Below are 72,089 nucleotides of genomic sequence, written 5' to 3' on the forward strand. Positions count from 1 at the left end.
TTAAGAAAGATAAAAGTCCAAAGATATGCAGGTTAGGTGGATTGAATCATAGAACCCTACAGTGCAGAAGGAGGCCATTCAGCCCATCAAGTCTGCACCAACCACAATCCCACCCAGGCCGTATCCCCATAACCCCATGCATTTATCCTAGCTAGTCTCCCTGACACTAAGGGGCAATTCAGCATAGCCAGTCAACCTACCTGCACATCTTTGGACTATGGGAGGAAACCAAAGAACCCAGAGGAAACAGTTCAGGCCTCGCAGACACAGGGAGAACATGCAAACTCCACACAGGTAGTGACCCGAGTTGAACCTGGATCCCCGGTGCTGTGAGGCAGCAATGCAAACAACTGTGCCACTGTGTCACCCTATGTCACAACGTCACAAGTTGGCTTACATTAACATAGCAATTACTGTGAAAATCCTGTAGTCGCCATGCTCTGGCACACTCCACAAAGGAGCATTTAGTGCGGCCAATGCACCTAACCAATACGTCTTTCAGACTGTAGGAGCAAACCAAAGCACCCGGATGGAAACCCACACAGACACAGGGAGAGTGTGCAGTCTCCACACAGACAGTGACCTGAGGCCGGGAATCGAACCCGGGCCCCTGGCACTGTGAGGCAGCAGTTGAAGCAGCAGGTTTCCTCCCGCTGCCCGCATTGGCCATGGTCAACTGTCCCAGGGTATTTTGGCTCAGGGGAACGAGTGGGATAAATGTGTGGGGTAATGGGTGAGAGTCAGTGCAGGCTCGATGGAACGTAGAACATTACGGCGCAGTACAGGCCCTTCAGCCCTCGATGCTGCGCCGACCTGTGAAACCAATCTAAAGTCCATCTAACCAACACTATTCCAATATCATGCATATGTTTATCATCCAATGACCCTTTAAATGCCCTTATAGAATACAGAACATTACAGCGCAGTGGGCTGAATGGCCTCATGCTGTGCTTGGGGATTCTCTCTCAGTGACTCAGTTGTTGTTGTAGATTTACCTGAGTGGGGGCGGGGCTTCACCTGAGCCGCTTCCGGATTGGCTGAGCCGCCTGTCAGTCAGAGCGGTGCCGTCCCGGATGTGAGCGGGAGACAGAGACAACCTGGACCCGGAACCTTGGGACACCTGCACCAGGACAACCCGGACCCGGGGGACCGGGACACCGGCACCAGGACAACCCGGACCCGGGGGAACTGGGACACCGGCACCAGGACAACCAGGACAACCCGGACCCGGGGGACCGGGACACCGGCACCGGGACAACCCGGACCCGAGGGACCGGGACACCGGCACCAGGACAACCCGGACCCGGGGGAACTGGGACACCGGCACCGGGACACCCCGGAACCTCGGGACACCGGCACCAGGACAACCCGGACCCGGGGGAACTGGGACACCGACACCGGCACCGGGACACCCCGGAACCTCGGGACACCGGCACCAGGACAACCCGGACCGGAATCCCGGAACGCCCAGGCCCAGCGCGGAGCCCCGGACCCGGCAATGCGGAGCCCCCAGCGGCTCCCCGAACCCCCGGGCGGCTGGGCCGAGCCGGGCGGCCCGCGGGCCTGCGGCCTCCTCCCGTGCCTGAGGAAAGCGGCCGTGGTGGCGGCGCATGTGAGCGCGGTGGCTGCGAGCGTCTACCTGGGGACCCTGAGCCGGCTGGGGACCAGTGAGTACCGGGGAGGGGAAGTCATAGAGTCCCTGCAGGGCTGGAGGCCATTCAGCCCATCGTATATTTACTGGCAGCAATCCCAGGCCCTATCCCCATAACTCCATGCATTTCATAGAATCCCTGTACTGTTGTTCGTCCATCGTCATCCATGAGGACCTCGACACCATTAGTTATTTTGAGGCTGGTTGCAGTGTGTCCGGAGATGACTGATCAGGGTCAATTCGGGCACGGAATGACCTGGCACGTATCGGACAGACTTGTGTAGACGCTGTAGTTGTTGTACTGTTGGCTCTGGGCTTGTGCTTAAGTTGTGCTTCAGCAATACACCTTGCTTTGTGAGCTTGACAGCCCTTGTGGATGAGGCAGCGCCGGGTGGGACAGTTCCGTGCCAGTGTTTCCCAGGTGGTCGTGTTAACATCAGGCGACGTTGGAGTCCTTGAGTGTGTCTTTGTAATGTTTCTTCTGCCTTTCCGGCAGAGGGTTCCCCAAAAAGGAGCTGCTTGGGTATGCGCTCGTCTGGCATACAGATGACATGACCTGCCCACCGGGTCTGTGCTCACATCAGCAGTGTGTGGACCAATGGTAGACTTGCTCTAGAGAGAACTTCAGTGTCTGGTACTTTGTCTTGTCATCTGATGTGTAATATTCTGCGAAGACAAGTCATGTGGAGCTGATTGAGCTGTCTTGCATGCCTTCACAGTCCACGTTTCACAGGCATACAGGAGGGTAGTGAGTACCATTTCATAGAAGCCTTACAGTGCCGAAGGAGGCCATTTGGCCCGTTGAGTCTACACCGTCCACAATCCTGCTCTGGCCCTATCCCCATAACCCCACATGTATACCTTTGTTAATTCCCCTGACACCAAGGTCAATTTATCAAGACCAGTCAACTTATTCTGCACGTTTTCTGACTGTGGGAGAAAGTCAGAGCACCCAGAGGAAACCCATGCAGACACAGGGAGAATGTGCAAACTCCACACAGACAGCGACACGAGGCTGGAATTGAACCCGGGTCCCTGGCACCGTGAGGCAGCAGTACTAACCACTGTGCGCATTTACCCTAGCTAATCTCCCTGACATTAGGGTTAGTTTAGCATGGCCTATCCACCTAACCCACACATTTTCGAATTGTGGGAGGAAACCGGAGCACCCGGAGGAAACCGATGGGGAAAATGTGCAAACTCCTCACAGACAGTGAGCCAAGCCAGGACTCGAACCTGGGTCCCTGGCGCCATGAGGCAGCAGTGCTAACTGTTCTGCCACTTAACTAGGGCTGGAGGGGTGGGATAGAGAGGGGGGTTGACATGGAGAGTGGCTGCTGATGGTGCACAGTGGGGCTAACGGCAGAGAGAGGGGCTTAACTGGGGGAATGTGTAATGTGGAGAAGAGTGTGGGAATCAACTGTATGTAACATCATCATCATCTCGGATAATTAAAAAGTGGGCACTAAGTACTTGCCTTGCCAATCATGCCCACATCCTGATAATGAATTAAAAAGAAAGGTTCCAGTTTCCAATCCTGCCCTTTATCCCTTTTTGAATCAATATGTGGAACTGGAGGTGGGGGTGATAGCCAAGAGGGGATGGAACAGAGGGAATAAAAGGAGTTTGAGTAAAGCTCCCTGAACATTGTCCCCCTGGATACAGCATGGGTCAGGTCCAAATTAAAACTCCTTTCTAATAGGCAACTTGGCAAACTCTGGAAGCACTTTCCTACTTCAGCAGTGAGATCTTTCCAAATTCCATGTGCCGTCTCATGCCACTCCCAGCTAATGGAGAGTGCTCTATTGTGTAATTGTCTGCTCACAAACACTTCACTCAGGCCAGGAAGTTTAAAGGAGATAAAGAAGGCACTCCCACTCTCAGCCTGGGCTGATTCAGTTGCAGGCTGGGAAGGAAGTAAATTATTGGTATTGTCATTGGATTAGTAATCCAAAGACCCTGGGTAATGCTGTGGGGAATTTGGTTCAGATCCCACCGCGGCAGGTGGTGAAATTTGAATTCGATAAAAGTTTTGAATTAAAAGTTTAATTATGACCATGAATTGCTCTAAAAACTTAACCTGTTCACTGATGTCCTTTAGGGAAGGAAATCAGTCGTCTTTACTTGGTCTGGCCTACGTGTGACTCCAGATCCACAGCAATGTGGTTGGCTCTTAAATGCCCCCTCAAGGACAATTACAGATGGGCAATAAACGCTGACCCAGCAAGCAATGCTCACATCCCATGCAAGAATTAAAAACAAGATTCTTGTTCCGTTTCCACCGCTGTTCAGTGTGCCAAGAGCAGCATCAACTGCTGATCAGAGCCCAGAATAGTGTGTGGTGTCTAATCAGTGTTTTTCATGACACATCATCATAACATATTTTATTCTGGATTGGCCTTGGTGCGATACTCGTAATGTTCACCATCTGAATATTTGCTCTTTTCCAGGCCTTTTCTCCTGGCACCCAGCCTGCATGGCTATAGCAGTAAGTAGCATTAAAATACTTTGAAATACAAATAACTTTAACAAGAATTCTTTATATATTGATGAATTTACTGTGAATTTCTTTTGCGAGCAGTTTTCGCAAAAGTGTTCCTGACTTTTTTCAGCAAAGATGTCCCAAAATCTTGGATCACTCATGAAGCTTCAATCCTGTCCCCATTCTGAGTCAGGAACTTTGCAGGATAAACCAAAAGCTAAATCCTTTAAGGAGGCAATGACAGTGCTACTTTTCCAAGCTCAATTCAAACTTGGCAAACCAAGGAATAAGTACAAGCAGATTGATGTTACTTATGGATTGAAGTCCGGACATATAGGGCTTGTGGCCTGCAGGGTGCCACAGTAATACTTGGTGTTTCAAAAACCACTGTTTGAATGGACTGCCTGTATAAATTGCTCACACTCACCTGAACTATGGAGGTGCTGAAAAATGTCATCATTAGCAGGAGGATTTAACCACATAACGACAATTTGAGATGGGTGGTTTCCATTATAAACGTGGGTGTAAGAATTTCTAATTGAAGTATTGTAGGGCAAGAATGTTTGGCATTAAAATGAGAGCTCGTTGCATCTGTGCATCTAACTTCATTTGAAGACTGAACTTAGTCTTCCTTGACTAAAGTTTAAAGCTTGTTTATTAGCATCGCAAATAGGCTTACATTAACACTGCAATGAAGTTACTGTGATAATCCCCTAGTCGTCACACTCTGGCGCCTGTTCAGGTACACTGAAGGAGAATTTAGCATGGCCAATACACCTAACAAGCATGTCTTTCAGATTGAGAGAGAAAACCGGATCTCCCCAAGTAAGCCCACACAGACATGGGGAGAACATGCAAACTACGCACAGTCACCCAAGCTGGGAATCAAACCTGGGTCCTTGGCACTGTGAGGCAGCAGTGCTAACTGCTTGCCACTGTGCCGCCAAACCCATCCACCTCTCTACTTTTCCTCCCTAGACCCTTACACCTCTCTGTCTTCCCTCCTTTATGATGCTCCTTAAACCTACTTCTTTGACAAAGCTTTTGGTCACCTTTGCTAGTGTGTGGTTTTGTCAAAGTTTGTTTCATAAAGCTTCAGCGAAGTGTATTAGGACTTTATGCTGCATTAAAGCCATTATATAAATGGAACTTGTGGTGTTGCACTTGCAGAACAATAAGATGCAGTGGTTTAAAATAAAAATTGACACTCAGGAGCAGTGTGATGAGACTGGCAACTGTGATACTAATAGTCTAAGTAAGTGCCTTGTTTAGTTTGGATTGTGGGAGAAATCCAGGAATTGTTGAAATTATCCCCCGGACTTTGGTGGGGGGAGGTGGGTGGATGGGTGACTCTGGTTGTGAGGGGATTGGAGTAACAAGAACAAGGAAGTCCTGCTACAGTTGTAAGCAGTTTTGTTGAGACTGCACCTGGAGTATTGTGTGCAATTTTGGTCTTCGTGTCTAAGGAAGAATATACTTGTGTTGGGAGCAATACAACAAAACTGGCTGCTGGATGAGAGACTGCGTAAATTGGACCTGAACTCTGCAGAGTTTAAAAATGAAAGAGGTGATTGAAAGATTCTGAAGGCGCTCAATAGGCTAGAGGTTGTTTGCCCTGGTTGAGGAATCTGGTAAGAAGTCTCACAACACCAGGTTAAAGTCCAACAGGTTTATTTATTTATGCTACCAAATAAACCTGTTGACTTTAACCTGGTGTTGTGAGAGTTTTTTCTGTGCTTACCCCAGTTCAACACTGGCATCTCCACATTATGAGGAATCTAGAACATGGGGGCATAGTTTCATGATAAGAGGGTGAGAATTTTCTTCACTTAAATGCATCTTTGTAATTGTTTACCTCATCTTTTTGTGGATAATCCATTGTTGAGTATATTTAAGGCTGAAATAAACAGATTTTTGGTTTCTCAGAATCGAGGGATGTAGGGTGCGAGTAAGAAAGTGGAGTTGAGACAGGAGATCGACCTTGATTGTATTGAAGCTCAAATCACAGGATTGTTACGTTGCAGAAGAAGGTTATTCAGCCCATCATACCTGCACTAGAAGGAGCCACCTGCTCTTATTATGTTCTTAGTCTGCTCAGAGTAATTCATTGCCTGAAGTGGTTTAAAACATCTTGGCATGCACATGAACTGTTTTCATACTATGAGTGCTGAGCTTCCAGCACCAACTCCATAAGAACAGCTCTTCCTATCATTTTCAATCTCGGATGCTAACCTGGATTCAGTGAAGCTGTTTTCCTCCCCAAAAGAAAACCACCTCAGTTGTCAGCCTCGATGATTTCTACAGATGTCCCGTAGAGTGTCAGCTAAATGTGTGAAAGATGTGCATTGCATGACAGTAGTGCAGGGACGTACTTCTGAAGCTGTATAAGGCTCTGGTCAGACCCCATTTTGTAAGCTGTTCTGGACCCCGTATCTAAGGAAAGGTGTGCTGGCCTTGGAAAGGGTCCAGAGGAGATTCACAAGAATGATCCCTGGAATGAAAAGCTTGTCATATGAGGGACAGTTGAGGACTCTGGATCTATACTCTTTGGAGTTTAAAAGGATGAGGGGGGGATCTTATTGAAACTTAGAGGATACTGCGAGGCCTGGATAGAGTGGATGTGGAGAGGATATTTCTCCTAGTAGGAAAAACTAGAACCAGAGGGTACAACCTCAGGCTAAAGGGATGATCCTTTAAAGCAGATGAGGAGGAATTTCTTCAGCCAGACAGTGGTTGAATCTGTGGAACTGTTTGCCATAGAAGGCTGTGGAGGCCAGATTGTTGAGTTTCTTTAAGACAGAGTTTGGTTCTTGATTAATAAGGGGATCATGAGTTATGGGGAAAAGGCAGGAATGTGGGGATGAGAAAAATATCAGCCATGATTGAATGGCGGAGCAGACTCGATGGGCTGAGTGGCCTAATTCTGCTCCTACGTGTTATGGTATGAATCTGGTACGCTCTTTTAAAAGCAGCTGTAACAGACCATGGTGCTTTTTCCTTAGGAGAGCGACTTGTGTTTTTTATTTGTCACTGAATGCTCATTTCTTTGGTTTCCATAAATTATGGGCACATTGCATATGGACAAAAGCAGCTTTTTGCTTTCACCATATTGGACTGCGTAGACTTAATCATACAGCAGTTTGATATACCTGTGTGTTCATGGATTTATGACACCTTGAAAACTGGCTCTTTCACACCATGGAGAAGCATATGCCAGCTGAGTTTTCCTGACTCCTCTTCAAGACAACGGTGGTACCTGTGTAGATATGGAACACTTTTCCAAAGAGATGGCTTAGTTTCTTCCTTCGAAAGAGAGAGATGCTGCTGTATTACCTGGGGATCTTTAATTTATTATTGTTACATGTATTAGCATACAGTGAAAAGTATTGTTTCTTGGGCGCTACATAGACAAAGCATTCCGTTCATAGAGAAAGAAAGACAAAAGTGCAGAATGTAGTGTTACAGTCAAAGCTAGGGTGTAGAGAAAGATCAACTTAATGCGAGGTAAGTCCATTCAAAAGTCTGATGGCAGCAGGGAAGAAGCTGTTCTTGAGCTGGTTGGTACGTGACCTCAGACTTTTGTATCTTTTTTCCGACGGAAGATGTGAGATCATTAGTGCAGTTTGCTGATGGTCACAGATGTGGGTTATGAAGCTCCTGAACCGGCATGGCAGCACCAATCCTACCAGTGTGCTCTGGTTTTGACAACAAACACATTCGGAACATGAGCATTATCACAGGAACTGCTGCTGCTCCAGCACTGCGAGAGTTAAGTGATCTTGTGCCTTCCACCCGAGCACAGAAGAACTAAAAATGAGCAGAGAAAAATATATTAATTGTCGTGGTTTAACAATTAATTTCATAAGATTAGATAATGAAATACTCAATTTGTGTTGGCGTTTCAGTTTACTAAAGGCCGCAGTGGCAAGCTTTCCCTTGGTGAAAGCAAAACTGTTAAAATTTTCTTCCTCACTCTAGGTAGCTGTTATTGGCAAGTGGAAAACATCTTCTGCATAATTTGTGTACTTTCTGAACATAGAAATAGTCGACATGTAGCTGTAAGTAGCTGCCTTGCTGGGTCGTTGAATGAGCACCGATTTCGATTGTCATTCATTGCTGATCTGGCCAGTTTCGGGCAGCACCATGTCGCTGGTCCTAGACTAGTGAAGGGAAAGCAACTGGATTTTCCCACTCATGACCACTATCAGTAATTCATAGAACCCACAGAATCCCTACAGTGCAGAAGGAGTCCATTCAGCCTCTCCGACAGAGCATCCCAGCCAGGCCCTATATCCTTAATTTACCCCGTTAATCCCCCTAATCTACACATCTTGGGACATTAAGGAGCAATTTAGCAACCTAACCTGCACATCTTTGAACTGTGGGAGGAAACCAGAGCAACCGGGGGAAACGCAGGCAGACAGGGAGAATGTACACGCACAATCACACAAGGCCGGAATTGAACCCAGGTTCCTGGTGCTGAGAGGGAGCAGTGCTACCCACTGTGCCACCATGCACATTTGAAACTTGTGGGTACGTGTTCAGGACAGTAATAGTCTTTGCCAGTGATAGCCTGCTGCTGAGTTGCTTACTAATTTTCATTTATGTAGGATGGCACATGATGAATGACCACTTGTCCAAAGTACCAGACAACTGGAAGTGTTCTTGGGCACAACTTCTCCATACAGACTTCCTCCCATTCTACTCCATGTAATCCTATCAACATATCTGACTGTGGCTCTGCTTTGGGAGGTGGTCCACCAGTCGACATTTGACCCCATTGAGCTGAGATATTTTCCAGTTATCTTTTGAAGGTGGAAGTTTATACAAAATAAATTCACATTCAGAATTTTTTCTGTAACCTTGAGAACCATTTCCAATTCAGTTAGATCCATGTCGGGAGAGAGCAACTTCTTGTACACCTATGACTGTGGCCAACTTCCCCTCCAACTCAGTTTTCAAGTTTGCTGATGATGCCACCATAGTGGGTTGAATCTCAAACAATGATGAGATGGAGTACAGGAATGAGATAGAGAATCTGGTGAACTGATGTGATGATAATCTCGCTCTCAATGTCAGTAAAACGAAGAAAATAGTCATCAACTTCAGGAAGCGTGGTGGAAGATATGCTCCTTTCTATATCAATGGAGTCAAAGTGGAAATGGTTGAGAACTTCAGGTTTCTAGATGTGCAGATCACTACCAACCCGTCCTGGTCTCACCATGCAGACGCTATAGTTAAGAAAGCCCACCAACACCTTTACTTTCTCAGAAGACTAAGGAAATTTGGCATATTCACCACAACTTTCTCCAACTTTTACAGATGCACCTTAAAAAGCATTCTTTCTGGTTGTAGCAGCTTGGTATGGCTTCTGCCCTGTCCAACACTGCAAAAATGATGAAGGATTGTGCATGTAGCCCAGTCATGCAAACTCGTCTCCCATCCACTCTTCACTTCCTGCTGCATCAGAAAAGCAGCCTGCATAGTCAAGGAATCTACTCCAGACATACTCCCTTGCACCTTCTTCCATCAGGACCAACCAACTTAACAGCTTCTACCCTGTTGCCATCAGACATTTGAATGGACCTACCTCATAATAAGAACATAAGAAATAGGAGCAGGAGTAGGCCATCTAGCCCCTCAAGCCTGCCCCGCCATTCAGTAAGATTATGGCTGATCTGAAGTGGCTCATTCCACTTTCCTGCTTTCTCCCCATAACCCTTAATTCCCTTGCCTACCAAAAACCTATCTACCCGTGTCTTAAATATATTTAGCGAGGTAGCTTCCACCACTTCAACGGGCAGAGAATTCCAGAGATTCACCACCCTTTTGAGTGAAGAAGTTCCTCCTCAACTCCGTTCTAAACTGCCCCTCCAGTTCCACTATGGTGGCATCAAACTGACCCTAGTTATGACTGTAACATTCTCTATGTATGGTATGCTTTGTATTCCATTCAAGAAACAAGACTTTTCATTGTATACTAATACATGTGACAATAAATCAAATCAGACCAACTGGTTCAGGAATATTTCACTAACATGACATTTTAAACATCTTTAAAGGTTTGAATTTATACATTACCTCATCAAATCTCAACTCTTCATATGTAATGAAGTATTTGAAATGTTCCTGAGATGTAATACTGAGACATGCAAAGTTTGGTGTACTGTGAAGTCTTTGACAAGTTACTGCACAGTAGGTTATTGCATAAGGTTAAATTTCACAGGATTCAGGGTGAAGTAGCCAAATGGGTACAAAATTGGCTGGATGACAGAAGACAGAGGGTGGGTGTGGAGGGTTATTTTTCAAACTTGGAAGAAAGGGATGGTTAGGAAGTGAATTCTAGAGTTTGGGGTATACACAGCTGAAGGCACAGTTGCCAATAGTGTGGTGGTGATAGTCAAAGATGCTCAAGGGATAAGAATTATAACAATGGTGTGCCAGTCTGAACCCATGACCACCTGTCTGTGGAGTAGTGTTGAAGTTGAATTGCATTGATGAATATGTCTTTTTTTTTTCCAGGTCTGTTTCTGTATGACAGAAGCCATTCTGACTTTATCTCAGGACAGTTCACCCTTCTTCTTTTGTTCAATTAAAGCAAAGGTACGAATTCACTGGATGATGCAGGTCTTTGCCACAATCTTTGGGTCAATTGGTCTTGTCTTCATCGTCTCCAGCAAGAACATCTCTGAGTCTCCACACCTCACCTCATGGCACAGTATCCTGGGAGTAGGGACTGTGATCGCGGTCTGTGGCCAGCTGCTGTGTGGTCTCTGCCTCCTGTTTCCAAAGTTAATTAACACCTACTCTGTGGCCAGGCTGCGACTTTACCATGCTACATGTGGCCTGGTGGCATACCTGATGGCCACGGCTACAGTGGTGCTGGGTCTGTGCTCGGATTGGTTCAAAGCCCAGGTTAACGGGATTTTGTGGTACTTTTTCCTGATCGTTCCACTGATTCCAGCTCTCGTCATCATGAACCAAATCAACAATGGTTACCTCTCCAAGAAGAAGATAGAGATTTAATGTGTCAGTGTTGACTATCGATAATTGTCATGGGCCGTTCGCATAATATCTCGATTCTGTCAAGTAAAGATTAGTCTGAAATCTGATATGAAGCTGGCAGAGTAGTTCAGTAATTGATTGGTCTGGGCAAATGGCTTTTTTCTTTTGGACAAAAGCTTTGTAGAAAAAAAAACCTTTTGACTTTTGCTCTCTTTTCACTCTGAATTCCAAAACTGGCTAGCAAGAGGGCCATGGAAGCAGCTTGGAATGTTGTCTTATTGCAGCTTGCTGCTCAGCGCAGGCTCCAGTAATCGCAAGTAGAATTTTTAATAGGCACAATTGGTATGAAATAATGAGGATCAGGTGGATATAAATGTACGTTCTTGTGTACAAATCTGCTCGTGCAGCGCTGCTGTGAATTGAGAAGGTAACTATATATGGTTGATGCCCCTGGTCAGTGTTATGGAACAATTCATTGACACTTTTGGTACAAGATGTGCATTGCGAAGTCTTGCATATCTCTCACACACCCTAGCAGGGCAAGGGGAGAGGGAATCCATGACCCTTCGGTTTATTATGATGCACTGGTTGTCAAAATGCAGAAAATATTATTTAAAATCGTAAAGTGCAGCAACGTATCTTCTGATGTAAATTTATTTTTATATTTTTAATGTATAACTTAACGGTGCTGATGGAAATGCTTTTGACTATAATTAATTTAATTATATAACTCTGAAGGTGGGTGCTAGGGAAGCGATGATGTATCGAAAATTATTTTTTTAGGGTTATTGCAAGCTAAATGACAAGGCTGGATTTCATTTTGCTTTCTCTGCTTCTTTGGGTAACAGATAAGGCTTGTGATCTGTCACTGTGTGACAGCCCAGAATTTTTATACTCTTATCATGGCTGCTCTTTTGTGGCATGAATTATTTTTCAAATTTAAGATTTAAAAGAAAATTATGATCCACTATTACAAATAACGCTAATAGAAGCTCAAAATCAAACACCGGAATCAGCTGGATAATTGGAAAAACATCACCAGCCATCGTCTAATATTCTAACTGAATAGAGAATTCAGTCCGTCAGTCCAAGTATTGCAATATGTTCATGCTGCTGCCCAGGAATTCTGGATATCCAAGGACTGAGTTACAAGTTGGATCTAATCAAAGGGCTGAGGGGGAGTTTATGTATAGAATAATGGAAAGCTGGGAATAAGTAACGGGTTGGAATCCAATCAGGGGTCATGCCGCTGGTTTATATATAAACCTAGGGAATGATTTACAGATTGGATTGTCTAAATTGCATGCTCATTTCATACCACATTCAATTAAATGAGTCAATGGCCAGACAACAATAGTATTTGTTGGGATGTATCAAGTCATTAATTATAGAGTCTAATATCTGTGCGCTGCTAAAATCACAGACTGACAGCAGTTTGCAAGGAGCACCTGTCACTCACTGTTCCTGATGCAAACTGATGTCTTTATGGGAGCCCTAAATACGGACTCATTCCAGTTGATGATGAGTTCAAGTAGCACCGGCATTGACCCTGATTTCATTCCGATATGCCGAGCTGGATGGACAGTGGGAATGCTGCAACTGTTAGGGTTGAGTAAATTTTAGGGGTTGGGTTGAAAGGGCAAAGATCTGAACTTCAGTCGTGCTATCTTTATTTGTATGTAAAGGCACTTGATTTTGGCAGCGTAAGTGTGATCACCAAAGTGTACCTTGTTAATGACCAGAGTATTTGTGAAAGTCTTGCTGTGGCTGTATAGGGCATTGGTGAGGCCGCAGCTGGAGTACTGTGTGCAGTTTTGGGTGCCGTACTTACGTAAGGATATTTTGGCCTTGGAGGGAGTGCAGAGGAGGTTTACTAGGCTGATACAGGAGTTGAGGGGGTTGAGCTATGAGGAGAGGCTGAATAAACTAAGCTTGTACTCGTTAGAGTTTAGAAGAATGAGGGGAGATCTCATTGAGACATATATGATGATGAATGGGATGGATAGGATAGAGGTGGAGAGACTCTTCCCGCTCAGAAAGGACAGTAGGACTAGGGGGCACAGCCTCAAGATAAAGGGGGGGCGGTTTAGAACGGAGTTGAGGAAGAATTTCTTCACTCAAAGGGTGGTGAATCTCTGGAATTCTCTGCCCGTTGAAGTGGTGGAGGCTACCTCGCTAAATATTTTTAAGAAGCGGGTTGATGGGTTTTTGATAAGAGAGGGGATTAAGGGTTATGGGGAGAGGGCGGGAATGTGGAACTGAGCCACGACAGATCAGCCATGATCTTATTGAATGGCAGGGCAGGCTCGAAGGGCTAGATGGCCTACTCCCGCTCCTATTTCTTATGTTCTTAAGTTGTGAGATCAGTGTCCTAGATGACCAAGGATTTTTTGTCAATCACTCTACAAATGACTTTATTTTGTACTTTGCTACTTGAATGTTTTGTATATTTAGCTTCAAGTGTTTAACTTGGTTCCAAAGATGACAATGTTGCAGTGTGTAAAACAAAATTGAAGTCTCGGTTCTGATCTGGCTTCGAACAGATTGCACCAGAGTGGAATTTTTGATCTTCTTTTATTCTGCTAGCTCAGTAATTTCATGTCAGGCATTGTTGGAGATGGAACCTGAATTAACCACCATGGCAAAAGCCAAGTCCATTTTACTTTCCTGTACGTTGAAGAAATCTTTTAACCTGAGAGGGGGCTTCGTTCTGTTACAGTATCGATTTTCTGGCACTAGAGGGTGACGTTTCACAGTATTTTAAACTGAGCTATGATGGGCTGTACAGAACTGTCATTTTACCCTTACTTAAAACACTGCAATAAAAGTCTCTTTCTTTTCACTCTGAGTAATGGGGACACTACAAAAATCACAACTACTTAAAAATCATGTGCAGAGACCATAAGACATAGGAGCAGAATTAGGCCACTCGGCCCATCAAATCTGCTCCGCCATTCAATCATGACGATATTTTTCTCATCCCCGTTCTCCTGCCTTTCCCCCATAACCACGATCTCCTTATTAATCAAGAACCTATCTATCTCTTGTCTTAAAGACACACAATGACCTGGCCTTCACAGACTTCTGCGGTAAACAGATTTACCACTCTCTGGCTGAAGAAATTCCTCCTTATCTCTATCTCTGTTTTAAAGGATTGTCCCTTTAGCCTGAGGTTGTGCCCTCTGGTTCTAGTTTTTCCTAGTAGTGGAAACATCCTCTTCACGTCCGCTCTATCTCGGCTTCGCAGTATCCTGTAAGTTTCAGTAAGATTCCCCCTCCTCCTTCTGAACTCCAAAGAGTACAGACCCAGAGTCCTCAAGCATTCCTCATACCACAAGCAGTTCACTCCAGGGATTCAGAGAATGGATATTGAAACAGATCTGAAGTTTGGTTGGGTTTTCAAGCTGACTTTTCATTGCCACTTATTAAACCTTTGTCAATGTTTCTTTGCTTTACCTGCTATCATTCTCCACCCCCCCTCCCCCAATAATCTAAAGGCCCCTTGGTTCTGTAAAGTACTGGCATTGGTACCCTATAATCCTGATTGAAATTAACTTTGCAATGCAACCCTAAAATGTACAACAGTGTTGTTGGCATCTAAACAGGCAGATGTTTGGGTTGGGGCTCATTCTGAGTTGCCAGTATTTAAATAAATAACACCAACTGTACTTCGTGTCATGAGCAAGCTTGTTTTCAACTTTTCTTTCTCTTAAATTGGAGTACCTCCGTACAGCGAATAATGATAATGTGGGGTAATATGTATGTATAAAGGACATGAAGCCTGTAACACCACAAAGGCAGCTGGTCCAGTTATAAGCATCTGTGTTAAAAGACAATGCAGGCAGACAAGCCATGTAAATACCAATTTTTATAATGTGCTGTTTGAATGCCAGGGTCTTTAGTTGAACTGTTGAATTGTGTTCATTTTGATTGCTATGTGACCTCTGACAGTGTAGCACTTCTTCAATAAGGCACCAGCTTGTCAGCCTGGATTATGTAGTGTACACTCTCTGTTCAGTTCTAAAATGACAAGAATTGCAAAAGAAAGAGGTCATTTAGCCAATTTTAATCCAATCAACCTGAATGGCCCCTAATCTTTCTGCCCTTTCATCCTTGAGCAGCATCCAGTTGCACTGTAAATGGGTCCAGTGTTTTCACCTGCACCCCTCTCTTTAGAAGTCTATTTGCAAGTTGACATGAGCAGAAGTATGATTTGAATATTAATGCAAAGTTCAAGCTCTCCCCTCCCACTGTGCTTCCTGCTAACTCAAACTCCAGTGAGTTATTCAGCTTGTATGACTTACTCTATTTCAACTGCCTCAAAGATAACAATTTAATTTCTTTTTAAATTTGCAGTCTGTCATTTTCCCAGCCACCTGTTCGTTCCTCTGTATACCCTTCAGTGAATAATTGAGCCATACAACCAGGGAGGTGACTCGCTCAGATATGCGTTTTGTATCCTGGATCCCGGCTCAAATGATGACCTTTTGAAACAGCCACAGTCACGCTAGCACTCTCATACTTTGTCCATATGCAGTGACCCCGCAGAAAGATCAGGCATTTGATGTTGAGTGGAGACAGAATCAAGATCAGCTGTGATGCCACTTGTCACGTAGCCCACTTGAACTGAACCCTTTTTGGGAATTTCCTGAGAAGTAAGAACTACACACTTGCAGCTATTCAGTGCGAGTACCCTGGAGGCAGCAGAACAGATCGCGCCCCCCCCCCCCCCGCTTCCTTTCTGATGTATGATGCTATACCATTTAGGAATAAAATGTAGCCCCATGTATTTGCCCCTCTAATTCCCCCAACCTTCACATCTTTGCATACTAAGGGCCAATTTAGCATGGCCAATCCACTAAACCTGCACATTTTTGGGATGTGGGAGGAAAGCAGAACACCCGGAGTAAACGCACACAAACACATGGCGAGCATGCAGACTCTGCACAGTCACCCAAGGCTGGAATTGAACATGGGTCCCAGGTGCTGAGAGGCAACAGTGCTAACCACTGTGCCACCATGCCACTACCAAAAAGCAGTGGCTACTCGGAAGTTGGCAGAGGGTGTGTGGGTTACACCCAGTGGAAGTATTCAAGACTGAGATTGATGTTAGGGCCGGGGTATGATGAAAATGATTCCCAATTTTTAAGTCAAGTGGCAAGGACAAATTTGCAAAACCCAGCTTTTGAGAGAGTTTCACTTAGTGTTGAGCCTAACTCATCTAGTTTACAAGAAATAAAAGTTTACAATTGTTTTGAAGTAGAAAAGGATCAGGTTCAATCCTTGATTGGGCAGGGTGTTAATTATTATTTTAAAAATCAGCAAAACAGGTTCCCAGTTTGTGATTTTGTACAGTTATCAAGGTACACCCTCTGAAATTAGTTGCCCTTGAGGAAGTAGCTAAATTAATTCAGCAAGGTTAAGGGGTGCAACTTTATTTAATGTTTATTTATTAATCACAAGTAAGCCTTACATTAACACTGCAATGAAGTTACTATGAAATTCCCCTAGCTGCTGCAGTCCGGTGCCTGCTTGGATCAGTGCACCTAACCAGCACGTCTTTCAGACTGGGAGGAAACCAGAGCACCCAGAGGAAACCCACACAGACACAGGAGAACGTGCAAACCTCGCACAGACAGTACCCAAGCCTAGAATTGAACCTGGGACCTCGGCGCTGTGAAGCAGCAGCGCTAATCACTGTGCTACCAAAAAAGACTGAAATACTTTATATTGTGCTAGAACAAAGAACAGTAGAGTGTATGAGCAGGCCCTTCGGCCCTCCAAGCCTGCGCCGATCACGATGCCTGCCTAAGCTGAATACTGGCTGATTGTATGATTCACACTTGGGTTAATTAGCTCTAAATTATTTCAGCACTCCATGTTCCTTGCAATACCAAGAGGTGGAGTGGGCCATTCAGCCTCTTATGTCTAGTTTGTTGTTCACCTGGGTGCTTGCTTTGTAATTGGGACAGGAGCCAGGCAGTCACCCAGCAGCCGCCCCCGCCCCCCCCATCTCAGTCACAAGTGTGAATGGAAACCATGCCCCAGGGTGAACTCCATTCTAGATAATTACACAGTGTAATATTGCCGAGTACTGGTTAGTGCAGTCAGACTCCCTTTGAGTGTTTAATCCTTTTAGCTGCTGGCCTCCTAACCCTTGTGCTATTGATCACTAACACTTATTATCTTGTGTTTGTTGTGATCAGTGAATAGATGGTGCAATCTTCGCAATGGCATGATCACCACGCAGCCTGCAACCCTGGAAGAAATAGAATGCAATTTCCCTTTTATTATTCATTTTATCGGTGGTTTCAAGAATGGAACTGGGACCATGTTTAAATAGTAAAATGTGTAGTACTTTAACCTTAAAGAACGGTTTGATCAATGTCATGCTAAGGTCTGGAGCAGCAGCTTTCTACATGGGCATCTCCTGCCTGTTTGCACATTACCAGCCTAAACTGGTGATCCAGGTGTTGATGTGATATTAAATCAGCTTTTTATATTCTGACTTTTTAAATAGTCGGAAAGTTTTTAATTTCGGGAGAATGGGTGACCCCAGGAGAGGAAGATAAGAAATCAGACCAGGGGAATGACGGAAAATATTTGAAGTAGCTCTGCTGTAACACCTTGCTCTGCCGTCTGTTGTATCTAACACATGTCTCTGCAATGAAGAAATAAAATGAACGCGTGCAATGGCCCACTGTATGAACAGTATTCAACAAACAAATACAGAAGCAAAATAGTAATGCTGGAAAAACTGAAATAAAAGACAGAATATACCTAAAATACTTAGTAGGTTAGGCGTCACCTGAAGAGAGAGCGAGGGTTCACATTTCAAGTCGAGGATTCTGTTCTGATGAAGGTTTATCATTGACCAGAAATGTTACCTCCTCAGATGCTGCTTGACCTGAGTGTTTCTGCCGTTGTATGTTTGTATTCCAGTGATCACGCATCTGCAGTGCGTGCGTTTGTGATGGGAAATGGCACCCAGTGATCTGTTAATTCTTTTCTATCTGCTGAAGGGTTGTTCATTTTGGATGTAATAAATCCTTTGTACTGTGAATCAGGACATCAGCTGTCCATTCAACATGACCAGGCTTAGACAGTTATTCTCATTGCCCATATCATAATGTAATGAGTGTTGCTCACACTGAGGCAGGTTCTAGTTCACTGTATATTTACGGATTCCAAATGTTTTATGATGCTCTATTCCTGGAGGAGTGTTTGAAGCTCACTCAGTTGCTGAAAGTGCTACTGAAATTAAATTTTAAAAATTCATCAAACCTCAAGGTTAATAGAATTCCTCCTCCCTTGCCCACACCCTCACTGACCCTACCAATCTGCTGATAGACAAGATTAAGTAGAATAGGCATGGACTTTGCCAAATAGCCCTGGTTCTGTGCTATAAATATTTATTAAGGCAGCATGGTGGCACAGTGGTTAGCACTGCTGCCTCACAGCGCCAGGGACCCGGGTTCAATTCCTGGCTTGGTCACTGTTTTGTGGAGTTTGCATGTTCTCCCAGTGTCTGCGTGGTTTCCTCTGAGTGCTCCGGTTTCCTCCCACAGTCCAAAAGACATGCTGGTTAGAGGCATTGGCCTTGCTAAATTCTCCCTCAGTTTACCTGAACAGGTGCCAGAGTGTGGCGACTGGGGGATTTTCAGTGTAACTTCATTGCAGTGTTAATACAAACCTACTTATGACACTAATAAATACATTTTAAAACTTTTATTAGACCAAATGAAATGGAAGCCCCTTGAGCCTGCTGTACCATTTAGTAAAATTGTGGATGATTTGATTAGCCTCGACTCCACTTCCCTGTCTGTCCCCCACAACCCTCGACTTCCTCGTCAATCAGAAATTTCTGATTCAGCCTTGAATATATTCAATGACTGAGCCTCTTGCTGTCTGTGGAAGAGAATTCCAAAGGCAACTGATCCTCAGAAAAAAAAGCCCTCCTCATCTCTGTCTTAAATGGGAGATCTCTTATTTTTAAATTATACCTCCAGTTCTAGCTGCTCCCATGAGAGGAAACATCAACTCAGCATCCACCAAGTTCTCTCAATCTTTGATGTTTCAAAAAAAGCACCTTCTAATCTTCTCAAACCTACTCAACCTTTCCTCACAAGACATTGCCTTTGTTGTGGTGGCATCCTTCCAGCTAACTGCAGGTTACAATTGTTTATTCATGATTCAAGCATGGAGGGAACTGCTCCAGAGAAACCTCTGAAGCAGCACTTTCCAATGCAGCTCGGAGCTCTAATACAGTTCTCACAGGGAGAGCATTCTACTACAGCTCTCTCTACCAAATCACACATACAGACTGTTTATAGGTTAGTCAGTACACAGAACATTGTTTAATTTCTAACCTTGTCTTATTATATCTTTCACCCAAAGCTTGGTTATTATCTCCTAGCTAGACATTGCTCTTCTAACAAATAAACAACCTTGCTGTCAAGTTCTGTTCATAGGTCTTTGAGGTAGAGCATTTGATAAGCGTATACTTTGTATTGCAGGAGTGTTAGCGCTGTTCCCCCTTTTACTAATTTATTAATCACCCTTGCACCTTTATCCCATGAATTGGCCGAGTGAATCATCTCTGATACCCCAGGGGTCGGTGCTGGGGCCTCAGCTATTTACCATTTATATAGATGATCTGGAGGAGGGAACCGAGTGTATGGTGTTGAAATTTGCTGATGACACCAAGATTGGTGGAAAGGCAAATTGTGCGGAGGGTGTGGAGAGTCTACAGAAGGATCTAGATAGGCTGGGTGAATGGGCCAGGAACTGGCAAATGGAATTTAATGTTGGCAAGTGCGAGGTGGTCCACTTTGGTAGGAATAATGGTAGGAAGGACTATTACTTACGTGGCGAAAAACTGCAGCAGGCGACGGTGCAGAGGGACCTCGGGGTCCTTGTGCATGAGTCGCAAAAACCCAGCTTGCAGGTGCAGCAGGTGGTCAGGAAGGCGAATGGGATGCTGGCCTTCATAGCGAGGGGGAATGAATATAAAAGTAGGGAGGTCTTGCTGCGGCTGTATAGGGCATCGGTGAGGCCGCAGCTGAAGTACTGTGTGCAGTTTTGGGCGCCGTACTTACGCAAGGATATTTTGGCCTTGGAGGGAGTGCAGAGGAGGTTTACTAGGCTGATGCCGGAGTTGAGGGGGTTGAGCTATGAGGAGAGGCTGAATAAACTAGGCTTGTACTCGTTAGAGTTTAGAAGAATGAGGGGAGATGTCATTGAGACGTATAAGATGATGAATGGGATGGATAGGATAGAGGTGGAGAGACTCTTCCCGCTCAGAAAGGATAGCAGGACTAGGGGGCACAGCCTCAAGATAAAGGGGGGGCGGTTTAGAACAGAGTTGAGGAGGAACTTCTTCACTCAAAGGGTGGTGAATCTCTGGAATTCTCTGCCCGTTGAAGTGGTGGAGGCTACCTCGCTAAATATTTTTAAGACGCGGGTTGATGGGTTTTTGATAGGAGAGGGGATTAAGGGTTATGGGGAGAGGGCGGGAATGTGGAACTGAGCCACGACAGATCAGCCATGATCTTATTGAATGGCGGGGCAGGCTTGAAGGGCTAGATGGCCTACTCCTGCTCCTATTTCTTATGTTCTTATGAATTGCTTCCAATACAAGTATATCTTTAAGTATGAAGACTAAAGCTGTACACAGTATCTCAGGTGCAGTCTCTTACTGGTATGTGTAGTTTATCAAATTTCTCTAGTATTCAATCCCCCCTTCAATAAAGGATAATATTCCATTTACTTTATTAATTACTTGCTGAGCCTGCATGATAACTTTTTGTGATATGGGCACAAGGATGCCCAGATCCCATTGTACTGCAGACTTCTGCCGTCTCCATTTAGATAAGATTCTGCTTTTCTATTCCTGCTAAAGTGGACAATCTGGAATGAAGAATAGGCTGATGACCATGAAACCGTTGTCGATTGTCAGGAAAACCCATCTGGTTCACTAATGTCCTTTAGGGAAGGAAATCTGCCAGTCTTACCTGGTCTGGCCTACGTGTGACTCCAGACCCACGGCAATGTGGTTGATTCTCCACTGTCCTCTGAGGAAGGGCAACTAGGGATGGGCAATAAATGCTGGCCAGCCAGCAGTGCACGTGACCCATGAATGGATTTTAAAAAAGTGAATGTGTTTTTGGTAGTGTTAGCCACAGCTCCCTGGTCCCCTTCAGATAGTGAGCGCCATTGTGTCCTGCTGCTTAGCACTCTCGATGGGCATGTGGTTTTAACTCTCTATTTACTATCTCGCCCAAAAGAAAGGATCTCCTGATGTGCAGCACTCCATGGTAATGAGCTGGAGTGTGAGCCTAGATTTATGTCCTACTTGCTGCAAGTGTTGGATGTGGTGTGAGAATTTCTTCATATTATCGGTTTGGTTTCTGATGAGTTTTTAAACTTTACTGTAAGTTACTGCCACTCTAATCTGCCAAGTTGCGAACTTGGCTTGTGTTGTACAATCATGCATTGAAATGAAATTCCACTGAAACCATCAATAAAGGGAATTGAGTGATTTATGTATTTTGCACTACTCATTCTTTAAAATGAGCTATATTAATAAAGAATATTTTGGGCATTTGAACATTGGCACAGAAGTGTTTCCTTTTGGATGCTTTGCTTCCAATGCCATCTCAAGGGTCACATGACAGCTTATAACATTACAACACAGAAGGAGGTCATTCAATCCATCTTGTCAATGCATTAATTCTCCCAATGTTTATGAGGTCAGGAAAAAGTCACCTCATTAACAGAAGGCTATCACACCACTAAGGGCAAATCTCAGGCTGGTTGTAAGATTACGTGAGCATAAAAATCAAGGCTTGTTTGCCTGTGCAGTCGTGAGGGAAAGATGCACTGTCAAAAGGGTCGTCCTTTGAATGAGATGTTAAACCCGTCCTCTTGGGTAGACACAAAAGATTCCATGTTAGCAGAACGAAGAAAAATGGGGAATTTTCCCATGGTCCTGGTCAACAATTGGCTGCAAGGCGCTTTGAGATGATTTGATTTGGTTTATTTTTGTCGTATGTATTAGTATACAGTAAGAGTATTGTTTCTTGTGCACTATACAGACAAAGAACATAAGAACATAAGAAATAGGAGCAGGAGTAGGCCATCTAGCCCTTTGAGCCTGCCCCGCCATTCAATAAGATCATGGCTGATGTGTCGTGTCTCAGTTCCACATTCCCGCCCTCTCCCCATAACCCTTAATCCCCTCGCCTATCAAAAACCTATCAACCTGCGTCTTAAATATATTTAGCGAGGCAGCCTCCACCACTTCAATGGGCAGAGAATTCCAGAGATTCACCACCCTTTGAGTGAAGAAGTTCCTCCTCAACTCCATTCTAAACCGCCCCCCCTTTATCTTGAGGCTGTGCCCTCTAGTCCTACTGTCCTTTCTGAGCGGGAAGAGCCTCTCCACCTCTATCCTATCCATCCCATTCATCATCTTATACGTCTCATACGTAAAGCATATTGTTCATAGAGAAGGAGACAGCGCAGAAAGTAGTTTTACAGTCATAGCTAGGATATAGAGAAAGATCAACTTAATATGAGGTAGGTCCATTCAAAATTCTGATGTGAACAGGGAAGTAGTCGTTCCTGAGTCACCTACAGATTGAAAGGTTCCCTCAGTAGCCAACCACAAGCACCCGGAGAGGAAGAATAATGTAAGCTAAATAAAATAAAGACCTAGTTTCTGTCAGATTTTTTCCTGACAACATGATGTCCCAACTTGCTTCACAGCCAATGATATACCGTGTGAAGTATCATCACCACATTACTGTGGTTATGAAAAAAAACACACAGCAATCTGCCAAGGGTTTTTGTGACATTGATTAAGAAATAATTACTGGCTCGCTACCAGGAGATCTGCCCTACTCTTACTTGAATTGTGCCATTGCGTCTTTCACATTTATCTGAGAGGGCCAATGGGAGCTTCAGTTTAATCCCTCAGCCGAGAGTTGGCAGCTCTGTTGGTGCAGGATTCCCTCAGGAACTGCTCCATGTGCCAAACTGGGATTATATATTCAACTCTAGAGCAGGATTGGACCCCACAACCATCTGATCCAGAGGACAAGAGTTATTCGTTAAACCAGACCTGCATGGGTAGGCTGACCCTGGTTTGGTGCTTCTCCTGTCTCAGAAATGTGACAATTCTTCATCCTTAGTAAACCTTCTCATTTTGCGTGAGGAGAGAGTTTGTTAAACTATTTGGTACAGAGCTGTCGATGTTTCATTCAAGTTCAAGGTTCAGCCTATGGACCCTCCATATCCCTTTAATGCATCATGAGATCTCCATGTTTTTCATAGAAACTTCTGGACCAGATGGAGGCCATTCAGCCATCATGTCTGCGCTGGCTCTTTGTAAGAACAGTCATCCTTAGTCCTACATTCCCATTTTCTCCCTTTATGTTCCTTATCTACTCAACTCTTTTTAAAAATATTGAATCAATTTCCTTTTCAAATAGGTCTGGTGAAAAATGTTTCATCTCCATTCTAAACCTTTTGCAAATGATTTTTAATCGATGCTCTTTGATTATTGGCCCGCTTGCCAGCGGGAATCATTTTCTCACCTCTTATCTATCAAAGCCTTTCATCATCGTGACCTCTGTGAGGTCACCTCTCAACTTTCTCATCCAGTAAGAAGTCTCACAACATCAGGTTAAAGTCCAACAGGATTATTTGGGAGCTTTGGAGAATGAGCTTTTGGAGCACTGCTCCTTCATTGAGTGAGTGAAGAGTTGTGTTCACAAACAGGGCATATTTAAACACAAACTCAATTACAAGATAATGGTTGGAATGCGAGTCTCAATAGGTAATTACATCTTTCCAGGTGTAGACAATGCAAGTGAAAAGACGGTTAATCACAGATTAAAGAGGTGTGAATTGTCTCAAGCCAGGACAGTTAGTAAGATTTTGCAAGCCCAGGCAAGTCGTGTTGGTTACAGATAGTGTGATATGAACCCAAGATCCCAGTTGAGGTTGTTTTCACGTGTGTGGAACTTGGCGATCAGTCTCTGCTCAGCGATTCTGCATTGTCGTATGTCCTGAAGGCTGCCTTGGAGAAAGCTTACCCGAAGATCAGAGGCTGAATGCCCGTGACTGCTGAAGTGTTCTCCGACAGGAAGGGAATATTCCTGTCTGGTGATTGTCAAGCAGTGTCCGTTCATCCATTGTCATAGCATCTGCATGGTCTCCCCAATGTACCATGCCTTGGGACATCCTTTCCTGCAGCATATCAGGTAAACACTGGCCGAGCCACAAGAGAGTGTACCGTGTACCTGGTGGATGGTGTTCACATGTGAGATGATGGCATCCATGTCGATGATCTGGCATGTCTTGCAGAGGTTGCTGTGGCAGGGTTGTGTGGTGTTGTGATCACTGTTCTCCTGAACGCTGGGTAATGTGCTGCATACAATAATCTGATGTTGCATGGTTGTTTGAAGGCAAGTAGAGGGGGTGTGGGGATGGCTTTGGCAAGACGTTTGTCTTCATCAATGACTGACTTCTTACTGTATCTACCGCAGTTGGCCGGCACGATGGCACAGTGGTTAGCACTGCTGCCTCACAGTGCCAGGGACCTGGGTTCGATTCCTGGCTTGGGTCACTGTCTGTGTGGAGTTTGCACGTTCTCCCCATGTCTGTATGGGTTTCCTGTGGGTGCTCTGGTTTTTTTCCCCACAGTCTGAAAGACATGCTGGTTAGGTGCATTGACCCAAACAGGCGCTGACGTGTGGCGATTAGGGGAATTTCACAGTAACTTCATTGCAATGTTAATGTAAGCTTACTTCTGACTAGTAAATAAACTTAACAGTCCACGTCAGCATCTCCACAAGGCTACCACCTTCGCCATTCCAGGGAGAACAATCCCAACTTTCCCATCCTCTCCTCAGACCTAAACCCCCAGTAGCATCCTGATAAACCTCCTTGGCATCCTTTCTAAGGCCTTTCCATCACTTCTGAAGCGTTCTGCCCAGAGTAGTTCACAACACCCCAGCTGAGGCCTAATCAATGTCTTATAAAGCTCGAGGATGATCACTCCTATATTCAATATCTCAATTTATAAGCACAGCTAACCCACTTGCTTTTTAAACAACTCATCATCTTACTGGGCTATGTTCAAAGACATCTGTATATGTTCCAAAGTCCCCCTGCTTAGCTTTTCCAAGTATTTCTATTTATATTCCATTATCTTGACATATCCCTCTCTGGTAGGACAAGATTTAAAACTTGGTGATAAGTCTCTGACTCACTCTCGCAAAGTAAATTAGTTTTGATTCGAATAGGCACAATTGCTTCAAAATGCTGCAATGCAGCAACTAATGGATCAAACATCTACCCTCTGACCCTTCTGAAGAATACATTTGCTATTTTAATTCCATTAAATAATAGCCTGGCTTTTGTGATAATGTTCTGGTGTCTGAGGCACCAGGTCGTGGGTTCAAATCCCACTCTGGAGCCTGCAGCAGAAGTGAATATTTCGAGAGTGGAACACTTCAAGGTGATCGCTTTCAGGTGAGTTTACAAAAGGAGGTTTGTAATCTGGATGGATTGTTAAACTGGGCCTCGGGTGTGCGTGAAAGACCCAACAACACTATTCTTAGAGCATGAGAAGTCTGATTTTTTTAACATTTACCCCTCAATCAATAACAGATTGTCAGCTTATTTTGTCCCACTCCCGTTTTTGGGATCTTGCTGTGTACAAGTTGGCTAGCATGTTTTCCTACATTGCAACAAAAACTGTCCTTTATTGGCTGTGATGTGCTTTAGGGTGTCCTGAGGATATAAATGGCAATGTCAAGCAAGCCTTTACATGCTTTTTTCCAAAAATGTTTTTTGTAAATTTATCTCTGCCATGTCCTTTCTGAGTATTGAAAAGTTGAACATCAGCTTAAATTACAAGAAGACCATATCCCACTGCCCTTTCTGAGTAACTATCACATTGTAGCTCCATATCCAGGGTATGTTTTCCAAAGTTGTCCACTATCTTGTTTTGGGGTTGTTGATCAGCTTTGGGTATTTTTTCCAGGTGACAGGTACAAGGGCAAGCATTACTTGGTATTTGAATACTAAGGAGCTTTTTCTTGGCAGGAACTTTCAGGAAAGAGGAGAGGCGATTAGTGAAATATAAGAACATAAGAACATAAGAAATAGGAGCAGGAGTAGGCCATCTAGCCCTTCGAGCCTGCCCCGCCATTCAATAAGATCATGGCTGATCTGTCGTGGCTCAGTTCCACTTTCCCGCCCTCTCCCCATAACCCTTAATCCCCTCTCTTATCAAGAACCCATCAACCCGCTTCTTAAAAATATTTAGCGAGGCAGCCTCCACCACTTCAACGGGCAGAGAATTCCAGAGATTCACCACCCTTTGAGTGAAGAAGTTCCTCCTCAACTCCGTTCTAAACCGCCTCCCCCTTATCTTGAGGCTGGAACCCTCAGCACACATCTGGATACAACTATTGAAGGTGATAGAGGTGGCATTGTAAATGGCTATGAGCGGCACAGTGGCTAGCACTACTGTCTCACAGCACAGGAACCCAGCTTCAATTTCCGGCTTGGGTCACTGTCTGTGTGGAGATTGTACATTCTCCCTGTGTCTGCATGGGTTTCCTCCAGGTCCCACAGTCTGAAAGACGTGTGGGTTAGGTACATTGATCTGAACAGGTGCCAGAGTGTGGCGACTAGGGGAATTTCACAACTTCATTCAACCTTTACAGATGCACCATAGAAAGCAATCTTTCCGGTTGTATCACAGCTTGGTATGGGCTCCTGCTCTGCCCAAGACCGCAAGGAACCACAAAAGGTCGTGAATGTAGCCCAATTCATCACACAAGCCAGCCTCCCATCCATTCTACACTTCCCGCTGCCTCATCAAAGCAGCCAGCATAATTAAGGACCCCACACACCCCAAACATTCTCTCTTCCACCTTCTTCCGTCGGGAAAAAGGTAGAAAATTCTGAGGTCACGTACCAACTGACTCAAGGACAGCTTCTTCCATCCTGCTGTCAGACTTTTGAATGGACTTACTTTGCACTAAGGTGATCATTCTCTGCACCCTAGCTATGACTGTAACACAACATTCTGAACTCTCTCGTTTCCTTCTCTATGAACGGTATGTTTTGTCTGTATAACGCGCAAGAAACAATACTTTTCACTGTATGTTAATACATGTGACAATAATAAATCAAACCAAATCAAATCAAATACAGTGTTAACGTAAACTTACTCGTGACTAATAAATAAACTTTATTTAGCAGCCTGATAACAGACAGTGTGGGATTTGAACCTGGGAAAGGGAGTATGATAGAAATGAGAAAATAACATATAAAAACATAAAACAATTTATGTGAAAAAGCAAATAAAGCCCAGGATCCTTCCCCCACTCTGAAGTGAATATATTTGCAGCCAACAAACATCTGTCAAGTTTCATGTTTACCCCAACACACTGAGATGATGCTGAATGTGAAATTAGCTGAAACTGGGTCAGTACAAAATTCCTTCCTTTCAGGAGAAGGAACTGCAATTTTTGATGGAAGGGAATCGTTACTGTGCTGCTCTGAAATGATAAACTTTGGATTGTGTTCAATCCATTCCCCTGATGCTTCTGCTTTTATCAACAGTTGAATCTCACCGGTCTGTGGCTGTTCTTGCCCTGGGTTACCATTGCAGGTCCCAGTTGGCTTTCCCCTGACATTAACCTTTCGTTGTAGAGATAGTGATGAATGGTCCTCACTGTCAATACTCACGTTGCGTATTGGCAGCTGTTTTTGATTTCCCTCATGCCTTGGGGCCGGTTTTCTGACCTCGTCTCACCGGGCACAGATCGTGTCTATCCTGGAAAATGGTATTCCGAACTAAAATCTGGTCTTGTGCCAGTGCTAAACAGATTGCAATCATCACAGTCCCTCTCGATTGGCTCCAACTGGATGGGTGCAAGGCTGATTCACATATTTAAAGTAGCATTTAAATATGCTTATCGGGTTCATAGCCGTGACCCCCTAGCATATCCCTACCATTGAGTCTCCACCCTTTTGGCACACTGGTATGCCAAGATGGGCACTACCCAGCCATGTCTCTGAACACCCTGGAATTTCAATGGCATCCTAGTCCCTGGCATGGCCATCGTGCTGATCTCTGCTAGCGGACACCAGGGGTGATTGTCGCTGGTCTAGAGTCTTGGGTATCAAGGGATATGGGCCAAATGTGGGCAACTAAAACTAGCTTTGGGTTTAAAAAGGGGTGACATGGACAAGTTGGGCCAAAGGGCCTGTTTCCATGCTGTAAACCTCTATGGTCTCGCACCGTGCCTGAAGGTCAGAAGATCCTGGGAGCTGGGGGTATCTGGCCACGAGGCCAGGCAGCAAGATCTACGATCCATCCAAACTGAAACCAAAGAAAACAATAATTGGGTCCCGATCAGAGAATTGCTCTGACCTGCTAATCGCCCACAGCCTCTCCCACGCCTTTAACCTGTCCTAGCAGACTGTAAGCTTCAAGAAAACTGTGGTCACCTCTGCCCCTCATCGCCCCTCTGGAATTAATTAGCAAATTCTGCTAGCTCAAGTTCCCAGTGACAATCTGCCAAAATAATGAGTTAAAAACTGTAACTCTTGCAGGCCAGGAACTGTCTGTAAAAGAACCATCAGTCAGGAATATTCTGTGCATCAGGAATACATCTCCTTTGTTAGAATCTTAGCAGAAAATCAAATACAGGATGGGGGAAAAGGTTGTCTTTGGAGTAGAGAGGGTTAGAGGTTTTCCAATCGAGGACCCCCCCGCCAACTCCCCACCACATACTCACAGTGCAAATAGTTTTAACACTTTTTAAAAATAAAAACTTTAGAAGTTCAGGATTCTGGAACAGTAACAATATCAAAAGTATTCTTCATTGGATTGCAATAACCTTGCATTCCTTCCACTATCTTTGCAATCACTGATTGATTCTGTTGCTATGGCAACTGCTCAGGCTGTGACTCAGCACCCACATCCCTTTGGAATATCGTGCCTTTCTCCAAGGCCAAATCATAGAATCCCAACAGTCCAGGAGGAGGCCATTCAGCCCATCAAGTCTCTGACAGAGTATCTTACCCAGGCTCATTCCTCCACCCTATCCTTGTATCCCCACACATTCACCATGGCTAATTCATCAAAGCTGCACATCTTTAGCGTGTGGGAGGAAACCGGAACACCCGGAGGAAACCCACGCAGACACGAGGAGAACGTGCAAACTCCAAGCACACAGTGACCCAAGCCGGGAATTGGACCCACGTCCCTGGTGCAGTGAGGTAGCAGAAATAACTACTGTGTCACCATGCCACACAAATAGTTGTTGTGGAGTATATTCCCCTGGATACAATGATCTCAGGAATTTTCTGTATTTTTGCAAAGTCACCAGGGCTCACATGAAGTGAAATTGGTTTAAAAATTGCCGAGCCCTCAAAGGCAACCAGGGACAGAATGTAACGTAGCAAAATTTGTGGATGATACTAAAATAGGTGGGAAAGCAGACAGTGAAGAGGATATAAAGATTTTACAGATGGATATTGATAGGTTAGGAGAATGGGCCAAATCGTGGATAAGTGTGAGGTTATCCATTATGGCAGAAAAATATAGAAATGCAAATTGTTATCTAAATGGAAAGCAGAATTCAAAATGCATCCGGGCAGAGGGATCTGGGTGTCTGTGTTCATAAATCACAGAAAATCGGTATACAGGTGCAGCATGTAATAAAAAAGACCAATGGGATGTTGGCATTTATTGCAAAGGGACTGGAGTATAAGAGTAGAGAAGTGTTGTTGTGATTGTATAGGGTGTTGGTGAGACCACAGCTGGAGTATTGTGTCCAGTTTTGGTCTCCTTATTTGAGGAAGGATGTAGTGACATTGGAGGCAGTTCAGAGGAGGTTCACCAGATTGATTCCAGGAATGAAAGGGTTGGCGTACGAGGAGAGATTAAACAGTTTACGTTTGTACTCACTGGAGTCTAGAAAGATGAGAGGGGATCTGATTGAGGTATATAAAATACTGAAAGGGATTGGTAGAGTAAGTATTTCCCCTTATGGGGCAATCTAAAACAAGAGTCACAGGTATAGGTTGAGAGGCAGTAGATTTAAAACTAAGATGAGGAGGAATTTGTGGAACTGGCTGCCCCATAGCGCGGTGGAGTCTGAATCACTAAATGGTTTCAAGAAGGAGATAGATATATTTCTGATTAAAAGAAGGGCTAAGGGGACATGGGGAACAGGTGGGGAGGTGGATTTGAGACCAGGGAGAGATCAGCCATAATCTGATTGAATGTTGGAGCAGGATCGAGGGACTGAATTTGCTTATTTCTGCTTCTAATTCCTATGTTACTATGTTCCTATTTTTCTTAACCCCTATATGCTAATCTCACCAGTACTTTCAGAAGCTCAGTCTTTTTTGGTTTCTATTGTGGATCCTGACTATTTTCTTGATTTTGAATTGAGGTTGTGCAGAAACATAGAATGGTTAATGCACAAAAAGACCATTTGGCCCATCTTGTTCATATCAGCTCTCTGAAAAAGCTACTTGGCTCATCCCACTCCTCTACCTCTTCCCCATAGCCCTGCCAATATTGTCTTTCAGGTGTTTATCCAATTCTTTTGAAAGCCACAATCAAATCTGCCTCCATCATACTGTCAGACACTGCATTCCAAATTGTAACCATCCATTCTTGTTACTATTTCACTCAGTCCCAGTCTTCACTCCCAGCTGAGATCAGCGAGCCCTCTTTTCTACAATCCCAACATCTCCTTCTGGTGTTCAAACTCCCATTTCCTTGTCCCTCCCCGTAAACTCCTCCAACCTTCCAAAATCCAAGATCTCAGTGTTCGTCTAATTCTGACCACTCAAATATGACTGATTTTTATTGCTCCATCACTGGCAGCCGTCTAGAGCTAAGCACTAAAATTCCTTCCTGAAACCTCTCGCCTTCTCCCCCTCTCTCTCTCCTGCTTTAAGTTATTCCTTAAAACCTTCCTCTTTGACCGGGACTTTGATCACCTGTCTGATAATGTCTCTGTTAGAGACCTCAGAAGATTTTATGACATCAGGGATGGCTCTTTCAATGAGTAAAAGTTTCACTCCTGTGCCTTGTTCCTTCTCTTCTTCGGGAGAGTAAACGACTAATCCTATAGCCTTGCATTCCTCAAGATAGGGGCTCATTTGAAGAGGCAAAGACACAACACCAATCCCCTTGCCCTGCCAAGCTTAGAATATAGGAACAGGAGGAGGCCATTCAGCCCCTTGAGCCTCTTCTTTGCCACTCAACTAGATCTTGGCTGATCTGTATCTTACCATTTTCCCACTTTGATTCTGTAATCTTTAAAGCCTAACAAGATCCATCCACCTTAGTATTGACATTTTCAGTTTATCCTTCCAGCCTCAGCAGCATCTTGTGGGAGAATGTTCCAGAGAGCCAGTGGATGTTATCTACTTGGATTTCCAGAAGGCCTTTGACAAGGTGCCGCACAGGAGGCTGTGAAGAAAGAGGCAAGGTACTCGGATAGAGGATTGGCTGACTGGCAGAAGGCAGAGAGTTGGGATAAAGGGGTCCTTTTCAAGCTGGCAGCCTGTGACTGGTGGAGTTCCGCAGGGGTCACTGTTGGGATCACAACTTTTCACTTTATACATAAATGGAAGGAACTGAGGGTGTTGGGCTAAGTTTGCAGATGATACAAAGATAGGTGGAGGGACAAGTAGTGTTGAAGAGGTGGAGGGGCTGCAGAAGAACTTGAACAGGTTAGAAGAGTGGGTAAAGAAGAGGCAGATGGAATACAATGTGGAAAAGTGAATTAGATAGGAAGAATAGAGGCGTAGACTATTTTCTAAATGGGAAGAGAATTCAAATATTGGAAGTGCAAAGGGACCTGGGAGTCCGAGTTCAAGATTTTCTTAAGGTTATCTTGCAGGTTGAGTTGGTAGTTAGGAAGGCAGGTGCAATGTTAGCATTCATCTCAATTGGACTAGAATACAAAAGCAGGGATGTACTTCTGGGAATTTATAAGGCACCAGTTAGGCCACATTTGGAATATTGTGAACAGTTTTGGGCCCTGTACGTAAGGACGGATGTGCTGGCCTTGGAGAGGATCCAGAGTAGCTTCACGAGAATGATCCTGGGAATCAAAAGCTTGATGTATGAGGAGTGTTTAAGGACTCTGGGTCTGTACTTGATGGAGTTTAGAAGGATAAAGGGGGGCTGGGGGGGGCGGTGGAGGGTGATCTTATTCAATGATCTCATTGAAACTTACAGAATACTGAAAGGCCTGGATAGAGTGGACGTGGGGAAAATGTTTCCATTTGTAGAGAAACTGGGATCTGAGGCACAGCTTCAGAATAAACAGACCACCCTCCAGAACTGAAACGAGGAGGAATTTCTTTTGCCACAAAGAGCTGTGAAGGTCAGATTGTTGAGTATGTTTAAGACAAAGATCGATAGGTTCTTGATTGGTAAGAAGATCAAAAGATAGGGGGGAAAAAGTAGGAGAATGGGGGTTGAGAAACATATCAGCCGTGATTGAATGGTGGAGCAGAATCAATGGGCCGAATGGCCTAATTCTGCTGCTATATCTTATGGTCTAGGTTTCCACTCCCTTTTATGTGACATCACCCTGCATGTCTTGGCTCCAATTTTAAGGTTCTGCCTCCTTGTTCTGGACTCTGTCCATGCGAGGAAATCGATTCCCTCTCTCTACCCTATCAAATCTTTAATCATCTTGAATATTTCAAACTTCTGTAAAATTCTGTAATTGAGAATAGGGAACACAAACCTGGACTGTGCAATGTGTCTTGTTAGCCCTGGATGCCTCTGCTACATGTGCGGGAGATTGAAATTAATTGCTTTGATACACTTTTCATGTTAAAAGCAACAGACATGAAGTAACTCATCAGTAATGAGTGCCTGTGAGAGATTCCCAAACAGCTTCCCCACCTTGTGGGCCCCATCTGAAGCCTGAATTCTTTATTTTATTACTAATGCAGCATGTCACAATTTGTACACTGTTCATTAGATCCATAAATTTTTACAAGTACTTTTCACAAAGATAGTCAGCTTCATCACAGCAATCAGTGTTATCACCAGCACTGACAGTGGAAAATATTGTTACTCAGCAACCCAGAGAACTCACTGTTTACTCATTTTAATTAACTATGGAAAAAGCTGTAAATTTCTGTGTATCATAAATATAATGTTAACTTCTGTGGAACAAAATGTTTTTTTTTTCTCTGCTTTACCAACTGAGACCGTCACTCTGTGTTCCAGTCCATTAACTGAGTCCCAGAATTCACAATATTTCAAAATATTCTACTTACATAGCCCAGACTTTTAATAGTGACACATTCTGGAGACCTCCCCAAACAGGTAGTGTGGGATTAGATACAGAGTAAAACTCCCTCTACACTGTCCCACATCAAACACTCCCAGGACAGTTACAGCACGGGGTTAGATACAGAGTAAAGCTCCCTCTACACTGTCCCCCCATCAAACACTCCCAGGACAGGTACAGCACGGGGTTAGATACAGAGTAAAGCTCCCTCTACACTGTCCCCATCAAACACTCCCAGGACAGGTACAGCACGGGGTTAGATACAGAGTAAAGCTCCCTCTACACTGTCCCCCCATCAAACACTCCCAGGACAGGTACAGCACGGGGTTAGATACAGAGTAAAGCTCCCTCTACACTGTCCCCCCATCAAACACTCCCAGGACAGGTACAGCACGGGGTTAGATACAGAGTTGTTCTGTTCATGATTGTTTCTGAATCCTAACCTCAGCATTCCAATGTGTGGTGTGTCTGTGAGATTTTCCCATTTCCCACCCTTGACTCCCTCGCAGCTTTTGTGAGTATGATCATCGCTCAGTCTCCCACTCTGTTGTGTACTGAGCTTGCTGCTGTGGATTCACCCTGGGCAACAATTTTACCAGCAATTTGCACCTGTTTTTGGGCGCAAAATTGTGATAAAGTCGGGTGTGAGGCCTTTGTTGCAATCTGCACCCGAATCTGCATAGATCACCACTTTACCGAGACCCGCGAATGGTGGAGATCCGTTCCACACCCAAATCGGGCGCAACGATGATTTAAATGCATTTGCATACATTTAAATTGAATTAATGAACTGCCCTCCCATCTCTATCCGCATTTCCCCCTTTACCAATACGGAACCGCACTTTTAGGGACCTGCTGAATAAAAGTCTGAGTCGGGTGCTCCAGCCTCTGAAGAGCTGATCCAATGGCTCTCTGGCTCCGATCAGTGGTGGGGGTGGGGGTGGAGGTGGGTCAGCTCATTCTCTGGTTGGAGGGGGGAGGAGGGGAGTGAGGTCAGGTTGTTGTCTGGTTGGGGGTGAGGAGGAGGCGGGTCAGATGGATCACTGTTGGGGAGGAGGGGTGATTGCTGTCTGGTGGTGGGGGGGCGGAGGAGGCAGGTCAAATGTTTTTCTGGAGGGGACAGGGAATGAGGCCAGGCCACTCTGTATTTAACCCCGTGCTGTACCTGGGAGGGGGGGAGGGAGTGAGGCCATTGTCTTGGGAGGGGAAGGAGGGAGGCGGGTCAGATGGATCTCTGTTGGGGAGGAGGGGTGATTGCTGTCTGGTGGTGGGGGGGCGGAGGAGGCAGGTCAAATGTTTTTCTGGAGGGGACAGGGAATGAGGCCAGGCCACTCTGTATTTAACCCCGTGCTGTACCTGGGAGGGCAGGAGGGAGTGAGGCCATTGTCTTGGGAGGGGAAGGAGGGAGGCGGGTCAGATGGATCTCTGGGGGGAGGGGCAGATGGATCTCTGGGGGGAGGGGCAGATGGATCTCTGGGGGGAGGGGCAGATGGATCTCTGGGGGGAGGGGCAGATGGATCTCTGGGGGGAGGGGCAGATGGATCTCTGGGGGGAGGGACAGATGGATCTCTGGGGGGAGGGGCAGATGGATCTCTGGGGGGAGGGGCAGATGGATCTCTGGTGGGGAGGGGCAGATGGATCTCTGGGGGGAGGGGCAGATGGATCTCTGGGGGGAGGGGCAGATGGATCTCTGGGGGGAGGGGCAGATGGATCTCTGGGGGGAGGGGCAGATGGATCTCTGGGGGGAGGGGCAGATGGATCTCTGGTGTGGGGCGGGGGGGGGTCCACTGCCACTCTGCAGGCGATCAGTGGGGGGAAAGGGGGGCAGTGATCTGTGTGTGTGAGGTTGATGGAGATCTTTCCATGATCTGCCTCTCGCCTGCTCCGATTCCCATGGCGGGCGGAACGGGAAAATTGTACGCAAAGCATGTGCAATGGCCGACAGTAGTTAATGCACGAGAACAGTGGGTTTACAGTGGGTAACTCGGGTAACTTTCAGTCACACGGGATCATGCATGCAAATGTGTCTTCTGTTTGCTAGGAGATGGGGGATCTTTATATCTCCTGTTTGATATGAAAAGGGGGATGTTTGTGTTTTGAAATGTAATCAATCTGATATCACATGTGGATTGTTACAGTCATTTAACTGTGTCACAAGATTAACCACCTCTGCAAGCAGCCATCTTAGAATTTGTTCAATGAAGATTTACAACAATAAAACACTGAGGAAGCAGTTGTCTTTAAATTTGCAACAGTAGTGTGTCTATGTGTCTATGAATGTACCTTACTCAGAAAACCTTACTGCATGATCATGAAAACAAACTGATACCTCCTAATAAAACCAGTTAAACAACCTCCCACACAGCAACATTTACTTACAGTGGGCCCGAGGTTTATTTATCCTTTGTTTAACTAACAGTACAGAATTATATGAGGGGAAGGAAATCACTCCAGCTCCCACTCACCTTTGCTCATTCAGTAGGAGACAAGGATGTCAAAACTCAAATTGCAATTTGATAAATTGAAAGGAATGGGATTTGTTTGACAGAGCGTCTACAAAAACAAATTGTATTTACGGAGGTCGCATTTTCGTTCTCACGTTTCCTGCTTTCTCTCCTGAAAACACTGGCTGTCTGCTGATGGTCCACATGGTTTGTGTTCCTCCCCACGCAGTATCCCACTTAGCGATTATTTTAAATATAGATTAAGTTTATAGCATTAATTATCACTCAATGTTTGAACAACTTTATTGCACTAACAAAGAACTGGTATTTATATAGCACCTTACATGACAGCAGAATACCAGCACTTTATAATCAATTAAAGTATTCATGTATGTTTGAAGTGTAGTCGCTGTTGTAATATAGGAAATGAAACAGTCAATTTGCACACAGCAAAATCTCATAAACAGCAATGGGATAATATCTAGATCACTTGTTTTTTCTGATGTTGGTCGAGGTAACTATAGGCCGGTGAGTTTGACGTCAGTGGTAGGCAAGTTGATGGAGAGGATTCTTAGGGATAGGATGTATGAGCACTTAGAGTGTTGCAATCTGATTAAGGATACGCAGCATGGCTTTGTAAAGGGGAAGTCTTGCCTTATGAATCTGGTAGAATTTTTTGAAGAGGTGACAAAAACGGTCGACGAAGGACGAGCCATTGATGTCGTCTATATGGATTTCAGTAAGGCGTTTGACAAAGTCCCTCATGGAGGGTTGGTAGAAAAGATTAAGGCTCATGGGATACAAGGCCAGGTATCTAGGTGGGTTGAGAACTGGCTTGCTAAGAGGAGACAGAGAGTAGTAGTGGAGGGGTCCTTTTCTAGCTGGAGGTCTGTCACTAGTGGTGTGCCACAGGGCTCAGTACTGGGACCTCTTCTCTTTGTAGTGTATATAAATGACTTGGAAGAGGGAGTAAGTGGTGTGATCAGCAAATTTGCTGATGACACCAAGATGGCTGGATTGGCGGGCAGTGAGGAGCAGTGTCTGGCAATACAACGGGATATTGAAAGGCTGGTATATTGGGCAGATATATGGCAAATGGAGTTTAATCCGGATAAATGTGAGGTGATGCATTTTGGACGGAATAATGTAGGGGGGAGTTATATGATAAAGGGTAAGCCCATAAGGAGTATAGAAACGCAGCGAGACCTGGGGGTGCAAGTGCACAAGTCTTTGAAGGTGGCAGTACAAGTGGAGAAGGTTGTGAAGAAAGCCTATGGTATGTTAGCCTTTATAGGAAGGGGTATAGAATATAAGAGCTGGAGTCTAATGTTGCAGTTGTATAGAACGTTGGTTAGGCCGCATTTAGAGCACTGCGTCCAGTTCTGATCGCCTTACTACCGGAAGGACGTGGAGACTCTGGAGAGAGTGCAGAGGAGGTTTACCAGGATGTTGCCTGGTATGGAAGGACTGAGTTATGAGGAAAGATTGAACAAATTGGGACTGTTTTCCTTTGAAAGACGGCGACTGAGGGGGGATCTAATAGAGGTATATAAGATTATGAAGGGTATAGATAAACAGAGGTAAGCTATTTCCTGTGTAAGAGACACACAGTACGAGGGGCCACGGGCTTAAGGTGAGGGGGGAGAGATATAACACAGATATTAGAGGGAGGTTTTTCACACAGAGGGTAGTGGGGGTATGGAATGCTCTGCCAAGTAAACTGGTGGAGGCAGGCACGCTGGAGCTGTTTAAGAGTAACTTAGACAGGCACATGACTGGGTTGGAGATGGGAGGATATAGGAGATTGTTTTAAATAAGGTTCATTAGCATTGGGACGTCCCTGGTAATGTAAAAGGATATGGTATGATAATAATGTTTTTTCTCTTTTCATTCACAGGTTTTAAGTCAGTCCACCTTGTTGTCCAACGAGGGGCATACACGCAATGGGTTGTACTTGGGCTGCTCTTGAATGTTCGAGATTGGCCTAAGTGCTTCATGTTGTTAGTGTGTGCTTAAACTGGACCAGATGCTGGGCAACACGACAGCTCAGTGACTATCACTGTTTGCCATGCAGACACATGGATTTGGGCTGGTGTCTGTGGGAGTTTGCGCATTCTCCCCATGCTTGCGTGGGTTTTCTCCGGGTGCTCCGGTTTCCTCCCACACCCCAAAGATGTGCTATTAGGCTGATTGGAAGTAATAAATTGTCCCTAAATTAGTTTCCCTCAATGTGGATTGCCATAAAAACAATAGATAAGGGTCATGGGTGGAGGGGGGGAACTGGTAGTATTGAAGTGGCGGCACGGGCTCGTTGGGCCGAAGGGCCTGTTTCCCGGGCTGTTTTTGTTCTTTGTACTTTGAATAAATATTGGCTGGGATACCATGGAGAACTCTCATACTCTTCTTCAGAATGGTGCCCTGGAATTTTTTTACATCAAACCTGAGAGGGCAAACGGGGACTCCAGTTTTTGCTTCAACTGAAAGCTTGCACCTCTGGCATTGCAGCACTCCCCCAGTGGTGCACCATGACTGTCAATTTAGATTAAAGGCTCACCAGAGAAGACTTGAACACATAGCTACATGGCTCCAGGGGCAAGAATTCTGCACACTGAGTCAAGACTGTTGTATTTAAAAACACCATCTAATAGCCGGTACTGGTCAGAGCAAGAGGATAATGACTTTTGGACAGAGACATTAGTCAGAAGGAACATTACACCAAATTTATTAAGTGACAATCACATTCCGATCATTTTTATTTTACTTTCTGCTAATGTGAATTAATAATCCCTGAATGACCAAATTTCCTCCCTGTCAGCAAATATTTCATGCTGGAACCAATCATTTAGTAATGACTCAGTGCTAGTATAATGCGAATATCTCTAATTAAAGATATTATGACACATTGGCCTGGAGTGGAAATGCTCCAAATCAGGTCATCAATGAGCCTTTAAGGTGAATTAAAAAGCATATTAATGATGACCGAAATAAGGTCAGAAAAATTACTAAAGAGAGGTCTCCTAAGCATGGAAATTTTAGTATTAATAGCAGAGATTAGTGAAGCTGGGATTCATCTCTTTACAACAGGGAAGGTTAAGGGGAGATTTAATAGAAATGTTCAAAATTCTAAAGGACAGCAGATAGAGAAAAAACTGTTTCCAGTGATGGTGAGATGGAGTACAGGAGAGAGAGAATTTGCCAAACTGATGTGATGACAATAATCTCTCCCTCAATGTCAACAAAGTGAAGGAAATAGTCATTGACTTCAGGAAGTGTAGTGGAGGGCATGCCCTTGTCTACATCAATGGGGATGAAGTGGAAATGAACACCTTTACTTTCTCAAGAGGATTGGAAATTTGGCATGTCAGCTACGATTCACATCAACTTTTACAGATACACCATCGAAAGTATTCTTTCTGGTTGTATCACAGCTTGGTATGGCACTTGCAAAAAACGACAAAGGTCACAAACAAAGCCCAGTCCATCACGCAAACCAGCTCCCGTCCATTGAGTTTCTGCTGCCTCAGAAAAGCACCAGCATAATCAAGGATCCCATATGCCCCAAACACTCTCTCTTCCACCTTCTTCTGTTGGGAAGAAGGTACAAAAGTCTGAGGACACGTGCTAACTGACTCAAGAAAAGCTTCTTCCCTGCTGCCATCAGGCTTTTGAATGAACATAACATAAGAACATAAGAAATAGGAGCAGGAGTAGGCCATCTAGCCCTTCGAGCCTGCCCCGCCATTCAATAAGATCATGGCTGATCTGTCGTGGCTCAGTTCCACCTTCCCGCCCTCTCCCCATAACCCTTAATCCCCTCTCTTATCAAAAACCCATCAACCCGCGTCTTAAAAATATTTAGCGAGGCAGCCTCCACCACTTCAACGGGCAGAGAATTCCAGAGATTCACCACCCTTTGAGTGAAGAAGTTCCTCCTCAACTCCGTTCTAAACCGCCCCCCCTTTATCTTGAGGCTGTGCCCCCTTGTATTAAGTTGATCTTTCTCTACACCTTAGCTATGACAGTAATACTACATTCTGCACTCTCTTGTTTCCTTCTCTATGAACAGTATGCTTTGTCTGTATAGCATGCAAGAAACAATACTTTCCATTGTATGTTAATACATGTGGCAATAATAAATGAAATCAAATCATTCTGTTCCTCCTTCCCTTCAGCCCACATCTTTTAATTCCTTCCCTCTCCATAAACAAATCCAATTGGCTCTTGATCCCATTTGAACTTGTAGCTTTCCCAAGGGGATTTTCACAACAACTTCATTGCAGCGTTAATATAAGCCTAGCTGTGACACTAATAAATAAACTTAAATGGTGTCTGTCCTATTACGTTTCACCCTTTGGATGAGAAAGTTTCGGAAATACCTTTCTAAATCGTAACCTCCTCATTTTGAATTAGTCTCAATAAGGTTTCAATTCAGGGGGAATACTGAGAGTTAAGAGACTACATATTTGGACTTGGAGGATATCTTGGCTAACCCCAATCCCATCCACCACTCTTTTCCAATAAACCTCACTGGATGACAATCAGGGGTGGAATCTGGGCTGATTCCCTCTTGAGTGGTTATGGTAAGTTGTCACTGTTGCCCGAGTTCACTCAGCACAGACTGGCGACCAAACCTGGGATCTTCCTGCTTTGCTGTACATTTTCCAACGAAGGAAAGAGCTGGTTAAAGTCAGCGGACTTGAAAGAATAATATTGTCTCCAGTTCTGGTAAGAAACTGAGAGTTCAATTCTGACACATGGTTGGAAAGGTGTATAGAGTCCTGGGTGGGATTCCCCCATCCTGTCAGGAATTGTCATGAGCTAACAGAGCATGTGGCAGACCAGCAACACAAGGTTGGGAATTTGGGAATGGAAAATCCCATCCAAAGGGCAGAATTTTCCCATTCCATCCACCACGGGAATTGTAGCAGGCAGGACACGGACCATGCAAAGGCATGTTAACCTCGGGTGGGATTTCCCGGTCTTGGGGTGAGTGCAGCCAGAAAATCCTGTCCTTAGGGATAGTCCAGCTGAGGAGGCCACTCAGCCCATTGAGTGCATGCAGTCACAGATTTTATGATTACCATCAAGCAGTGAAAATCTATGGATTTTTAGGAATAGTTTTGTAACTTTTACCATTTGGGAAGTGTGTGAGGTAATTTTAGGCTCAGCAGATTTTTCCTTTCACAAACAGACAAGTTTATGTATTTTTGCACTCAATTTGATGTGACTTTTTGGAGTTTCTGATTATTATAATATTGGTACATTTTTATATATCTCCCTATATATGGAAGCAAACAGCACAGGTGTTAGACAACAATAATAATGTATAAAGTGCATATTTAAGCAGCACGGTGTCTCTGATCCAACTGTTATTTCTAGGTCTGTTGAAATTTGGCTGGAATATTGATCGAAGCTGTCAGTCAGATACTTTGGGTTTTGAGTCAGTTATCTGGATATTTCTGAAACAGAAACCAGATGGCCAAAGGCTCCTGTTTAACAGATTAACTTCTGTTTAGGATTAGCGTTCATAATCCCTCCAGGAATTAAAGATTACCGTCCAGGAAACTGCTGCAAACAATTCCAGGAAAGGAATACATAATGACAGTAAAAAAGAATGTGAGTTTATTCATTTTCTTTGAACATTTTGCTCATTATTATTGTTGAGGAATAAAAGGCTGTTTTGTCTGACACTCAAGGATCATCCAACCCAGTGACAAAGAATGATATCCTTTCCAATTGGTGCATTGCGAAGATGTTACAGCAATGACAAATGCAATGTTAGCATTCATGTCAAGAGGGCTAGAATACAAAAGCAGGCATTTACTTCTGAGGCTGTATAAGGCTCTGGTCAGACCCAAATTAGAGTATCATGAGCAGTTTTGGGCCTCATACCTAAAAAAGGATGCACTGGCCTTGGAAAGGGTCCAGAGCAGGTACACAAGTACAAGGATCCCTGGAATGAAGAACTTACTGTATCAGAAACGGCTGAGGACTCTGGGCCTCTCGTTGGAGTTTAGAAGGATGGGGGGGATCTTATTGAAATTTACAGGATACTGCGAAGTCTGGATAAAGTGGACGTGGAGAGGATGTTTCCATGAGTAGGAGAAACTAGAACCAGAGGTCACAACCTCAGACTAAAGCGACGATCCTTTAAAACAGCGATGAAGAGGAATTTCTTCAGCCAGAGAGTGGTGAATCTGTGGAACTCTTTGCCGCAGAAGGCTGTGGAGGTCGGGTCATTGAGTGACCTGGCCTCCACAGAGATAGATAGTTTTTTGATTAATAAGAGGGTCAGGGATTGTGGGGAGAAGGCAGGAGAATGGGGACGGGAAAAATATCAGCCATGATTGAATGGCGAAGTAGCCTGAATGGGCCAAGTGGCCAAATTCTGCTTCTATATCTTGTGGTCTTATGTTGATGACCACAGTGATCAGTGCTGCTGCCTCACAACACCAGGTTCAATTCCTGGCGTGGGTCACTGTCTGTGTGAAGTTTGCACATTCCCCCTGTGTCTGTGTGGGTTTCCTCCGGGTGCTCCGGTTTCCTCCCACAGTCCAAAGATGTGCGGGTTAGGTGCATTGGCCGTGCTAAATTCTCTCCCAGTGTACCTGAACAGGCGCCAGAGTTTGGCGACAGGGGATTTTCACAGTAAATTCATTGCAGCGTTAATGTAAGCCTACTTGTGACAATAAATAAACTTTAAATAAATAAACTTTCAATCACAAAAGTGGGGGGGAAGGACCGGGTGGGACATTTTGGGTGAGTGGGGAGGGGTGGTGCTGGTGTGCGGGGTGAAGAATCCTCCAGGAATATGTCCTTCCAGAATTGACAACCCTGTTGGAAATGTCTAAGTTTTTATATTTGTATCAATAACAGAAGGCATTGGATTTATTCTCAGTGTCCTGATCAATACCTATCCCTCATTTATCTTAAGGACAGATTACAGTATCTGGTCATTATAACAGTTACTGTCTGTGGAGGGGCTGCTGTATGAAAATTGCCTGCCACTTTTCATAGATTACAACAGTGACTAAAACAATACTTAATTAATTGTAAAGTACTTCTGAACATCTTGAGGTGGCGAAAGGCGCTATAGGAATTCAGGCCCTTTCTGTTGTTCAGTTTCACCTGAATGGTCAGACAGCACTATCTACAGCAGTCAGCTCACAGCCTTGTTCTTGCTTAAACTCAAGTGGCCAAAGCCCTCAGGAAGGATCTTCATAAAAAGAAAATGACAGAATGAAATTCTGTTTATCGAACAATCGGGTCTACCCGATTTAATTTCAGACCAGGCTGTCAGATAACGTGTAGAGTCACAAAAACAATAGACAAATACGATAATACTCAGCTTCAGAATTGATTCAAGCCCCACAGCACAGTGCGAGAACAAGCCAGCAATTTCCCCTGTGATTATGATTTTCAATGCTGACTGTGATTCTGTTTGGAACTGACAAAATCAAAGACCTGGAGCGGCAGAGATGTTTTCAGCAATATGCTGTTTCACTCATATTTTGTGAGATGTTAGTGACAGTTTGAGAAGCGTAATGGAAACAGGAATAGCAACCTGTGATAACAGAATCAGAAAATTCTGGGATTAATTCCTTCCTATCCTAATTCCTTCCTGTCCTCTCAGGCAGCATGGTGGCACAGTGGTTAGCACTGCTGCCTCACAGCACTGGGGATCTAGGTTCAATTCCCAGGTTCGGTCACTGTCTGCATGGAGTCTGCACATTCTCCCCGTGTCTGCGTGGGTTTCCTCCAGGTGCTCCAATCCTGCTCTGCCCAAGACTACAAGGAACTACAAAAGCTCATGAATGTAGCCCAATCCATTATACAAACCAGCCACCCTTCCATTGACTCTGTCTACACTTCCTGCTGCCTTAGCAAAGCAGCCAGCGTAATTAAGAACCCCAGGCATTCTCTCTTCTACTTTCTTCTGTCGGGAAAAAGATACAAAAGTCTGAGGTCACGTACCAACCGACTCAAGAACAGCTTCTTCCCTGCTGCTGTCAAGACTTTTGAATGGACTTAGCTTGCATTAAGTCGATCTTTTTCTATACTCTAGCTATGACTGTAACACTACATTCTGCACTTTATTTCCTTCTTTATGAACGGTATGCTTTGTCTCTAAAGTGCGCAAGAAACAATACTTTTCATTGTATGTTAATACGTGTGACAATAAATCAAATCAAATCACAGTCTAAAGATGTGCTGGTTAGGTGGATTACAGTAACTTCATTGCAGTGTTAATGTAAACCTACTTGTGACTCATAAATTAATTTTTCCTGGGAGGCTTTCTTAAAATGCCAATGCATCAATCCAATAGGAGATTCAGGAGAAAATTCTTCAATGAGAGTGGTGAGAATGTGGAATTCATTGCCACAGGGAGAGGTTGAAATAAACTTTACTGATGCATAAAAGGGGAAGCTGGATAAACAGCTGCGGCAGCAAGGAATACGGGGATAGGCTGATGGGAGCTGAAGTTTACTAAGATTATTTACAGCACAAAAACAGGCAACTCAGCCCATGTTGGTGTTAATGCTCCACACAAACCTCCTCTCACCCTATCAACACAACCTTATATTCCTTTCTCCACAAGGTTTTCATCAACATCAGTACAGACCACCTGAAGTTTAAAGTCTATCTTTATTAGTCACAAGTAAGGCTTGCATTAACACTGCAATGAAGTTACTGTGAAAATCCCCTTGACACCACACTCCCAGCACCTGTTTGGGTCAATGCCCCCTAACCAGCACATCTTTCAGATTGTGGAAGGAAACCAGAGCACCCGGAGGAAACCCACACAGACACAGGAAGAATGTGCAGACTCCACACAGACAGTGACCCAAGTCGGGAATCAAACCCGGGCCCCTGGTGTTGTGAAGCAGCAGTGCTAACTACTATACCACCATGCCGCCCCATCTGGGCTGAATGGCCTTGGCTTTGTTCTTTTCTCCGTCTGTGTGACGTTTTACCATGAACAGCTGCATCTGTCAGCTGAAGACTCGAGCTGCTTCAACCAAAAGAATTTCCCCAGACAATTAAGAGTAAAATGTTGTTTTATTTTGAATTCTCAGTTCCCAAAGCAAATATGCTTCAAACAAAACTTGTGTGATAGTCTGTGAGTGTCTGTATATGAGTGTCTATGACAGTGTGTGTGTGTGTTTAGGGTGTGTCAATGTTTTTATGCATATCTGTGTTTGTACTGGAATTTTACCATCCTGCTCGCCATGGGAATCGGAGCGGGTGAGGGGCAGACAAGATCCGTTGACGTGGATGGGATTTTATGGTTTCTGGATGGGCGAGGCAGTAAAATCCAGTTTCTCTCTCTGTGTATTCATATTTGTATCTGTCTGGTTTCCTGTACATGGGATGTGTGTTCCTCTATGAATCTGGGGGTGCCTGTATTGCTCTGTATATTTCTACGTCTCTGATATGTTTGTGTGTGGGGGAGAGGGGTGAGAGGCTGTGTGATTGTGTGTGTGTATGTGAGGGGGGGGTAGGGTGGAGTTGTGTAAATCTGTGATACTCTGTGTGTGTGTGATTCTGTGTATCTGTGTATGTGTGATTCTGTGTATCTGTGTGTGTGTATCTATGTGTGTGTATCTGTATGATTCTGTGTACGTGTGTCCGTGAGGGACTATATGATTCTGTGTTTGTGTGCTGTGTGGTTCTCTGTATGTTTGTGTGTGTGCATCTGTGGGGTGTATGTGATTGTGTGTGTGTGTGTGTGTGTGTGTGGGGAAGGCCAGGGCTGCTTGATTCTGTGTGTGTATCTGTGTGTGTGTGTGTGTGCATGTGTGTTTACGTGTGTATGTGAGTTTGTATGTATTTGTGTGTACGCACACGTATGTTTATGTGTGTATATGATGGGTGGTTCAGCCCAAGACAAGGTCAATGAAACATTTTCCTTCCATTCCACGTGCCTTTAATTCAGCTCTACACACACTGCAGGTGAAACTGTTTATCAGCACTGGAACAGGCAGGAATTCACAAATTAACAACACATCCATTTACAAATTAAAAACATTGTCATTCAAAAATAAAAACCCTTGAGATCTGTGCTGATGGTTCAATGGGGATAATCTGAGATCAGATTCCAAATCCTTGCCCAGGAACATTCAGCAAAAGCTGCTACATATTCAACCTTAACACTTGCTGAAACGCCTTCAGTGACTGAAAGCCTTGACTGTGATGCCCTCTGTAGCCAAATAGGCCACCGCCACCAGGGGGCATCTGTTACCTCGTCCAGGGAAAGAGAGAGAAAGAGAATAATAACTAGTGTAGCTCATTGCTAGAGACATGCTGAGAGCTCGGGAGAACGATAGTATAGGTTCAGTGCACAGAGAATCAGTTTGTATTCACCTAATGAGATAATTCTTACTAAAATCACAATGTATTCAAGAGTGACATTAGGTGGAACAGAGATCACAGTTACAGCGAGCAGTCCCTTTCAGGCTGCTTACGAGACATCAGACAAAAACCAGCAAGATAAACAATGTGTCTGACACATTCAACAACTCGAGTGACAGAACAATATTTCAAATTCATCTTTTAAACATCTTTTGAGTTTCCAGGAGGACACAGTGATGGGGTTTGATTGCTGAGACAACTCAGACTAACCTAAGGGTCTCCAGATATACTGCCAATCGTGCATCATTCACCGGCTGGGGAAGGTGCAGAGCTCCTTATACTGAACAGAACTCCACTGGACACTGTACATGTAGCAGGAGAACTGGCTTTACAGTGATATGGATTCAGTTTAAAGTTCCTGGGTGGTCCATTTTGGGATTTGTCAGATGCTGCAGTTCAATAAGAGGCTGCAGGAGATTTGGAGAACTTCCTCCAGAATTGGGGTTGAGCACACATCGCAGTCCAACACTCCTGGCGCCGTACTGAGGGAGTGCCACACTACCGGGGGCGCTGACTTCAGGATGAGTTATTAAACCAATATGTATCTCTCGGGTGGATATAAAGGATCCCAGGACAATATCTGAAGAAGGATCTCCCCAGTTCCTGCACCAATATCTATTCCTCATCCAGCCTCCCTAAGTACAGATTATCTGGTCATTCCACAGTGCTGTTTATGGGAGCTTGCTATGTAAAAACTGGCTGTCACTTTTCCTACATTACAACAGAACCCTTCCTTCAATTCTACAGCCATTATGTGACCCACTGCATATTCTTTTTCAGTTTGGTTTGCAAACCTATAAAGAAAATGCTTCAATTTTTTCATACAGAAGATAAACATCCAGCAAACAGCCAGGTCTCACTTAGTCATAGATCATGGACATTCTCCTGGGGCTACTCAGTCACTTCATCTTAACTGCATATCTGGTCAAGCACCCTAGAAATCTGTGCTCTAATCCTCTATCCCCCGAACCATACCAATCTCCCTCGGTACACAGAGAGGATGCACAACACCTGATTACTAACTCACCCTGAATTCTACCAACACTGATGGACTAAGCAACACCCACTAATGAAACCTCAGTGTATTGTAAGCCTCTACCCCTCCTGTAGATCAGTTTGAGAAAGTAAATAGGAGGCCATTCAGCCCCTCAAATCTGCTGTCCCATTCAATGAGATCATGGTTGATCTGCGGCCTAACTCCACATGCCCACTTCTGCTCCATATCCTCTCTAAACCCGTGATTAACAAAAACGTATCAATCTCAGATTTAAAATTAACAATCGATTCAGCTTCAGGGTTGCCTTTTACAGAAGAGAGTTCCTAATTTCTACCGCCCTTTGTGTGAAAAAGTGTTTCTGAATTTTACTCCTGAGAATTCTGGTTCTGATTTGTGGACAATTCTGCCTGTCCTACACTCTCCAGCCAACAGAAATAATGGACAGGATTTTCCATTCCCCCTGCCACATGTTTGGTGACGGCAGATGCGGTCAGCCATTGGCCGGCAGTGGGATCTTCCAGACCCGCCGCTGTCACATTGTTTGTACCCTCCACTGCCGGGAAACTGGTGTTGAGGGAGAGGGTCACCATCGATGTAACCAGAAAATCTTGCTGGCAAGAACGGCCAGAAAATCCGACCCAATGTCTCATCCTAACTATTCCCCATAATATTTTGAAAAATATATGTAAAAGAACTTTTCAAAGAATGCCTTAAGCCTCTGATTTCCAGGGAATGCAACCCTAATGTGTAATCTCGATTGGTACTTTAGCTCTCAAAGCCCAGGTATTATTCTGATAAATCTGTATGAAGGTGTGTCTGTCAAACATGCCTAACATCGAAACTTCCTGCACAGCAAACCCCCTCCACCCACTCCCCCAGTAACTCCCCCCATCCCCACCCAGGATGATACTTTCCTACCAGCCACTTGTTTCTCTGCGTCTCCCCAACAATCAGCACGGTCTCTGCCTCACTGCAACCCAGGGATATTACAGAAAACAGTCAAAGACATTGAAGCGAATCACAGAAAACTAGGTACAAACGACAAGACATGAGCAACACTCTCTACGTGTGATTGTCTAAATCTCTTGGACTTGTTGTTGCTCTGAAACAGACTATCTGTAATTGCAGACACCATGAAGACATAAATGATTATATTTTTTAAGTAAATATTTATCTCTATCAGCAGCTGTATGCAGTGCAGCCAGGTATAAACCTACACGCAGTGCCTGTTTTTAAGTTCTGATTAATTAGATTTTAGTTATATACATTTTTTATTTTGTAAGGCTCGTTAAAACGTCTATGACTCATTATACTCTGGATTTTAATTGGATCTTTTAGTTAATGCAGTTTTCATTGACAAAGATAATGCCCGTCTCCCCACTCTGGGTGCTGGAGGAAGGAGTGAGCTGATTGATGCACTGGGTTAAGTTAGGGAGAGACACTCAGCACTCTGCTTCACTGCGTGCTGCAGAGAGTCTTCAATGATTCATGTACTGCAGTGCTCACAGTGGATAGCTAGAGTAACAGTGTAAAAGGTAACACACAGCGATGCAGGGACAGGGGATATTTGACATTAAACAATGTCAAGACTGGAGAACCACATTTCCCACATTAACAACAATAAAGCAACACTTAAAAAAAGGCATCATTAACCGTGAAGCAGATTTGAGCACCCTGAGGTTACAAAGGCGCTATATAAATGCACGTTCTTTCTCTTTTCCTTTATAAGATGGCCATTCTCCCTCAGTTACTAGCATCGACAAGTCTCAGGAATTTATTTCATTCATTATCCTGTTCTCTGTCTCTCACTCCTGTCCTAAGCCTGTTAACTCTCACTGATCTGCAGGCTGCTGGCTCATATTACCCTCCAGTAGCTTACCTTACTCTTCAGAGCGTGAATGAGTCGCAGCAAGTTAGTCGCAGTGGATCCCAGTTCAGCCCAGGCAGGGAGCAGGGAGCCTGACTGACTGCTGCCTGCACTCCAATACTGCAGTGTTAAACCCCGTACCATAACCCAGAACAACAAATAAACTGCACATACATGAAGTCAGACAACATTAGTGATACGACAGACAGGTGCAGCTGAACATTATCAGATGTCCATGAATTTCTCCCTCCTTTCCCAGTATGTCCTGGATATTGTTTCTGAATATTGCGTCATTTTGAAATCCTGTTCATTTCTTCTTGCTGTGTCTGTGCAGAGACGACACTGGGAGGCTGGGTGAATCAGTAGGGAGAGAGAGAGCAGTGACTACACGGAGTGAAGATTCAGGCCTGCCTTCTAGGAGAACAACTGCTGATACAGTGATCACTGGTCAAACAACACAGGGAATTGAAACGCAGACTGCCTCTTTGCTGACACTGAGTTTGGCAATCGCCGCTGGTCAGATCAACAGATGAATCTTTAACATATTCACCAAGACGCTGGCTTAGGGACTCCTCCAAGGCCCGTTCTATTAATGGAGACCTTTGCTGTTAAAACAAGTCTCCAATTCACTAGCAGAAATTTCTAGGTTTACAATTCATTCTTTCACTCACCCTTCCCAGAGAGGTGCAGCCGGCCGAGGTGAGGCACAGCCTTGCATTTGCTTCGGATTTCGCCACCAACCCTTTTTGAATTGAAGCACTCTCCTACCTGAGCAATCAGTTGTTTCAGGGCCCAGCCAGTAGGATGGTCACAGTTGCATTTTGGAAAAGCTGCAAAGCCTACACGGTTAGTCAGATAAGGAGTGTGAAATCATTTAAGAAAATAAATATTATGAAATATTGCGGGCAATTAAGGTCTTGTCCTGACTCGTGCAGTTTGCGTTCTTACATTTGTGCCTGATTGAATTTTCTGTGAATTGTTTTGGCCGGGTTAACAGATACAAAGGTCACCCATGACTGGTGTTTATTCCCATGCTCAGATATAAAGCATTGGTAGCCCTCACCCTGCAGTCTACCAGCAGCCTGTGTGCATTACACAGAACATGGCTAATGTCATTAAACAACAATGGGAGAGTCTGAGGACACGGAGCCAACAGAGCCACAGTCAGATTTCTTTCTGGGCACAGTTAAGAGTCTCTTGTCCTCAAACTCCTCCACCGCATTGGGCTTGAGTTTCCCATTCTGCCCTTGCGTGTCCTTGGCAGGCTCAATGAAGGCCACACGTCGATCCATGGCCGCTTTCTCCCCGGAGAGGTCGTGGATGGAAGTGGCGCTCAGTATGGATGAATGAATGCTCTCCTCCTGCTGGCTCTTCTGCTTATCAGCTTTGCTCCTGCACCAACAGTGACACGGCGTGAGGTACAAGTAAATGAGAACCAAAATCACACTGGCAACACACCCGACCAGAGTGGTGTAGGCCGTGTTCAACGACTCATGTGTAGGACTCACTGTGGAATTGTGCACCTTCAGTTGCACGTGGATGGTCTCGTTGAACTGGCTGCTGGTGGCCAGGCAAGTGTAAGTCCCTGAATCTTCCAGTCTCAGGTTCCCAAGCCACAGACTGCCGTTGGGAAACATCTTGAGACTTTGGTTGTTGCGGCCGGCCTGTATGGTCTCGTTGTCTGGGGTCACCCACACTTTTGTCATGTTCCTCAACCTGGTGTCGCAGTGAAAGGTCAAGGTGCCTTCTAGGAAAGCCTCCACCTCTGAATCAACGATGGTGCTGCAGTTCATGTAGTCCTCTTGCAGCTCAAAGAGCTTGATGGACACCTTGTGGTTTAAGGGAAGGATGCATTTAAACTCGTTCCTGAAGTCCACTGCAGAATTGAACTGCCGAGCATGCCACTGGGTGACCATCAGATAAAGGTTACAATGGCAGACCAGGGGGTTGTTGTGTATATAAAGACCATTCTTGAGGTAGGCAGGTAGATTGTTGAGTTCCTGAACAGGCAGGGACTTTATCTTGTTACTTGACACATCCAACAGTTCCAGTCCAGACAGCCTGGTACTTTCCTTCACTAACTCCTGGGGGAAACGCGTTATCAGGTTCTGGCTCAGATAGAGCTTCTTCAGCCTGTCCAATCCTTCAAAGGCCGTTCTGTCAATCTGAGAGATCTGATTGTTGTACAACAACAGCACCTCCAACTCCTCCAGCCCCTGGAAGTGTAACTCTTCCAGAGCTTTGAGTTTGTTGGAGGACAGGTCGAGGTATTTCAAATGCGGTACCTCAGTGAAAGCTTCTTCAGAGGTGAAAAACAAGCCATTGTGGCTGAGGAGCAGCGTGTGGAGCCTCAGCAGGCGGACCTTGGTCCACTCAGCTCTCAGGCGAGTCAGGCTGTTGTAGCTGAGATCCAGGACTGCTGTATACTCTGGCAGAGAGTTGGGGATGTTAACCAGCTCCTTTTTTGAGCAACTGACGATGTTACTGGCACAGATGCAGTCGGAATGGCAGTTCAGTGCAGACACACTCATGGGACAGTGGTTACATAGAGTCACTAGAAGCAAAACAGACAGGGAAGGAATTCCAGAATGATATCCTCCAGTAAGGCAGGACTCCAAGAGGCAAATGAGCCACATTGTGAGGCTTCAGCAAGTGGTCATTGAGCGCACCAGAGTAGACCAGGGTTCACATCACATAGGAGAGAGGGGCTGGCTGAAGAGAAACGATTCTGACAGCGAGAGATTGTCTTTGAATCCATAAATAATTGAACAGAGTGCAGGGTGCAAGTGGGAGCAGGCATTGTGCCACAACCCTGCATTTACCAACAAAAGTCACTGCTTTGCTTGCAGCCATCCCTGCCATTTAACCCATTGCACCTCTCACCCTGGGGTTCGCTGATGGGAATCAGTCTGCAGGCTGGGAAGAAGCGATGTCTCTGCCCCTTGTGCAGGGCTGGCTGTCAGTGAGTCTCCGGGCTGGCGGCTCCTCACCTCCCCGGCTCCATCCTCCTGAAATCCGGATCAACATTGAACACCCCAGCGGCGGCTCGGTGCTTCAAGGCGGCCAGGAGAGGGGATCACCGGCTCGGCTTTGGGGAAGGGCTGGAGGGAGCAGGAGCCCGGGAATTCCAGCCTGCAGGAGAGCAGGGAGAAGGTGCACAGCAGGATCCCAGGCTGAGAGCTCAGCCCCGCCTGCTTGGCCAATGTTTATCTCTCTGCTCTTCCCCCATTGGAGGAGAGCAACGTCCATCCGCTACTCTTTTACCAATCCCACCAGCCCATTGGTCAGAAACCTGTAGCCTACTGTCCAATGGGCAGTGGCTGAGGGTTAACCCTTTGGTTGCCAGTTTCTCTCTTGTATTTACTGCAGTGAGCTGCCAATCTCTGCAATGTCACCCCGGCAAAAACAACAAGATTCCCCCCCCCCCTCCACCTTCTCAGCAAGAATATTCTTTAATGTTTTATAGTTTTGCAGATTTAATTGGGGATCAGTCCCCCCTCCCCCGAGGCTGAGGCTCCAATATCTCAATGTGATCGAGGGGAAAACGCAGCAACTTTTAAAATGCGGATTTCAAGCTCTCATCATCTTAGCGGGGCTGGATGTTGAAATAGGATTTGATTCAGTTACACACCGTGTTATTCTCCACCGGCTGATACCTGATATTAATATTCCGTCGCATGCTTCTTTTAATTACGTTTGAAATAATGCAATTTGAATGAGTCATGATGTCTAAGTCATTGTCCTTTCCTCCAGTGAGACAATCTCCGTGACAGAATCCAACTACACCAGAGGCAGCAATGATGTAATTCTCTTCCTTGTTACCCATGTCATATTTAATTTGTCATTGATTTAATCAGTGCTGGAAGATGCAGTAAAGAGACGAGCTGCAGCTTGCATTTCTGTAGCGCCTTTTTCACCGCCTCAGAAAATCCCAAAGGTGTTTTACAGCCAATGAATCATTTTATTAGTGCAGCAATCGATTTGCGCAAAGTAAGTGCCAACATACATCTCCAGAACTAGGGGGTCATAAGGACCTTATAGAACGGACGTGAGGAGAAATTTCATCACCCAGAGGGTGGTGAATGTGTGGAATTCACTCCCACAGAATGTAGTTGTGGTCAAAGTGTTGTCTGTTTTCAAAAAGGAATTAGATATAGGTTTTGAGGCTAAAGGATTCAAGGGATATGGGAGGAAGGGGGGGAATCAGGATATTGAATTTGATAATCAGCCATGATCAAAATGAATTGTGAAGCAAGCTCAAAAGGCTAAATGGCCTACTGCTGCTTCTAGTTTCCAAATTTCTATGTAACATATAGCAATGAAATGAGTGACCAGCTTATCCACATTAGCTGTCATTTATTAAATTGTAAGTCATTGTTTAAGAAAGGATAGGGAATTATTTTATTTATTTTGAAAAGGTCTTCTAAATTTAAAGCCATGGTTTGCTCATCTTGCTCCATGTGGGAAGCTGGGCACATTTCCAGTGCCCGGGACCAACATGTGTGCAAGAAGAGTGTCCAGCTGCAGCTGATTTGACAAGAAAGTATTCAATGAAAAGAAGGACACTAGGGAGTTCTGTGGAACAAAGGGATGTTGGCATGTTTGTCCGCGGACCTCTGAAAGCTGAAGGGCATGTTAATAGGGTGGTGAGAAAGGCATATGGGATATTTGCCTTTATCAATCGAAGTGTAGATTTCAAAAGCAGAGAAATCATGTTGGAGTTGTGTAGAACTTTGGTGAGGCCACAGAGTACTGTGTGCAGTTCTGGTCACCCCATCATTGGAATGATGTGATTGCCCTGGAGGGGGTGCAGAAGAGATTCACCAGGGGGTTGACATTGCCTGGGATGGAACATTTAAGTTATGAAGAGAGGTTGGAAAGGCTTGGGTCATTTTCGTTGGAGCAGAGAAGACTGAAAGGCGACCTGATATAGGTGTACAGGATTATGAGGGACAATGGGCAGAACAGATAAGGAGCAGCTGTTCCCCTTATGTCACGGGGGGGTGGACATAGGGTCAAGGTGAGGGGCAGGAGGTTAGGGGGAATGTGGGGAAAAACCCTTCTCCCAGAGGATGGTGACAGTCTGGAATGTGCTGCCTGGGAGGGTGGTAGAGGTGAATTGCCCAGAAACCTTCCCCCTTGGGAAAAATTCAGCAAACTTCAGTGAGCATTTCCTGGTCTCAATTCACTCTGAAGTGAAACCCGGTTTATTCTTAAAGGGACCAACATTTCTAATGCTGACATGAGACTAGTCTGACAACTTTAAATATCGTCTGGGAGGCATGCCTTATGAAGTTAGGTTGAGGGAGCTGGGACTCTTTTCCCTGGAGAGACGAAGGTTGAGAGGCGACCTGATAGAAGTTTACAAAATGTTGAGAGGGATAGATAGGGTGGACTCTCAGAGGCTATTTCCCCGGTTTGAAATGGTCGCTACGAGAGGACACAGATTTAAGGTGCGGGGAGGGAGGTTCAGAAGTGATGTTAGGGGTAAGTTTTTCACTCAGAGGGTGGTGAGTGAATGGAATCGGCTGCCGTCAGTGGTGGTGGAGGCGAACTCGCTGGGGTCTTTTAAAAGACTTCTGGATGAGTATATGGGGTTTAATGAGATTGAGGGTTATAGATAGGTCTGTAGGTTGGTAGGTGATGTGGTCGGCGCAACTTGTGGGCCGAAGGGCCTGTTTGTGCTGTAGTGTTCTATGTTCTATGTTCTATATGTCTGGAGTGACCAATGCAAATGGATTAATTATTTTGATTTGATTTGATTTACTATTGTCTCATGTATTAACATGACACAAACATGTCACAGTGAAAATATTGTTTCTTGTGCAGTTTGCAGACAAAGCATACTGTTCATAGAGAAGGAAACAAGAGAGTGCGGAATGTAGTGTTACAGCCATAGCTAGGACGTAGCGGAAGATCAACTTAATGCAGGGTAAGTCCATTCAAAAGTCCGATGGCAGCAGGGAAGAAACTGTTCTTGAGTCAGTTGGTATGTGACCTCAGGTTTCTGTATCTTTTTCCTGATGGAAGAAGGTGGAAGAGAGAATGTCTGGGGTGCGTGGGGTCCTTAATTACGCTGGCTGTTTGCCGAGGCAGTGGAAAACAGAGTCAATGGATGGGAGGCTGGTTTGCGTGATGGATTAGGCTACATTCACGATCTTTTGTAGTTTCTTGCAATCTTGGGCAGAACAGGAGCCATACCAAGCTGTGATACAACTTGGTATGGTGCATCTGTAGAAGTTGGTGAAAGTCATAGCTGACATACCAAATTTCCTTAGTTCTCTGAGAAAGTAGAGGCATTGGTGGGCTTTCTTAACTATAGTGTCGGCATCGGGGAAACGAGGACAGGTTGTTGGTGATCTGGACACCTAAAAACTTGAAGCTCTTGACCTTGCATCCACCCAAGGCGTTCGCAGACTCCAGTTTGAGAACAATTGGTTAAGCAAACCACTAATCATTAATAACACTTCCTTTACACAGACTGCAGCAATTCAGGAAGATAACTCAACTCCCACATCCTTAGAGCAGCTAACAATCGCCCTAAAAACCTGCCTGGCCAGCTTCAGCAAATTGAAATAAGTCTCTTATCTTTATAATTGCTCTCCCTCTGTTCATTACTTTGTGCTGTACCATGCTCAGCTTGATGCTGTCCCTGTATCGGGAGTTAAGTACAACCTGCAACCTGGATATTAGTTTCAATGTGTAATTGTCCTGCTCCACTGGAAATGTGGAATTCTAATAACTGGCACAGGCAGGGAGACAGTTTCTGATGGATAGGCAGAGAGAGCGTAAAAGCCACAGCAATTCATTGATAGGCTGATCTGTACCTCAGAGGAATTCAGCATCTGCTGTCAGTATCCAGAGTTATCGATATTGAGGCATATCCGAGGCATCGCTTTCCCTAGAGCTGTGAATATCATTGAAAGGGTCAAGATCCATTTGTGTGGAGATTGGCAGTGGTAGGGGGTTGGGGGAGGTCGGGGGGTGATGTGGCTGAATAAATAATGAAAGGCTTAATTGTATTCAGCGTCTCTTCTCTTTTCCTCATCAGCATCTTTTATTCCTGTTGCTATTTCCCTATATCCCTCCTTCTCTCTCCCTCCCCAAAGGATTTTGTACTGAGTGCAATGGGCTCGGGGGAACAGGTGACTTTGGGCCTCTGTTTCCCAAAGCTCTCCATCACATGGAGTTTTCCTCACCTCTTGTCTGTCTCTGTTGTCGACTCGTTGATGGAGGTTTCTCACTGTGATTCATCAATAACTGCAGTTTCGTTGTATCAGGTGACTTTAACGAAAGAAGGTGAACCTTGGTCTTATTTTCTTTAGAAATTGCGATGCTATTGTGGACAAAATATTTTTTTTCTCTCTTTCTGGAGCATGGTAGGGTGATTGGGGGAAGTATTTGGGATGAAGTGATGGATAAGATCACGAAATAAATCACGATAAGATCAGCTATTTACCATTTATATAGATGATCTGGAGGAGGGAACCGAGTGCAGGGTGTCGAAATTTGCTGATGACACCAAGATTGGGGGAAAGGCAAATTGTGCGGAGGGTGTGGAGAGTCTGCAGAAGGATCTAGATAGGCTGGGCGAATGGGCCAGGAAATGGCAAATGGAATTTAATGTTGGCAAGTGTGAGGTGGTCCACTTTGGTAGGAAGAATGGTAGGAAGGACTATTACTTACGTGGCGAAAAACTGCAGCAGGCGACGGTGCAGAGGGACCTCGGGGTCCTTGTGCATGAGTCGCAAAAACCCAGCTTGCAGGTGCAGCAGGTGGTCAGGAAGGCGAATGGGATGCTGGCCTTCATAGCGAGGGGGATTGAATATAAAAGTAGGGAGGTCTTGCTGCAGCTGTATAGGGCATTGGTGAGGCCACAGCTGGAGTACTGTGTGCAGTTTTGGGCGCCGCACCTGCGCAAGGATATTTTGGCCCTGGAGGGAGTGCAGAGGAGGTTTACTAGGCTGATACCGGAGTTGAGGGGATTGAGCTATGAGGAGAGGCTGAATAAACTAGGCTTGTACTCGTTAGAGTTTAGAAGAATGAGGGGAGATCTCATTGAGACGTATAAGATGATGAATGGGATGGATAGGATAGAGGTGGAGAGACTCTTCCCGCTCAAAAAAGACAGTAGGACTAGGGGGCACAGCCTCAAGATAAAGGGGAGGCGGTTTAGAACGGAGTTGAGGAGGAACTTCTTCACTCAAAGGGTGGTGAATCTCTGGAATTCTCTGCCCGTTGAAGTGGTGGAGGCTGCCTCGCTAAATATTTTTAAGAAGCGGGTTGATGGGTTCTTGATAAGAGAGGGGATTAAGGGTTATGGGGAGAGGGTGGGAAAGTGGAACTGAGCCACAACAGATCAGCCATGATCTTATTGAATGGCGGGGCAGGCTCGAAGGGCTAGATGGCCTACTCCTGCTCCTATTTCTTATGTTCTTATGAAATAGTTACTTAATAGTTAATGAATCTATTCAGATCCTCCTCCCCAATTGTCTCTACAGAATTGAGGGGATTAGTGACAGAAACTATTTTTTGTGTGGGTAGAGTTCAGATCAAGAGGGGCTCAACCTTTAAGTTAGAGCTAGGGTGATCAAGGGTGAGGTTAGGAAGTACTTCCTCACACAGAAGATAATGGAAATCAGGATGTCAAAGTGCTTTGGGTGGAGATGAGGAATGATAAATGCAAGAAGTGATCTGTAGGAGTGTGGTTCAGGCCCCTAATTGTAACTACACAGCGTATAAAGGGAGAGATAATAGGAGCTTGTTAGAAGGTGTGGCAATAATCATGGCAGACTTTAATCCACATATAAGTTGGAAAAAACAGATGGGTAAGGTAGTCTAACTGAGGAGTTCATAAAATGTTACATACTGTACTCGACCTGATTTTGACCAATGAGATAAGATTAATTAATGACATCAGAGTGAAAGCACCCCACGGGAACAGTGATCGTAATATGATTGAATTTTACATTCAACTGGAGAGAGAGAAAAGTGGATATAGGACTAATATTTTAAACTTAATAATGTCAATTGCAAGAGAATGAAAGCAGAGCTACTGAAAGTGAACTGGCAAAAGAGGTTAAGGGATGGATAAGCAGAGGTGTGGTGACAGACGTTTAAGGGGATATTTCATAATGCACAGAATTGATACATTCTGACAAGGAAAAATTCTGTGGGAAGGACCCTTTATCTGAGGTTAGCTAAAAAAAGTTAAAGATATTAATAAGCTCGAAGAAAAACCAGTTAATTGCAAAAGGGTAACTGGCAGGTCAGAAGATTGGACTAAATATAAACAGCAACAAAAGTGGCTAAAAGCTGAGTACAGCAAGTAGTCTCACAACACCAGTTTATAACCTAACAGGTTTATTTGGTAGCACGAGCTTTCGGAGCGTTGCCCCTTCATCGAGTGAGTCACTCACTCCACATCATAAAAGCTGAATAAGAAGTGAAAATAGAAGATGAGCGAAAGATAGCTTGAAATATAAAGATAGACAATAAGAGTTTCTCCAATATTTAAAATAAAGTTAAGAAAGTGAGCATAGCACTTTAGAAAGTGAGCCTAGGGAATTAATAAAGGAAAGTAAGGAGATGGCAGGTGAATTAAACAGGCATTTTGCATTAATCTTCATTATAGAGGAAACAAGTAACAAAAAGGCAAGGAGACAGTCAGCAGGAAACAACAATTAACAACTTAACAGCTTAATAACTTCTATGGGAAGGTGTCAGAAATTATCATGAAAGATATTATAACAGCGCACTTAGATAAATTCAAGGCAGAGTCAACATGGTTTTGTGAAAGGGAAATCATGTTTAATCAATTTATTAGAGTTCTTTGAAGAATTAACATATGCTGCGAATGAAGGGGAATCAGCAGATGTACTGTACTTAGATTCCCATAGCGCATTTGATAAAGTACAACATCGAAGGTTATTTTGGAAGACGAAAGCTCATGATGTAGGGGATAACATATTTCATGGATAGAAGATTGGCTAGCCAACAGGAAACAAAGCAACCATAAATGGGTGGTTTTCTGGTTATAGAGTCATAGAGGTTTACAGCATGGAAACAGGCCCTTCGGCCCAAATTGTCCGTGCCACCCTTTGTTTTGAAAACCCCTAAGCTAGTCCCAATTGCCCGCATTTGGCCCATATCCTTCTAAACCCATCTTATCCATTTAACTGTCTAAACACTTTTTAAAAGACAAAATTGTACCTGCTTAAAAGACAAAATTGTACCCGTGGGTTGGCAAGAGGAATGAGTGGTGTGGCACAGGGATCAGTGCTGGGGTTTCAACTATTTATCATTTATATAACTGATTTGGACGAAGGGACTAAAAGTATGGTTGCTAGGTTTGCTGATGACACAAAGATAGGTAAGAAAGTAAGCTGTGAAGAGAACATAAGGAGGCTACAAAGGGATATGGACAAGCTAGGGAAGTGGGCAAGATCTGGCAAATGGAATATAATGTGAAGTTGTCCATTTTGGCAGCAAGATTAAAAAAACCCTATTGTATAAATGGTGAGAGATTTGGGTGATCTAGTGAGGTGAGGGATCTGGGTGATCTAGTGCATGAATTTCAAAAAGCTAGTATGCAGGTACAGTAAGGAATTAGGAAAGCTAATAGAACGTTATTGTTTATTTCAAGGGGAATTGATTATAAAAGTAGAGAGGTTTTCCTTCAGTCTCAGGGTATTGATGAGAACAATCTGTATGATCTGACTGTAAACTTACACCTTTACCCAGGTACTTTTCTTGGTATGACAAATCAAAGGATAGGAGTCAACTCAATACGCTTAAAACAAACTGTTTCTCTTTATTCAATACTTTAGGTGCCAATAATTAATACAAACTCACAATTGCAACACTTCAACTCAATTAATTTTAACTTTTTAACTCTGATGGAAAAAAAATGCTACCCAGTTTGAGCGAACCAGCCAGGCTGCTCTCCGATGTAGATCTTCTCTCATGGCTCTTTGTCTTCTCTGAAGACAATCTTCATGAAGGTGAATCTCGTGTTTTCGCTGAAGACAAAGTCTCAAACACCTCTTTTTATCCTAAAATGCCTTGCATTTTTCCAGAAAATTCTCTGGCACTCAGCTAATGATTTCACTGAAACTGATTACAATGTTCAATTATAGCCAATAGTTACTCATAAACAACTCCCAAATATTTATACCAAGCTGTATGTAAATGACATAACCTCACCATATATGGTACTAATGACTCCAGGGTGTCTCGCATCAACCGAAACATCCTTATTTGGCCAACACAGGAAGTGTCAGGTCATAGCTCATAGGCCAGGTCGTGACTCTCTGCAGCCTTTCTGACCTGCACCTGTCTTTACTTATAACTTGACCAAAATTCCCAACATGTTTGACTCTTGTTGTCATTGTTATTGCTGTTGGCCACCCAGCCACATCTGGATTGTTGTGTACAGTAATTGCGAGGCATCTTGAAGGGAATTGCTTGATAGGGCGGACGCAACACGGTTTCATTAAAGGGAAGTCGTGTCTGACAAATTTACTGGAGTTCTATGAGGATGTGTCTAGGGCAGTGGATAGAGGAGAGCCGGTGGATGTGGTCTTTCTGGATTTTCAGAAGGCGTTTGACAAGGTACCTCACAAGAGGTTATTGCAGAAGGTCAGGGGACATGGAGTTGGGGGTAGGGTGTTAGCGTGGATAGAGGATTGGTTGTCAAATAGGAGGCAGAGAGTGGGGGTCAATGGGTGCTATTCGGATTGGCGGTTGGTGACTAGTGGGGTGCCCCAGGGGTCGGTGCTGGGGCCTCAGCTATTTACCATTTATATAGATGATCTGGAGGAGGGAACCGAGTGCAGGGTGTCGAAATTTGCTGATGACACCAAGATTGGGGGAAAGGCAAATTGTGCGGAGGGTGTGGAGAGTCTGCAGAAGGATCTAGATAGGCTGGGCGAATGGGCCAGGAAATGGCAAATGGAATTTAATGTTGGCAAGTGTGAGGTGGTCCACTTTGGTAGGAAGAATGGTAGGAAGGACTATTACTTACGTGGCGAAAAACTGCAGCAGGCGACGGTGCAGAGGGACCTCGGGGTCCTTGTGCATGAGTCGCAAAAACCCAGCTTGCAGGTGCAGCAGGTGGTCAGGAAGGCGAATGGGATGCTGGCCTTCATAGCGAGGGGGATTGAATATAAAAGTAGGGAGGTCTTGCTGCAGCTGTATAGGGCATTGGTGAGGCCGCAGCTGGAGTACTGTGTGCAGTTTTGGGCGCCGCACCTGCGCAAGGATATTTTGGCCCTGGAGGGAGTGCAGAGGAGGTTTACTAGGCTGATACCGGAGTTGAGGGGATTGAGCTATGAGGAGAGGCTGAATAAACTAGGCTTGTACTCGTTAGAGTTTAGAAGAATGAGGGGAGATCTCATTGAGACGTATAAGATGATGAATGGGATGGATAGGATAGAGGTGGAGAGACTCTTCCCGCTCAAAAAAGACAGTAGGACTAGGGGGCACAGCCTCAAGATAAAGGGGGGGCGGTTTAGAACGGAGTTGAGGAGGAACTTCTTCACTCAAAGGGTGGTGAATCTCTGGAATTCTCTGCCCGTTGAAGTGGTGGAGGCTGCCTCGCTAAATATTTTTAAGAAGCGGGTTGATGGGTTCTTGATAAGAGAGGGGATTAAGGTTATGGGGAGAGGGCGGGAAAGTGGAACTGAGCCACAACAGATCAGCCATGATCTTATTGAATGGCGGGGCAGGCTCGAAGGGCTAGATGGCCTACTCCTGCTCCTATTTCTTATGTTCTTATGTTCTTATGTTCTTATTTAAGGAAGGAAGAGAGATTCCTCTCTTAGAGGAGGAAACATTGGAAGCAGCTCAGAGAATGTTTACTAGATTGATACCAGGAATGGATGGATTGTCTTATGAGGAAAGACTGGACAGAGTAGGCTTGTATCCACTGGGGTTTAGAAGAATAAGAGGTGACTTGATTGAAAGATTTAAGATCCTGAAGGGCATTGACAGGGTGGATGTGGAGAGGTTTCCATTTGTGAGAGAATCTAAAACTGGGTTCAAGGCGGGACTGATACAAGTTCAGGGGGAGACAGTGGCATGGTGGTATTTTCACTGGACTAGTAATCCAGTGACACAGGGCAAAGCCCTGGGGACCTGAGTTCAAATCCCACCATGGCAAATGGTGAAATTTGAATTTAATAAAAAAATCTGGAATTAAAAGTCTAATGGTGACCATGCAACCATTGTCGATTGGCGTATAAACTCATCTGGTTCACTAATGTCCTTTAGAGAAGGAAATCTGCCACACTCACCTGGTCTGGCCTACATGTGACTTCAGGTCAACAGCAATGTGGTTGATTCTTAAATCTCCTCAGGGATAGGAATAAATGATGGTCCAGCCCAGTGATGCTCACATCCCACGAATGAATAAATAATGAAAAGACTGTCTAACTCAATCACAACTTCCTCTGAATTGTATTCTATGGTTTTGGAAATGATTACTTCACATCCGATTGGATTATTGACTGCAGCTCTGTATTGAGTGTATTATGTGCAACAGCTCCAGGTTCTTGGCAATTTCAGCACCATTAAGTCTATGTGTCATCATCACTTCCTTCCAGTAATTTTTTGACATTCCTACAACTGTGAAAACTCTCCTGTAGCGTACTGGGAGAAAACAAGAGTTAGGAATAAAGCCTACACTTTGAGGCGAAAGTAGCCCCTGGAAAAATACATTGGACGGAAGTTTCCGGCATTGTCAAGACCGGGGTGGGGTTGTAAAGTGTGGCGAACTACACAAAGATCCATTGACTTGGGTGGGACTGGAAAACCCTGCCAGCGGGAGGAGCAGTAAAATCCCGGACACTGTGCTGTAGGATTTTCCAACTCAATGAGGGAGAATTGTAAAACATGTCACTCCTAAGAAATGTACTGGAGCAACTCACCAAGTCTTTCTCGACAATAACTCCCAAACTTACAACCTCCACCATGTAGAAGGCAAGGCAGCAAGGTTCCCTCCAAGTCGCACACCATTCGGACTTGGAATTATATTGCTGTTCCTTTGCTATCTCTGGGTCAAACTCCTGGGACTCCCTTCCTTGCAACACTGAGGGTGTATCTTCACCACACCTACAGCACTGGTTCAAGCTGATGGTTTATCTTCTCAAAGGAAATAGGGGGTGAGCAATAAATGACCTTATTGGCTATGCCCTCATTACATGAATGACAGCACCTTCCAAATCCATGACCACTTCCATCGAAGAAGGACAAGGGCAACAGATAAATGGGATCACCACCATCTACAAGTTCCAATCCTGACTTGGAAATATATCCTTTGCATTCACTGGGTCAAAATCATGGAATTCTCTTTCAAAAGGCATTGTGGGTCAACCCACAGCACATAAACTGGAGCAATTCAAGAAGGCAACTCACTACCACCTTCTCAAGGGCAACTAGGGATGGACAATAAACGCTGGCCAGCCAGTGATATCCACGATTTAATAAAAAATACATGAGAGATAATAACACATGGGGTGAGTCCATTTCATAGAATCCCAGCAGTGCAGACGGAGGCCATTTGGCCCATTGAGCCTGCACCAGCTCTCTCTCCCCCGTTCATTTACCATGGCTAATCCCTACACATATTGGGACACTAAAGGGCAATTTACCATGGCTAATCCACCTAACCTGCACATCTTTGGAGTGTGGGAGGAAAATGGAGCACCCAGAGGAAACCCCACGCAGACATGGGGAGAATGTGCAGACTCCACACCTAAGGCCGGAATTGAACCCAAGTCCCTTGGTGCTATGCGGTAGCAGTGCTAACCACTGTGCAACCGTCACAAGAGGATGGAGGTTACAGAAGACTTTGATGAACTAGTACAGCCTGTGTGTATCTCATATGAAATATATCTTCTAATAAACTCTGCACAGACACGCACAGTGAGCAGCTGGACCTACGCTCTCAGGCTGAATCCCAGAAATTGATGAACTGCGGTGTAGCCTCTCTGGACCCTGCAGCTTTTGTGAATGAGATCAGCTCACATCAGCAGGGACATTACAAACTGTCCCAGCAGCTCTCTGCCTGTGTAATGATGGATGGTATCTCTGCTTAGCTGAGTAAGAAATCACCTCTGGACTACTGCATCCATCTGCAAATCCCTACTTGTTATGGATTTAAGACCTGGCTCTATGATAGGAGGTCAGATGCTTGTTATTTCATAAAAAATACATTTTAAAAGAAAATTCAATTTACGTTCATTTTACAGATCATGTTTCTGCCTCATTGCCATCTGTCCTCCGTCTCCCACACACAATCTGTGCAATTGCTCTCGGAGAGGGGAGGGGGGTGCTGGGGGGGCAGCACAGGTCAGTTCAGGGTCAACATCATTTCTGTTCTTGAACAATCACAGTAAATAATTCACCTCCAGATCCGACAAGGTGCGAGTGCGGATAGAAAAGGGGAATAAAGTGTAAAATGAGGTTTATCTTTCACACAACAGCACGGGCTATTTAAACAAGGAAGTGATGTTGGGATAAAAACAGAAAGAGCTGGAAACATTCTGCCGCCAAGCAGAATCTGTGGACAGAGGGGGAAACAGGGTTTTAACTTGTTGAAAATCCACTCGTTTGCACAAAGTTAGAATCCAGCCAGGTCCCTCGCCAGCGCTGTGAGATGTTGGAAGTTGAACAGTTTTTAAGGAAGTGCAGAGCCATGGAAATGTTGGGGGAGCAGGGAGAGACTGCTGCTGCCTTACATTTGGGTCGCTTTGCTACATTAAAGGTGCTATATAAAATGCAAGTTGTTGTTGTCCCTCCGTAACATGAACTGAATAACATCCTTGCAACTTAGAACAGCTCAATCACAGAATCACCCAGTGCAGAAGAGACCCTTCAGCCTGTCGAGTCTGTACTAACCTATGAGAATACCTGAACTACCACCTAATCCCATCTACCAGCACTTGGCCCGTAGCCTTGAATGTTATGACGTGTCAAGTGCTTATCCAAATACTTCAAGTTCACAGCAGTCCCATAACACATTTGCTGCCCTGGACCTTGTCTGAGATGTGGAGATGCCGCTGTTGGACAGTGTTGTGAGACTTCTTACTCTGCCTGAGTTCAGTTCCTGCGGAACGACTCCAGGGCCTCTCTCTGCCTGTTATTTGGGAGAGACTGGACTTTATTACAGACTTTGAAGGGTTAAGTGGATCTGCAATGGATAAGCTTGTGGTTTAGCACAGCAAATAATGCAGAAAACTACAGCAGCCTCAGCTGTGTTTGCTGTCAGCCGTGTCCCAGCTTTCTCTTCCTTATCTTTTCTCATTTACTCGCTTAGAAACCTGCTCATTTTGTTTTCAGGGCAGGCTGGGCTGGGCACCGCTATCACAAGTATTAATAGGTGCCTCAGCTGTGCCTTCAGAGATGGTGCACTGCGTGCGAACTCACCCGCAGTGCTAATGATGAAGGCAGGATGAAAAGATTAACATGATGCAATGAAGTGCTTGCAGTAGGCCGCAGTTAGGCAGAGGATTAGAGCCGTGGTCATTACAGCATTGCTTCATGATCCCAGTGCCTGTGCCTATGGCTACATTTCTAGGCTTGTTTTTGGAACACATTGCACAATCATGGACCTTCTCTCCGCTGCCCACGTTCCCATCCGCGTCCACTGAAATCTAATGTGTCGTTATTTCTGAGAACTAGCTGTGCATAAATTGGCTACTGCCTGCTTCTTACAATACAAGTGTCTGCACTTCCTCAGCACTTTATTGGCTGCAAACAATTTAATTGGAATATCCTGTGGTCATGGGAAGCACTATATAATTGCAAGTTCTTTTTTTCATTGGTAACAAGAGAAATTTAAACTAATCACAAAAAGAATCATGCAGCTGGTTCGAAAGGAATCTCTGCACACTGGGGGGTGTTTCGAACATGGAAACGCTATCAAAAGCAGCAGCTGAAATAGGCCCCAAAATAATTGCAAATGGGATTTAAAGAAACATTTTCAAGGTGTGGGCATTTATTGTCCATTCTGTCGTTGTCCTGAGAGGGTGGTGTTTGGATGCTGACTTCGGTGGACAGTCAATGTTAACGTGGTCTGGAGTCACGTGTCAGCCCAGACCAAAAAAGAAACAGAAGGTTCCTTCCCTAAAGGACAACCAAATTGAACCAAATGGATTTTAATCACAATCCAGAAGTTTCTTGCTCACTTGTCCTGATGTCGGTGTTTAATTCTGGAGCTGATTTCAGATTGACTAACTGCCATGGTGGGAATTGTTATCTGAATTCATGGTCAGGGAACATAATTGTTACACTATTGTGTTCCCAGTGTTTCTCGAAAAGATGAATGTTAAAGGACAAAAGTGTAGATTAGGTGGATTGACCATGCTAAATTGCCCCTTAGTGTCCGAAGATGTGCAGTTCAAGTGGATTAGCCATGGTAAGTGTGTAGGGTTGTGGGGGAGAGGGTCTGGGTAATATACTCTGTCAGAGGGGTCAGTGTAGATTTGATGCACTGAATAGCCTCATCTGCACACGAGAGATTCTATGATTCGATGAAAAGATTGAGATTAGACTGTGTAGCAGATTAAAGAATGGGAAGAGTGAAGGAGTGAATGGGATTAGACTTGATGGGATGCAGAAGGGCATGGGAACTGAGTAGGATTGTGTTTGTATATGAAAAATACTATCAGAGACTCGGGCTGAATGACCTAGCTCCTTGCTGTATCGCACCATGACCCAGATTTCCATTCAGAGTTCTTAGTTGATGTCTTATCGCACTGTGGAACTAAGTCACAGAATTTTCAGGGATCTCAAACTGGATGGGCTGTGTCCACACACAGCTGGAAGAAGATTGTTGCCTGACTCAATCTTTATGTGTAATTCAATTATTTGGTGTAGTATAGCACTGTGCAATGACAAAATTATTTCATACAGGATAGGGCAGGATGAATTTGTCTCGAATATGTGATCAGTTCTTCAGAGTGGGGCTCGAACCCATGACTGAAAAATCAGCAACATTTTTTAAAAGGTCACTTTACCTATCCCGCTACGTTAGTGGAACATTTAAAAAAAATCCAGGATCCAGATCCTCATCCTCACCAAAAACTAACCAATTCTTCCTTGGGTCACACTCTGTGTTCCAGGTTTTGTTTAATTCTAGCCATTGCCTTTTGTAATATGATGGGAGGGTTTTCTGGTTTTTCCCGCTGGCGGAATCTTCCAGTCCCACCAAAGGCGACACCCCCGGTGGGTTTCCAGGTGGTGGGAGGGACGAGTCATACAAAACCCCATGGACGTCAGCTGGATCAGAAGGTCCCCCTGGTGGCCACCGCTGTCCGGAAAACACACTGTGGTATGAGAGAGTGAGGTGGGGGGCGGAAGGGGAATGTGTGGGGATGGAGAGGAGGGGAATGGGGGTTGTGTGGATAGTGGGGGAGGCGTGTGAGGGAGTGGGGTGATGTGAGGGGGTAGTACGGGGCTGGAAAGTCATGACCATTGTTTACAAACAGACTAACAGGGATGAAAAGATGACCTCTGCCCAACCTCAGTGGCAGAGGTAATGAGAAAGCTGTTTCGTCTCTTGTAGCACTGTGTAGTGGCAATATGCTCATCGCTGTACCTTTCCCTGCATTTGTAATAGGTTCCCCATTAATGGTAGTGATGTGAGGTCTCTATTGACCTCTTATACAGAGAAGCTGCTGTTTGGGTTATCAATTATTAACAGTAACTGCCAGGATTGGAAATTGTATTTACCATCCGTGTGTTTACAATCTGTTCTCCACTTAAAAAAAAATAAATGTCCGTTATATCGAAGATGATTCTACAACATAAAGAAGCTACTATAGAAAATATGGAGATAATGGAGCAGGATATTTCCATTTAGCTAAAATACATGGCAAATTCATGCTAACAGTTCAAGTATGATTTTATACATGAGGCTGATTGGTATGGTGGCACAGTGGTTAGCACTGCTGGGTTCGATTCCTGGATTGGTCATTGTCTGTGTGGAGTCTGCACATTCTCCCCGTGTCTGAGTGGGTTTCCTCAGGATGCTCCAGTTTCCTGTTACAGTCCAAAGATGTGCAGGTTAGGTGGATTGGTCATGTCCCCCAGTGTCAGGGAGACTAGTTAGGGTAAATGCATGGGGTTATGGGGTTAGGGCTTGGGTAGGATTGTGGCTGGTGCAGACTCAATGGGCCGAATGCCCTCGTTCTGCACTGTAGGATTCTATTATTCTATGAATTACACATAAAGATTGATTTAATCAACAATCTACCTTCAGCCATGTGTGGATTCAGCAGATCCACTTTGTGATCCTTGAAAGTTGGATAACTTAGGGGGCGATCTTAGCTTCTCTCCCCGCTGGTCGATGGTGGGGCAAGCCGGTAAGATCGGGACCAAGTTGAGAAAGTCAGATTTGCACCCGATTTCTTGCCTGTTGCAATCTTATCAGCACTGGATATCTGGCGAGATCAGCCTCATGCTCGCAAAGGGTGCGAGGCTGTCTCTAATGTTTAAGTAGCCACGAAATCCAGCTATAGCCAGGGGAGGCAGTGATAGTTCTGTGGTACAGCACAAAGATCTGCACATGCGCAATGGCAGTCTCTGCTGCTATCAGCCAGCTTTTAGGTGAGCTAGGCCCTGCCCACTCCTCTGCTGGCAGAAAACTGGTCCAGCCTCATTTTTTTTGACAGTCAGATGAGATTCGATTTTCAAGTCACCCAAAAAAGTGTGAATTTCTCCCATTTTCATGCTCATTTGTCACTTAGAATTTATTTGGTTAGATCACCCCCAGGGTTCCACACTGACAAGTGCACTTTGAACCAGAAACCAAAGCCCAATGAAGCAGAGATTCAGATGAATTCCATCCTGACCCTGCAAAGGAAAGAAGGTAATTCATCAGATACCTTGTGAAATTGTTGAAATGTCTACGAGTCCCTCATGCATTGCATTACTGTAAAGAAGTCAGCATTGTCAACATATATGGCAGTCATTTTATACTCATCAACCACTTTACACCATTCATTGACAGCAATGAGATGAACAGCTCGATCTGATCTATTTTGTGGTGTCAGCTGAGTGAGAAAGGTTGAAGAGAATGCAAGGTGATCTCCCTGAGCTTAACCATTTCTGTGGGATGTATGACATTCATCAGAGTCATCACAAGGGTGAACCAGATCTGATTGTGTGTTGGATGATTGCTTTGACCCTGCATGTTCATCTATTCAGCCATTAAGTTGTCCTGGTAAGATCTGCTTTTATGATGTCCTGCTTCCAACAGATACCTTGCCGCACTGAGAGCCTACCAGGAATTTGGGTATGAGTTCCAAAGTTACAAGTCCATTAGTTCTATCCATCATTTCCCACTTTTCAATCCTCTCCCTCTCCCTGCCGTTGGGAATTTGGTCAGAAAATCATCAAAATGATTTCTTTCTCTATTACTTCTCCATCACATCCAGGTTTAGTTGTGATTTTTAGTACTCTGATTACATTAGTGCAATGTTGCTGGAGTCACTCTGTCTTTGCAACAATGCCCATTTATACAGACATTTTAAAATATGTCCCAATGTGCTGTGTGGTGGGACTTGAGCCCACGATCCCAATCCAGGACCTCTGGGTTACTGGTAGAGAGATAATCAATTCTCTTTAAACCTCCTTAAAAACAGATTGTCTAGATATCAGACATTGGTGTTTGTGGGAGCTTACTTTGCACAGATTGGCTGCTGTGTTTCATCCATTACAACAATGAGCACACTTCAGAAAATACTTTTGGTGTCCTGAGGTTGTATAAAAGCATGTTTTTTTCCCCTCTTTCTGAGGCTGAAGCCCTCACTTGAGAGACTCAATAAAAAACTGTGACTATTGTAAGTTAGCTAAAGAAAAATTTGTTACACCAAAACAAATTTCTAAATATTTTCCCTCAGTATTCTGAGGATAAAAGTACTCCTTTACCAAATTATGCTCAATGGTGGCTTTTCATTGGTTGTGTGAATGCTGGGATAGACCGACCTTTCAAAAATATACCCAGCCACCTTCACAGAAAATAGAAAAAGGAAGGGGTGACGGCAACACCCCCTCACCTCGACCCAATGATAATAGCTGACAGCCTAATGTGAGATTTGGAGCAGAACTATAAAGAATTAAATAGAATCTACAGCACAGAAACATTCAGTCCGGCTCTAAGACCATAGGACATAGGAGCAGAATTAGGTCACTTGGCCCATCGAGTCTGTTCCACCATTCAATCATGGCTGATAACCAGACAATGTCCAACCTCTCCCACTCCACTCCATCTTATCTGCTTGCTATATCCTTGATGTATCATTATATATACACTGACTCTCCAGCAAGACATTGGAGCTTAGAGTCATAGAGGTTTACAGCATGGAAACAGGCCCTTCGGCCCAACTTGTCCATGCTGCCCTTCTTTTAACCATTGAGCTAGTCTCAATTGCCAGCGTCTGACCCACTCACATTAAAACTGTGACAACATTTTCTACCTCCAAAGCCACACAAAGTAAAGAGTGATTCCATCCTTCTATTCCATTCTGCCTCATGATTATCCAGTTTCCTTCATGTGCGTCTGTACGCTTCATCTCAAATCCCTGCTCATCTTTGCAACACAGTCCATATTTCACGCTCAGTGACTTGCGTCCAGTTACAAGGTGAGTAAAACATTAATTTGCTTTGTGAAAATTGAAGCTGAATACTGACAGAAGTGAAGCAAGTCGTGGCTGCAAACTGGATTGAATTACACGTTGAGTAGATGCAGAAATACCATTGTTGGGTCTGGGGAAGTGTGATTGTCTTCGATTGTAGGTGGTGAAGTGGGGCAATTGAAATGACTTGATATTGAAACTCATTAAAATGCACATTTGCAACTTTAGAAAGAGGTGACTATAGTTTGAATATTAATAATTTTGATGGGAAAGCTAATCAAAACAAGGTGTTAAGGAGATAGTAATGCAGAGAGAGAGTTATACCTGCTGTGAGTCAGGAAGGCCACTCTACAGAGATAAGAGGCCATCTATGTAAGCTCTGTAACTGATTTATTGATGTATGTGCAAGAACTCCTGTTTTTCTATGACCAAAAGGCATAATAAATATGTAATAGATTTGTTACACAGCCTTGGTACCCAGTCAGACAAGGTTAGGAGCAGGGCTATGGCTGGAATTCTCTGGTCATTCATGGCCTGTCACCACTGGCAGCAAGCATGGAGAATTTGGCACTTAGCCAAAGCTCCATTCAGTGCAGCGGAACTGGAAAATCTTTTCTGTGGGCGAGGTTGGAGAATTCAGCCCAATGTCTCTCAAATACGGTCCCAAATTAAATCCCAGTCACTGCAACCTACAGACTTGAGTGGGGGTGAGGTGTGGGGATAGCGCCTCCCCAGTGGTCACATGACCCACACCCTTAAAGGGGCAGTACACACCCCAAACCCTCAATATGTATCAAAATAAGCGGCTTCAATCTTTGACCACGACAGTGAGATTCAGTGAGGCACAGTTTTGTTTTTGGAGTAAATCTGTGTTATAAATCCAGAATCCTCTCTCTCAGATGTGTATGGACTATAAATAGGACTACAAGAATATAGCACTAACTCTCCAACACACATTCCATTTGAGTGCAATATATCCCACTGTGAGTGATCGGCAGCTGAATAAACCACATTTAGGTTATTTTTATTTAATATTTTTTAAAAGTGAATTCATTCGTAGGGTGTAGGGCATTGCTGGAAGGCTAATGTTTGTTGGCCATCACTATCTGCTCTTGAGAAGTCAATGTGTGACCCATTGGGCTGAATTGTATGGAGCAGATGGAAGGGGAAGGAATACCGCCTGTATTCTCACTCCAACCCCAGCAGGAAAGTCAGTCTA

General features: G+C 44.6%; 2 protein-coding genes across 2 annotated transcripts; one reads left to right on the plus strand and one right to left on the minus strand.

The window, feature by feature from the left end:
* Window positions 1-1,407: 1,407 nt before the first annotated feature.
* On the plus strand, window positions 1,408-13,353 carry LOC145356798 (putative transmembrane reductase CYB561D1). Its single transcript, XM_080209673.1, has 3 exons — window positions 1,408-1,667; window positions 4,102-4,139; window positions 10,656-13,353. The coding sequence occupies exons 1-3, from the start codon at window positions 1,499-1,501 to the stop codon at window positions 11,157-11,159; spliced, it is 711 nt and encodes a 236-aa protein (XP_080065799.1). The 5' UTR covers window positions 1,408-1,498; the 3' UTR covers window positions 11,160-13,353.
* On the minus strand, window positions 7,461-52,376 carry amigo1 (adhesion molecule with Ig-like domain 1). Its single transcript, XM_080209672.1, has 2 exons — window positions 49,242-52,376; window positions 7,461-7,940 (listed from the first exon to the last, which is right to left on the minus strand). Exon 1 carries the CDS (start codon window positions 51,863-51,865, stop codon window positions 50,345-50,347), a length of 1,521 nt encoding a protein of 506 aa, XP_080065798.1. The 5' UTR covers window positions 51,866-52,376; the 3' UTR covers window positions 7,461-7,940; window positions 49,242-50,344.
* Window positions 52,377-72,089: the final 19,713 nt, after the last annotated feature.

Source organism: Carcharhinus amblyrhynchos, chromosome 22, assembly GCF_965287045.1.
Source record: "Carcharhinus amblyrhynchos chromosome 22, sCarAmb.v2.hapA, whole genome shotgun sequence".
Taxonomy (NCBI): domain Eukaryota; kingdom Metazoa; phylum Chordata; class Chondrichthyes; order Carcharhiniformes; family Carcharhinidae; genus Carcharhinus; species Carcharhinus amblyrhynchos.

What these genes read in the sequence shown, in the direction of transcription:
- LOC145356798 (XM_080209673.1), top strand. Translation starts at nt 1,499, where the DNA reads ATGCGGAGCCCCCAGCGGCTCCCCGAACCCCCGGGCGGCTGGGCCGAG. An exon ending in CCTGAGCCGGCTGGGGACCA is followed by an intron (nt 1,668 to 4,101) that starts GTGAGTACCGGG and finishes GCTCTTTTCCAG; the next exon opens with GCCTTTTCTCCTGGCACCCA. An exon ending in CAGCCTGCATGGCTATAGCA is followed by an intron (nt 4,140 to 10,655) that starts GTAAGTAGCATT and finishes TTTTTTTTCCAG; the next exon opens with GTCTGTTTCTGTATGACAGA.
- amigo1 (XM_080209672.1), bottom strand. Translation starts at nt 51,865, where the DNA reads ATGTGGCTCATTTGCCTCTTGGAGTCCTGCCTTACTGGAGGATATCAT.